At 25.2% G+C, this 72089-nt stretch overlaps 3 protein-coding genes and 1 non-coding gene across 4 annotated transcripts; 3 read left to right on the forward strand and 1 right to left on the reverse strand.

Annotated features, from left to right (window-relative positions):
* The first annotated feature begins 1324 nt into the window (after window positions 1–1324).
* Window positions 1325–7193, forward strand: LOC145838589 (uncharacterized). The gene is made up of 6 exons (XM_082946206.1): window positions 1325–1539; window positions 2281–2337; window positions 4200–4237; window positions 4494–4572; window positions 5657–5818; window positions 6896–7193. Exons 1-6 carry the CDS (start codon window positions 1356–1358, stop codon window positions 6904–6906), a joined length of 531 nt encoding a protein of 176 aa, XP_082802332.1. The 5' UTR covers window positions 1325–1355; the 3' UTR covers window positions 6907–7193.
* A 12746-nt stretch (window positions 7194–19939) lies between these two features.
* Window positions 19940–22537, forward strand: LOC145838538 (uncharacterized). The gene is made up of 2 exons (XM_082946151.1): window positions 19940–20040; window positions 20885–22537. Exon 2 carries the CDS (start codon window positions 20895–20897, stop codon window positions 21966–21968), a length of 1074 nt encoding a protein of 357 aa, XP_082802277.1. The 5' UTR covers window positions 19940–20040; window positions 20885–20894; the 3' UTR covers window positions 21969–22537.
* Window positions 22538–25882: 3345 nt separating this feature from the next.
* Window positions 25883–28628, reverse strand: LOC145837898 (dnaJ homolog subfamily B member 13-like). Its single transcript, XM_082945384.1, has 2 exons — window positions 27933–28628; window positions 25883–26528 (listed from the first exon to the last, which is right to left on the reverse strand). Exons 1-2 carry the CDS (start codon window positions 28626–28628, stop codon window positions 26259–26261), a joined length of 966 nt encoding a protein of 321 aa, XP_082801510.1. The 3' UTR covers window positions 25883–26258.
* A 36400-nt stretch (window positions 28629–65028) lies between these two features.
* On the forward strand, window positions 65029–65132 carry LOC145839654 (U6 spliceosomal RNA). The gene has a single exon (XR_014370094.1). It is a non-coding gene; the product is annotated as a U6 spliceosomal RNA (small nuclear RNA).
* The last annotated feature ends 6957 nt before the right edge of the window (window positions 65133–72089 follow it).

Below are 72089 nucleotides of genomic sequence, written 5' to 3' on the forward strand. Positions count from 1 at the left end.
TTGAAAAAATATTGCTTGTAATGATCATTTTTTATAAAATATTATAAATTGTTTTGGTTTATTTAGTATACTACAGTAGGTTGTTAAATTAAAGTAAACTTAGTAAACTTGTATTTTTAAAAATGACATATAATTTTTGGAAAAACAATTAAAAAACTACCGTATAGTAAACTGTATTGTAACACTACACTTATTACTCTATAGTTTACTATACGGTAGTTTTTTAATTGTTTTTCCAAAAATTTTATCTCATTTAAAAAAAATATTTAGTGAGAAACTAAAGTCTCCAGCATTGTTCGAGTTTAATTCAATTTAATTTTCAGCGTTGTTAAAAACCGCTAATCAAAGTTTTAATTCTAATAAGTAATCTTTTAAGCAAGTGGGCTAAATTACTTTGAAAAATGTACCTTGGTTCGTGTTTTTATTCTGAAAAATAAACACCATAGAAAAAGAGCATCACATTGATAGCAAATATTTTAAACTAGCTTCTGTTTTTATTTAATTTTTTCTTTTGTTTTGTAATTTCTGATTGAGTGTGATTTTGATTGAAAACAAAAACATTGGCAAAAGTCTACATAACCGAAGTCTGGACTTTCATATGCCGCGATACAAGCTCAAGTTTGAAAGTTTAGATCATATCAATTCGATCAAATTGTATGATCAAATCTTGTAAACTTGAGCTTGTTTTTACTTAATGTTTTATTTTGTTTAATTGAGTATGATATTTATTGAAAATCAGTTTTGAATTATTCCGAGGGCTTTTGAACCACCAACCTAGTAAAGTAAATTCACAAAACAACATTTGTTAGTTAACTAGATTCTTGAAGTGTTTTTTAATGTATAAATTAAACATAAAAAACTACATATTATTGTTTTGATGATGTGCTAAGCGCATTGAAATTGCAGTAAAAAAATCGAAAACTAGTTGTTTTTTCGTATCATAAATAAAAAACTACATATGTATAACAAGAAAAAATTTAAACAACATTTATTTAAACTAAATCTGTGAAAAAAACAGTTTTTTTTTCAACCAAGTTTTCTAGTTTCATTTATGTATTTTATGTTTTTTAAAGTTTTTTTAACAAGACGTTTAAGTGTATCCAAGTAATAACTGAAATTTTTATTTTGTATACTAAATCCTTGGACAAATTTTTGCTTTTAGTCGTTTCGTAAACTACTTTTATTTTTTCTGCCTGTTTTACTAATAACTTGTGTGGATTAAAACAATTCTTATTTAGTGTTAGTGTAGGGGACTTACCATTTTGATTTTTCTGAAGCAGCAAACTTAATCAAATGCAAGAATTTTCAAGTCAAATTAAAAAAAAAACAGTTGTAACAAGTCAATATTATTTATAATGAGTCCTTTAAGTTATTCCAAATTAATCAGGAATTTCAGTCATTCAAAATATTTATTTCAAAGAACAACACTCGATACAAGGGTTTGTTCTAATGCTGGAACAATAATATGTAGAGCAGGTTTCAAAAGTAAGCAAGATAAAGACAAGAAAAAATGGCCCAACAGTAGTTCTTTTGACAAAGGTTAGTTTCAAAAAACTTAATTAAGCTATAAATATGTTAATGTTGAGATTAAGTTGATTTTTTAAAGTGTTTTTATGTACTTCTTATGGGAGTAGAGTTCTGATCAATAATTCAATTTTTTAAATAAAGTTACTGCACTTACAACTATTAAAGTTTGTATACTCTGACCATTAAGAGCTATATTTAAAAGTATTTATTTAAAGTAAATACTGGATAGTTATAACTTCATAACAAAAAAATATTAGCTTAATACATAACTATTTCCAAAAATATTTCACATAGTATAGTATGATTGCTAAGTTTACTTTTTTATTATTCTTTAAAACTGCTTAAAAATTTTTTACTAAGTATATGGTGTGAGGCTCAATGACTGGAAGGTATTTCTTAACACCAAGTAGTATAAATATGTTAAGAGAAAAAAACGAGTAAAAAGAACAGCTGTTGAAAGTAGCTCCATAATGTTGACTAATGGTCAGCTGTTACAAGGGCCATTATAACTGAAGCATGGTTTAGTTTAGCCCCTAAAACTTGTGTACTTTTTTCACTTAATTCATCAACTTTGGACATATTTTGGTTTAATTATAGTAAAGTATAGTATTTAATACTTAAATAAGAAAAATAATTAAGTATTTGCATTTCTGTTATGCATAACTTTTATAGCTAACTAGACAGTTGCTATTTGAAATTTATTTATTGCTGTTAACCTTTGTACAAGTTTAAAATATTTGCTAATTTTTTCAGATAAAATTAATCAAAAATGGCAGGAGTCAAAAAGAAATTTGGAAGAAAAAATCCAAGGTAAAATTTAAATAGTTGTTGTAAGAATAAGGTTGAAATTTATAATTTCATTGTAATTAATAACTTTGTTATGTGAATATCTTTAACTTTGTAAAATCTAGTAGTTGTAGTACAATTTTTTTTTGCTCTTCATCAGCATTTTTACAGAACATCTAGTGTAAGTTTCAAAATAACTAATAAAAACACCTAAGACTTTTTTTTTTTTGCTCTTCATCTGCAACTCAAGAATATCTAGTGTAAGTTTCAAATTATGACCTCATGTCCCCCTTTTGACCCCTTTACTGCTCATGGCTGAATATATGTCACTGAATATATGTCATGGCCACTAAGGGGGCTACTTTACTGACTTTTGGAAACCCTGATCTAACTAATAGGACCTAAATACATTAAAACTGAAGCATACATTTTTGCATACAATTAAACCAATTTACAAAACTTAATTTTTGACTATTCAATGTCTAAACAATTTTATTTTAAACGTGAGATCATAGTTGATGGATGTGCGATGTAAGTTAGTTCTTATAAAACTTAGAACTTAAAGGTGTTGGAAAAAGTACACTTATGATTAGGATTAAGCTAAGGACTTTAGTATACTATTTTGTTCTTTCTGACACAACTTTAACAATTATTTTAGCATAAAGTTATTAATTAATTTTTATAATTTTTAAATCTAAACATTTAGGCAGGAGTGTCCAAGAAATAGTTTTATAAGCAACATTTATGCATTATAAAAGCATAGTGTATGAAGTATAGAATAAGTTAAAATTTTTCAACTAAGTTAAATTTTTAAGATATTTGAAGTTTTATATGAAAGTATGATGACAGTTTTTTCCTCCTAAACTTTCTTGGACATTCACTAAAAGTCTTTCTCCTCTTATATCTCAAAAACTTTAGTAAATTTTTTTATTACTATTAGTTAAAAAACTTATAAACTTTAGAATAAAAAAAATGTTTTATTTATATAATAAAAACTTGTCTTTTTTTTTTATAACCTCAATTGGTTTGAAAATTAGTAAAGAATAAACTGAATATAAAAATAATAATTAAAGCTGTATGATAACATAAAATCATAGTGAAATAATATTTATTTTGTGTTTTTCAGTTTGTACCTTCCAAATGAAACCTATTGAACTTTTATTTAGTATAAAAAACACTTAGTTTTTTAAAATAAATGATCAAAGCTTGATAACTTTTTTAAAATATTTTGTTGTCAAAACTAGTCTTGATTATTTAATGTATAATGACAAAAATTATCTTTAAGTTTTAATCATATGAATATTCATAAATGTAGTGTATATTGTGCAATATATATTTCAATAATAGTTTAAACATAGATTTAAGTGGTTAAATGAAAATTCAAATTCCTACAATTCAAATTCTTAAATAAAAGTATAAAAGACTATTTCTCAAAAATTAATATAAATTAAAAAAATATAAAATATATATATGTAGATTTTATTAAAATTTACAAGCCACTTTTCTTTTTTTGCAAAATCTTAGATATTTTTTTAGCTGTTTTAAAATTACTAAAAATAACTATGTTTTTTACTTTATATAAGCCATATCTCAAAAAATATTTAATACTTTGCTTAAAGAAAAAAAATGTCTTGTAGATATTAATAGGAATTACATATGTATTTTTTATATTTGACAAATATACATTACTTTTTTAGTTGTGGCCCTTTCAATTTTTTTTAAGAATTTGAATAGTCGTGCACCCAGTTTAGATATAGATTTAAGTTGTTTGTTTCATCAGTTATATGTATTACAAAAATTTACCATTTTTTTGAAATTTTGATTTGTTTTTTAAATTAATACATAAATAACATATTTATGTACATTTATATAAAATGTTTTGATAGGTCCTGAAACTGATCATATCTTATCTTACTGGAATAAGGTATTTTGTTTTATTTTAACAGTAGAAAATTAGTTATCTAAAAAGCTAAACAAGTAAATAAAATGTCTTATTATATTCCTACTTAAATTTTTTTTAAATCTTGGCAAGAATAATAAAATTGAGTTTTGTGTACAATAAAATTAATTTTGATGGTTGTTGTAGTTATCCTTTTTTGAAATACATTAACTAAAAGTAGTGATAACTTGAAACTTACGTATACATATGTAAAAAAATTGATTAAATTAATTATATCCAGGCAAAATCTTCAATTCCAAGTCTACCTGCGGGCTTTGCTGTAATTGGTTGTGTCTGCAATGTTATTGAACCTGGATTAGGTTAGTTGAGTTATTAGTTATTAAAATTGATGCCTGTAAATAACAAGTAGAATAAAAAAATATAAATACAGTTTTGTAATGATTAAAATCACATTTTTCTAATGATTGTAATCTCATTGTACCTGGATTAGGTCAGGTAAGGTAAAACTTTTCAGTTTTATAACTAAGTTAATACTCATGCACAAAACTAGTGTTTAAAAAAAAAAAAGAATTCAGTGTTTATTTTTTTAAATTAATACAAGTTGTTTCTCAACTTTTGGTTATGACAAAAAGTTTAATTATAATGTGTTTTGTTGAAATGACAAACTTATGTAGTGAAGTTAACTAGTCAGTTTTAGCCATATCTTTATAACAAAACAAAAGGTTTAAAGTATTTGTAAAAGTTTTGCAAATCTTATTTAATTTAAAGGTACATTTCTGCTAAAATCGAAGTATAAAAGGTTACGAAAGTAAAAAAAATCCTCTTGATAACAGTTTATTTAATTAACACAAAAGTTGTTAATGTTTGTAAAGAAAATAAATATAACAATTACCATGTTAAACACATTTAATATATATAGAGCTTGGCTAATACTAATACAGAAAGTGTTGATTTAATATAAGCTTTGATATCTTTGTGTCATCTCAGTTTACATATGTTGTGTTTTTCCAACAATTCATTTCACAATTGAAAATTTTAACTTTTTTCAGTTTTAAGTTTGATTAGTTTAAATAGTAGTTAAAATTTGAAAGTGCCTAGCATAAACACAATAATTTAAGTTTTAAAAATGCAGCTGATGAAATGCTATTTGATTTTACAATTAGACCCACATATGTCTTGTCAAGATGAAAATCTTATTAAGAATAAATAGAATCACTATATTTAGATAATATTTCATTAGAAAGACCCTGTCTTAAAAATAAGGTTACAGTTATTTAATAAATTTTGTAACAAACACCCTTCTTTCGGATTTATTAGTTATCATAAAGTAAAAATATTAACAAAAATTGAATTTCAAAGTTTTATAAAGGAAAAAGAAATCAATGTTGAGTTTGTTACAATAAAATCAAATAACAAACGACTGAATTTTTGTTTATTTTGTAGGAACAATGATGTCTGGTGGATTTGTATATTACAACGATAGAAGCAAAGTTGAAATGTTGATGACAAATTTATTAGTTGGATTTTTGCAAGCTGCTACCGCTAACATTCTTATTGGCTGGGTTTGGAGCATTTACTGGGCATATATCATGTTTCAGAAGCGTAGTTAGTTTTATTGTTTATTTTTATTTTAATAAGTATATTTTAATTAATTAAAGTAGTAAGTTTTATCGTTATGTTTGTTTTTTACAAATGTATCTTTTGTTTCAAAAAAGTTAATTTTTATCATTTAGTTTTATTTATATATCAAATACGCAGTTAGTTTTAAACTTTTTAGTTTTTTTTTTCTTTTGATAATTTTTTCTCACTTTAGTCATTGTATATTTAAGTATTATATTATTTCTATTAAAAAATATTTTTTTTAATCATCTAATAATTAATTAATACTTTGTGTGTCATGAACGTAGTTAGTTTTTTTTCTAAGCTTTTTTATTTATCTTACATTAGCTACTATAAAATCAATTAAAATAGTTTTATTGACAACTATTTTTATAGTTTTAAAACTTGATTTAAGGTGGATAAGTTCACTTTATTTTCTTTTAATGCATTTATTTAGATATTTTTTTTTAACATGTATAAGTATTTTTCAAAGATTCTACCTGAATTTTTTATAGTCTTTCAATTACCTCATTTGGTATTAAGTTTTATGGCATAAACTTATAAGCATTATTAGTTTAAAAAAACTAATGAAAATATAGCTTGATAGTTGTTAAGTAAACTTCTGAAATGTATTTGTAAAAACTTTTTTTTTCTTCTTATAAGCATTTAATCTATTTGAAGTTAACTTTAAAATTAAAAACATTTTTTTTATTGAAATTGAAATAGTTGATTTAAGAAGGACAAATTTAAGTTCAAGAGAATAGACTAAAACCATATTTTTGTTAAAAATTGATATTTAAAAAAATTTAATTGTATGGGGTTGCCACACACTTCGGCTAGATTTCTGACTTCGTTTTCAAGTTTTTTATAATTATTTAAATGTTATATGTTTTTGTTATTTAAATTTTATAATGTTATAATTGTTATGATAAATAATATTCATTTTTGATTAACAATTTTTTTTTGTTTATAATTCTTACTATTAAAAAAAAAATGGTTTTTATGAATTTAAGCATTTTTGCTTAGAAAACTTACAACTCGTTTTTAAATTATACATTAAGTAAAAATTAAATTATTTAACAGGTCTCAATTGAATAGTAGCAACTCCAATCATTCATTCAAATAGTCGGTCATAACTAAATATTTATTTTAATTAGCAAATATTTTGTTGTATATTTAGGTATATATTTTTATATGCAAACTTACATTTTATTTTTTTGCTCTTATTACAAATACGATTGATTTAAAAAAATATTACATTCAATGTAAATTATCAAAATTCAGTTAAAGATTTAAATATCAAGTACTATTTGTTTTATCATTTCAAAAAAGTATTCTTTTTAACTTAATTTGGATTATTAAATTTTTCTTATTTTGCAAAAATTTTTAATGCTACTTCGCTTAGTTTTATGATTTTATCTTTGTAAGGATGTAGTTTTATAACTTAGTTGTAATTGCAAAGTTTTAGCTTTGAAAAAAGTTTAGAACTATAAGTTCATAATTTAGTTTAGTAATAATGCTTTTAAAAAGTTTAATTTAATAACATATTTGATATCCTCAAATAATTCAATAACGAATATAAACAAAAGGTAGAAAGTTTTATTGATAAGTTTTGTTCTTGAAATAAATATTACACTTTGTTAAATTGACAACACCGATTTACTAATTCCTAGATTTATAAATATATAAAATAATTAAAATGTTTTAAATACTGTTTGTTTTATAATTTCTTACAAAATTTTGACCTTTTAATTTGTACTTCAAATAGTTGAAAAATTTTAAAGGTCTGTGTTTATAGTGTTGTATCAAAATAGTACTACACTTAATTGGTTTTGATGTCTTTTAAATGCATTTAGTACCTACTTACTATAAACTATATTTTAAAGTTTAAAATTATAAGCATATAATACTCAATGTTTTACTAACCTATAAAATAACCAATTTTTGTAGGATATTGACCTTCAAAAAAAGTTGTTTATAATTAAACTGAGGCTTATAAAATTTTAAAACTGAACAATGTCTATTCAAAACTAAATTCACTTATTAACTAATTTTAATCTAAACATTGCTATATTCGGCAATATTATTTTTAAGATTTCCTTAACTTACTGATTTAAATAAATTAAACAGGTTATCCCAATAGAAAAAATTTGTGGTTACAGTAATAAAAAACATTAATTGAATCTGTTTTTATTGTTTATTTTGATTAAAGTGATTTTTCATATATCTATGAACTAAAATTCGTTTGAAAACTAGTATAGTATTAAAACAAACTTGAAATACAAAAAGGCAATATTTTAAAATTTCTCTAGTAAATAACTTTGATATTTTGCAAGCTTTTTTTATAAACTTCTAATTAGTTCTTACGTAATATCCATAACAAACATTTACATACATTTTTATTTATATCTCTGTTTTCCAAAGAATGTTGACAAACCAATGACATAAATTTTTTGAAAGATTAAAAACACTTGAATTAAATTTGTTTTAAATAGTATTTTATAAATTCTCTTATAAGAAAAATATACTTAGAGCAAAAATATATGAGAGCAACTGTAGCTTTTATTACAGAAAATTTTAACCTTGAGATTTTTACATTGGCCGTATGTTGACAAAAAATTCCGTCGTGAGCCAAAAGTTTTAGCTTGGCTGGCCGCAGTTTACCGATCTCTTATTTAAACACTTTGTATACGTTAGAATGCTCAGATAGACTTCTTTACATCAGGGTTTCGCCAAACTTTATTCAAAAAACCCCCTTTAAAAAAGCTATGGCCCCCTCCAACAAGATTTCTCAAAAAACTACCATTAAAACTGCTTAACACTTTTTTTTGCTTTTTATCGTCAACTATCTAGTGTAAGTTTCAAGTTATGACATTGTGGCTCCCCCTTTTACGGTTTGTGTCCCCCTACATTTCCTAAAAATTTTTGACCATATCTAGTACAAGTACTACCATTAAAAACACCTAAAACTTTTTTTTTATCATCAACACAAGGAATATCTTGTAAATTTTGAACTCATGGCGCACCTGTGACCCCTTTACTGCTTATGGCCCCCCTGGTTCCTAAACTTCTGTGAAGGTACTCAAGGGGGCCACTTGGCCCACTCTGGGAAACCCTGTTTTACGTTGATTAAGTTTTTAGATGAATTGAGTATTTAAGGAATGAATTAAGTACAAAACAACTTGTTTTGAGTTTAAAAAACAGAAAATATTTAAATGTTGTAAAGTTATATTAAAGTTAGCCAAATTTTCTTGAATCTAATAATACATATGAAAAACTGTTTTAGTTAATACATTTCTGATACCTGTTTGACTTCAAAATATATGTATTCGTAGGTTAAGGTTCTAAAATATTAGATTTTTATAATAGTCGTTTAATAATCATAAATTCAAAATAATAATTTTTTTATAAGCTCTTGTTGTTTTATTTTAAGATATCTTTTGAAAGTTTGCACTATACAGCAGCCATAATTCAAAAAATACATATTGTTAGTTAAGCTGGTTTTTAACATCAACTATTGTAAACTAACATAACTACGAACTATTTAAAATTAACAAAAATATCAAAACTATAAAAAATATACACATATTCAAGCATTCAATAAGATTTTGAAAGCTTATATCTTTACAGAAAGCGCAAGCGTTCAGAAAATTCGTTTGAATGTATTATTTTTACTTACACATTTAATTTTAGTAGATATATCTTTACTTTTTTTAAACAGCTTTAAAAGAAATTTGGTAGTATTTATTTTACCGTACGTTTTTATTTCTACAGTTTTTTTTCTGCTTTACACTGTTAAAATCAGTGTTTACCAAGGTTGGTAGTATAGCTCATTTAGGGAAAATTTCAGTCCAGAAAGACTTAATTAAGAATTTGTCGATATTAAAAAAGGTAACTAACTAATAAAGGGGACATGTCTGATAAATGGGGGGTGATTACTTTTGAATTTTCACCAAGAGGGAGTTTGTGAAAACCAGGTTTGAAAATCCTGGTTTAGATATTTGTTTTCATTAAAAAATAAAATAAGTGTACAAAAACAGTGTTTATAAATACATAAAGAGTACCAAAAACTATATAATTTATTATAAAACATTTTTTAGCTCTAACACAAAATAACTGCTTGTTTATTTTCCTTTACAAAAAGGCTTTTTTTCACAACTTATTTTTTTTTTTAACTTTCTTATGTGAAACTTTTGCTTAAATATTTTTTCTTTACTTCTCGAATTAGTTAAAAAGATTGACTTGGACCTTCTACTAGTTAAGGTTTTCTAATTATATCTGACAAAGTTCATTCTATTGCAAGACAAAACACGTTTTCATTATTAGCTTTTTTTTACACATTTAGGGTAAAAATAAATATTGCGTATAACGCAGAAAGAGTCGGAAAATACTGCTCCCAAAAGATTAAATAAATCATATATGTGAAAGTTGTGTTGTCTATAATTTCACGTGTCCAGGCGATCTGAACAACAGTATATTGGCGAGACTGAACGACAAAAGTTTGTAAGAATTAAAAAGTATGTAACTCCAACTAATAGTGCAGTGTTTAAACGCATTTATATATGTGTAAGTTACTGAACAACAAAAAAACACGCTCAAAGTTTTTGGTCCTAGGACATGGTGCACAAAGAACCTTTTGGTTATCGAGTCAAACACCACTTTTAGCTTTTAACGTCTTGTTAAGGACATTGAGAATTGTGCATATTGTAAAAAAAAATTACATTTACAACTATTTTGATGTTACTAAAACGTGTCGTTCTTATAATAGTTTATGCTTTCTTTAAAACTTAAAATGATTTCATATTTAGAACTACACTGTAAAATTTACAGTAAGCTACTAAGGAAAATAAGCTTTAAAATTAATTATCCATACAACTAACGTAATTAAGATAATAATAATAAAAACGTTAAAATTATTGTTTTAGATTAAACTTTTGTATCTGTACATCACAAAATATTATTTATTGTACTTTTAGATTGCTTAGCTGAAGTATTATAAGTTGTAATAAATTTTGCACTTAACTATTTGTTTTAAAAACTTTAATGGCAAATAGTTGAAGAAAACTAAGCTGGTTTAAAGTTTATCAACTATTATATGTATAAAAAGTAAACTTATAAAAATTAGTAACGTGAAATTTAGTAGATACACTTCGATTAATACTTTTATGTTACTTAAATAATAACATAAGTAAATTTTTTAAAACAGTTGAGAAGAAAAACTTGAGTTTGAAGTATTTAAATATGTTCTAATTTATTGTGTGCTTTTTATCTTGAAGCAATTACATACTATGACTCTATAAAGGTTTTATAGAAAATAAATATAGCAAGTGTTTTTATCTTAATATTTTTAACGTTTAACGTTTAACGTTTTCGTGATTAAAAGCTTTTGTGCCGTTTTATAAAAGTTTAAAAGTACTTGGAATAAATATTTTTTGTTATTTATCTAACAATAAACATAGTAAAAAATAAGTAAATAATAAGCTCTTTAAATTATGACTATATTATCAAAGAAACGAGTACAAAATACTAAGAAAACTTTTACTGAAATAATAAGTACAGTGCTTCCTCACTTATCCAGTCATCACTTATCCGGTTCCTTGCTTATACGGCCGGTTTTAGTCGAGAAGTAGATGCATGTAATTGAGCTAAAATCAATGATTTACTATAAGTACTTGTCTAATTTGATTCAAGAACTAAGCAAGCAGTTTAAGGTAACCTGATTTTTCTTAAAAGATTAAACTTGATTTATATTGATATGTATTTTGTTATGATTCATATTTTTCGCGCTTTACAAATGTAAGAATATTAAACCGAGAGCTAATTCAAACATCAAATTTTCAAATGCGATGAAACTGGGTTGTACTTTAAAACTTTGCCTGGACATATCTTAGCATTTGTAAACAACCGGCCGGATTAAACAAAAAAACCAGAAACCACATCAGAAAGTGTTTCACAACTTATCCGATTCCGTAAGTTTAATGCTAAGAAACAAGAAAGTTATGTCAAACAAACCTCCATTCTTTCCTTTTTAAGAAAGAGTTCCGATACCAGTAATTCTTTTTACAAAGTATTATTTTTTGATATTTTATTTTCAACTTTACAATTTTTATTTTTTTGTCTATTTTGATTCTTTGGTTTGTTAAAGAAAGTTTAAATAAAATAAATTATCAGATAATTAAGTGTACAATTTATCATATGCATTGAATAATATTAATGAGGTACATTAGTAAAAAGAACCATATTTTTGTTCTTATCCGGCCAAAGACTAATCCAGCCTTATCAACAAAAAAGCTTGCCGGATAAATGGCCGGATAAGTAAGGAAGCACTGTATTGCTGCTTGCAAAGTAAAAAAAACTAAACAATTTGAAATATAAATACTTTGGCTGGTCGAAATATGCATGTATTGAGTATCCGGAAAAAATCGCACAAAAAAGAGTAGACCAATGATTTTTACGACGTCGACTTAATTAAAAGAAAACTGCAAAGAAAATTTTAAGCTTGAAAACTACAATTATAAAAATAAAGTATTTATCTACGCAGAAACGCTGATAAAAACTACAATGTTGTAAAAAATTATTTGATAAATAATCAAAAACGACAAAACAGCAACATTTACGATTAAGTTTTACAATTACTTTGAAAAGGATAGAGATAAATAATTTTTTTAATTGTTTCTATAGGTTCATATATGTAAAAGTATTTTATAAACCATCGTTTGTATATAAGACTAATGTTTTTACGTTTTACGGTTTAGTATAAAGTTAAAAATACACATAAACTTAGTTAATACTTAAGTAAAAACTAAAAGTTTTAAATACATTTATGGTTATAATAAAGACGAACGTTTTGTTAATGATGATAAGTAGTATTTTACAAAAATTTTGAACTAAAATAAAACACTTTGCTAGATTAATTTAAACTTTACTGTTAAGCAGTAGAGATAAGTATTTATGTAGTCTAACAAACTTAATTCTAAGCAATATTTAAAAAAAGTGTAGAAAACTATTTTTGTTTAGTACACCGAAATACAAATAATCACTAACATTTAAAAAACGAAAGAGTAGTAAACAGTACATATCTAACTGCTACTAACTTAAATTTACAATTTAACATTTTAAGAAGTTCACTTGTAATTAAAATAATATACAAATTTATTAAGCTTAAAAAAAACATCAAGTGTATAGTTTAGTAACTTTAATGTATTAAGAAACAGTTTAAAACAAAAACAACAAATGCTTTATTGTATATTTAAAAAGTAGTAAATTTTATACGTAATACCTTATAAAGTATGTTAAATAAGTATTTATAATGTTTTTATATATACAATACTTTTATAGTCGTATCTGTACTTTGGTTAAAGACTATCTAAAAATACGAAATAGCAATAAAAGTTTTTATTGAAAAAACTTTTGTACATAAGTGCTATAAAGCTTAAAAGAGTTTGTATAATTACATTATCAAGTATTTTTTCTCACACATTAATTTTAATTGAAACTTTCAAAAATTTCCGTTTTTTTTTGTAAGTTTTTGAAAACTTTCCACTTCGTATTTGTTTTTTTCTTAAGCTTTCCACTGAGTTTAAATATCTCAAGCATGAAACATACAACATTTATTAACTCCTTTTTTACTTAGATAACGAACGCTATACTAGACATAAACTTTTTTGTTGTTTTGTAATTTATAAGTTAATTTAACCTTTTGGATCAGTAAAGTTAGCTTGAATTCAAAATTAGATGTACTTTGTTGGTTTTATCATTCAAGTTTTAAGTAAATCAGCTTACAAGTTTGTTAAATATGTTTGCTGTAAGAACAACAACAAGATAACTCTTTGTCAAAATAAACAAAACAGATAGAAACAAGAATGCTATTCTACAATAAAACATTTTTTTACTTAAACTAAATTTTATGCTTAGTTTATTCAAACAACTTATGTTGTATACTTTGAAGTTTTGTAAGGTTAAGCTTTGATCTAGATATTTTCTAACTTAAGTTCATTTAACTTATTATTTTTAATAATTAGCTTTTATTCGTATTGAGTTAGACATTTTAAATTTACCAGTAAATCATTTGTCAAACAAGAGTGTAAAATGTTAAACTATCTACTAAAACTTGATATTTGTAGTTAAATAAAAAAGTTAGTTTAGTCTAAAAAATAATCTGTTAATAGAGAAAGTATTGTTACCCTTATAACTTTACTGTTAACTTTTATTAGTAAATAATTTCTTTTACTGCTAAGTTTTAAAAATTTTTTTGGATCAAATTTTATCATTTGAGGTGATTAATAACCTTTAAGGGGTTACTCAGACCATTATAAAATGTTCCAATTTACTACTTTTTATTATTATTTTGTTTTATATTCAATTACTCTTAGTTGCTTGAATCGTATATTTACTTTAGTAAACTTTTATAATATAGCTAAATCAGAGCGTACATTAATTTAAAAAGCATCAAAATTAAATTATAAACCGTTATACTTTTAAAACTGTTGAAATGTTATTGGAAATAAAGGTTGAAGTATAGTGTTTACTCAAATTTAAAACTAATGTTGTTAAATTATATAAGTAGCTTTGTTTTTTTCAGTGTTTTAAAAAAGTTAAAATAGAACACTGTTATCAACAAATTAAAAAAATTTCTGTAATAATTTTATTACAATGTTATTTAATCTTGTGATTACAAAAAATTATACGATTAGATAAGTTTATTAAACTGTAAGTAAAAAAAAACAACCTTTGTGTTATTTTCTTATTTTAAGCACTTTAGAATACTAAAACATTTTTTACAAAAACAAGTTCTAACTATCAAAAGTTAGTTTGTTTTTCTAAAATTTAGTATAACTTCCTTAAATGGACCATTAAGTTAATTGAATACTTTAAAAGCTTTTTTACAACTGTAGAACACAACCATTAAATGTTCAAGTGCGTGTTTAAATCAGTAGTTTTAATTATGTGTTTCTTTTTACAAGTGCTTGAAAGACTGTGAACAAATTTTAATTTGTAGTTTTTTATGAAGTAAGGAGTGTTTTAGCAGAAAAAATAAAAACAAAAAGGTGATAAAGCAATCGAATTTTAGTACATAATAGATATATAGTTTATAATTTTGTTCTCAAGTTTTTTTCTCTCACATTAGATTTATTGTAACCTTAAGATTTTCTGCCTTGCTTTTGTATTTAAAACAAGATTCCACTATAGTATTAAGAGTAATATTAATATATAATCTTTTTAAACACGTTTTTTTACTTAACTTTTTGTTTTGAACGATAACGAACATTATATTCAAATGCAGTTTTTTTATTTGCTAAAACTTATCAACTTGTTTTACATGCTGTTTTAGAAAAATTAGCTTAAATACAAAGCTTGTTGTATTTTATTTGTTTTATTTAACTAAAGTTTCAAGTATATCAGTTTGTTAGTTTATTGGAAAAGTTTAGTAAGTTTAAAAAAAAACTATGTAGCTTAGTTTCAAATAAACTCGATTTGTAAAAGTAAACAAATTTGCAAGAACCTATGTCAACGCTCATACTTGTTTTCAGAAAATCAAAGTATTTTAAACTTCGTTAATTTTTATCAATATTCTCTTTTTTTCTTCGAAATCAATAAACGTGCTTTTTTATAACCCTGAAGATTAAACAATAGTATCAAGTTTTAGTTTAAATCTTTAAAATCTTCAATCTTTAAAATACTTTAACAACTTATAATCATTTATAAGCTTTTAGGTGGTCAAAAATTTATAATAATTTAACAAGTTAAAGTTTATTACCAGATTATGTTTTGTTTAAAGCAGCATATACAGTAAGGTGTGAATAGTAGAAAAATATAAAATATTAACAAGAATAAATAAATAAAAGATAACTACTATTGTTTCAAGTAACCGCAACTAAAACTATAGTTTTTCTTTTATAAATTGAAGTTTTACTGTTTAGCTAAGCAAAGTATATTTTACATACTAACTAAAGCATTACTAACAACTTGAAAACTATTGTATTCCTGTACTTTTATTCTATTTTACAATAGTTTTTAGTTTGTTAGAATTTAACTATTTAGCAGTAGTATTACAAAAGTTAGCCCAATTAAACTACAAACAATTATTAACATTTTTTAATTGAAAAAAAAACTAATCAACTGTTTAAACCCTTAACAAATAAATTAATAAATTAGGTATTTAGTAAATAAATAATCAAATGAGTGACCAAAGCACTTCAAGCAAAAATGATCAAGAAAAACCGACTAATTCAAATGTGAAATCCCCCGAACCGAAAAGCGTCGTCAGAATTCTCAGGGCGCCAAAATCGAAAGAAAACTCTGAGATCCCGGGTTCTTCGAGCACAAAATCCCCCGAACCGAAAAGCGTTGTGAGGATCCTCAGGGCGCCGGGGTCGAAATCGAAAGACGAGTCGATGGATGAGGAAGAGTTGAGAGACTTCATGAAGAAGGGAGGATACCTGATCGCCTCTTCCGGATCGGAGGGAGAAGACGAGCCCCTGATGTTCAGAGCAATGAAATGATCAAAGAGACATCAGTTGGAGTACATGAGAGCCGTGGAAGACTTGAGGAGGAAGAAGTCAGGAGTGTCTGTTGAGAGGAATGAGGATCGGGGAGGAAATGTTCATCCAGGAATTCCCCATGTAGAAGTCCCCGAAATTGTTGAAAGGTTTCTCGTGGGCAAAGGGAAAGGGCCAGTAGTCTGGGAACGGGTCAACTTTAATTCGTATTTTTGGGGACCGGATCACAGTGACGCCGATAATACTGAAGACGAGCTGAGTTGCGCGACGGGGGCCGAGGATGCGAGGAGGAAGGGGAATCCCCCAACCTTGTTCGAAGCGAACTTTGCCAGGTACCTGGACAGGCAAATAAATGGACCTGTCGACCCGGAGGTAAATTTTGAAGCGTGGACGAAAAGAAGCGAGGATGAGCGAAGCATGAAAAAACCTTCGAACGAAGAGTGAAGCGTTTGTGAATAAACTTTCTGCATTTCGAGTTTTTTTAGTATTCAAATTTGTACAAAGATATAATTAAGTGTATTTATGCGTTGAAAGTATTAGGTTTAAGTATGAAAAATTTTGTGTTGAATTTCTCCAAGTCGAAATCTAACGAACAAAACAGTGAATTAATCCAAAAACGTTACAAAAAATTAGCAAATATTTATCTAAAGTAACGTCAATGTCGTAAACTTGAGTATTTTTAAAAAAGAAAAGTTCATGACACAAAAAAGTTTTTAAATTTGAATATTAGCTGGGTTGTAATTTAAATATTTTTGCGATGTATATAAACATAACATTACATAGTAATGTTTTATTTTTTTACGAATTCCTTATGTTGCTAGAGTTCATCTGGTCAAAATTTATACTACTTTTGGATTTTTTAGTAGTAATTAATTAAAAAAAAGAACGAAAAAATATTCATTCAGGCCTATAAAGAATTTTCCAAAGTAACTGATAATAAATAAACAATAAACAATTACTCAGTTAATAATAAAATAATAAATTATTAATTATCAATCTCCTATTAGTGGATAGATTACTGTGTCTTATTTATTTGTTCTAAACTCTCTAGGTAACTGATAATAGTTACTTAATGATTGATATACTTTGTTTTTTGACAATAAAATTATTGAAATGAACTTTGAGATATAAATTAAACTTTAATGCTTATGGTTACCTAAATCAAGTATTGAAAATAAAAATTTAAACTAATGTTGTTTTATAAAAGTATCGCAGTTTAAAAGTAAAAAAAAATCTCTGCAAATTAAATGCTAATTGTGATAACTTTATCTTATCTCAAAATTTTTGTTTGAACACAAATGAGCTAAAAGTTGTACATAAACTAGTTGTTAATTAATTTTAGTGCTTCATTGATATATCATGTTTACAACTAAAAACTTATTATTGGTAGACAAATTTCACACACTAAAAGTCATTGATTAATTTATAATGATATGGTACTTTTGTCTTTTAGTTTAACTTATATAATTTAAATACCTTTGATATACTATAAAGTAGTTCTGATCAAAACTTTTAATTCTTATTTGAATATGACTTTTTAAAAGTTTCTTTACGCATAAGTTTAATTAGGTTTGAATTCAACTATTTTTTACATCTATAAGCTTATAAAAAAAATTATTCAAGCTAATTACATTATAACTTAAACTGATATTACTTTTAAGTTGCATTTGATTATAAAGAGTTATTAAAATTATCAAGGTTGAAAACATTTAAAAAATTCCCTAAAATATTCCTATATTATGAAAATTATGTTTATATTGTTTTTAAAATTTGTTCACAGAAACTTTTCTAACAAAAATCAGGTTTTCGATTATCTGTAGCAATTATCAGGTTACAGTTAAATACAAGCATTAAGTAATTTAAAGAAATATTGTTAACATAAACTAGTTTAAATGAATTTCGGTTCAACTATTACTGATAATAAAAAAAGTTTGTAAACTGGCTAAATATTAAAGTTGCTGAGTTTTAAATAATTTGGAATGAAAAATAGTTATATGTATAAAGGTATATTAATAAAAAAATAAAAATAGCTACGTAGCATATTACAAAATAATTTTAATTTTTGCGTTTTCAAACATATTTATTTTGCTAAAACTAGTAAAAAAAATCAGCATCAGTATAGTCTATAAAGTCTCAATTTTAAAACTGTTTGCAATTCAGTAATGAAAAAAAAAAAAGTTTCTAACTGAATTATAGGTCAATGCTCTACCGATTAAAAGAGTCAGTATAGGAAATTATAAATACTTACAAACCTTAGTAAAAATATGAATTTATCAAAAGTTAATGTTTACAAAAAAAAAAGTTTTTTTTCATTAAAGTTTAAAAAGAATAATTATTAATGTAATAATATTTTAAACTTAAGGCTTTAAATTTTTTTTATGTATTTAAAGTTTATTAGATTTAGAATAAAACTTCCCATTTGTAAGTTGCTATTCATAAAATACAAAATTTAAAAATAGAGTAAACTCATAATTTAAAGATGATGTTTTTCATTTAAAATGGAAACATATCATTAAATTTAACATGGTTTTACTATTTATTAAAAGTTTAATTACATATAATTAACTACTAATAGTTTGTAAATTGAAGTTTTTTTTTTAATGCTACTTCTAAAGCTTTTTAGTTTTCAAAAGTAGGCTGATTACAATTTTAAAGTTTTGTAAAAAAATTCTCAAATATTAATACTTTAAAGGCAAATAATTAATTTCAAATAAAATGTGATTTTAAGTACCTAATAGTGAAATAAATCGTAGTATAATTCTAATAAAAAGCATATTGATTTTTTTTGCATTCATGTAAATAAATCTTTTCAAACGTAGTTGCTAATTTTAATTTATAACGCATATTCATTATATTTATTGAGAATTTAATGCTTAATAAAGAAATATGAAAAAACGGAAACTACATCATTGAATATAACAGCTTTTATTTTTAAGTTTCATTATTCAAAAGTAATCCGTTTAAACGTAGTACTTAAAGGTTTAATATACAAATTTAAACTTATTAAGAATATTTAAAAAAAATAACTTTGTTCTTTTTTTAGTTTGTAACACTGTAACAAAGTAACACAAGATATTTTTTGTTTACAGTTAGTTTATATAGTGAAATATTTTTTTAATGCTTAAAATATTAACATATCAACTTTGAGAGGTATTTATTTTTTCAATATTTCTGTACCACATTTTTTTTACTTTCATTTATAAGGTAAATTTTTTTTTAACAACCGTTCAATTTTTTTACTGCATTTTTAACAGCAATAATTATCAACAAACTTATGAATGTAAACAGATTACTTTTGAATGAATATACCTTACTTGTTTAACACAACTTTTATTATTAAAATGACAGTATACGTTAAAAGTAAAGACACTAAATTACAACAAAAGGTGTAGCAATAAACTAATCATATTTAAAGAAAGTTTTTGTATTATTAAAAAAAAACATTAAAAATAAAAAGATATAATTAGGTTAACATTTAAAACATTTTTTACAGAACAATAAAACTAAAGAAATTAGAATGCACAAAAAAATTCTAATAGTCGTTACAATTTTACTCTACAACTTTGATGTCAGCATGGCACATAATTCAAATAAAACAAATGTTATAATTGAAAGCAATAAAAGAATTACTAAAAGTATATACCATTTTGAAGTTCAAGGTAACAGGTTTGCAACGGAGGATGTTCACTTTTTAGAAAAGAATTCTTTGTTTGCTCTTTTGAGTGCTAGGTAAGTAAATTAAATTGTCAAATTTTGTTTTTATACAATTTGTTTAAAGTACTTAGTATATTGAATGCTGTGTTTTACAAAACACTAAAAAAATACTCAAGTACTTTTATACAAATTAGTTTCAGTGTTTCGTAAAAGGAAAGACATACTAATTTTTTTTACAAGTTTAAACTTTTAGAATTATGCTTAAAGTTTTTTAGTAGTCCATTTAAAAGTTGAAAGCATACATTATAAAGTATCCAGATTTGAATAAAACTTGGCTGAGGACGCGTATTAAACGCAGAAACAGCTGTACCAAGCAAAAGTTTATTTTGTGTATGTTATTTCTATGATATGTATATATATATATATAATAGTTTTTTTTTAAGTTTTGGTCAGTAGTGCTTTACAAGTTAAATTGGAAATAAATATTTATTTTACTATATAATAAAAAATAGCTTTATACAGCTGTTTCATATATGAGATACTTCTATCTCACGTATTCCTCAGTAAAGCTTTAGTTTATTAAACATGTTTTGAAGAAACTATTTTAAAAATTTATTATTATCATGAGGTAGTAATAATGAAGGTATTTCTGTAGTAAGTTAAGTTTGAAAAATACGCCGTTTTTAGTTCTATTATTGAATTAAGAACTTGTGAATTTTGAAAAGTTTTTGTAATTGCTAACAAAGTTTTGTAAAGTATAGAAAGGAAAGGTTATATTAAAAAAATGTTTCAAATACTCGTGTGCGCGGCTTAATTTTTACTTTGATTTGAAATTTGATTAAGTTTAACTTTGCTAAATTAGTACTATATCCACCGCTAGTTTACATAAAAACTAAACATATTTAATATTTTTTAATAGAAAGAAAGCAATGGTTGTTGGTGAATTCATCTTTTTTACTTCAATCGGACTCTTGTCAATTTTCGGAAATTTTCTGATAATAATTGTTATTTGGAAAACTAAAGAATTCAGACACAGCCAATATGTATTCAAATCTTCAATCGCAGTTTCTGATATTGTTTGGGCCCTGTTTTTATGCTTCACTGCAACTAATAACTTTCTTGATTATTTCATCACAAAGTACGTGCACATTAGACTGGAATGTCAGCCTTATAAACTATCTGATAACTTTTTGATTTACGAAAATCATGATGTTAAAAATTTTAGCTGCTCGCTTGCCTTACCTTCGGGTACGTCACTTATGCTATACTTTACGTTGTTTGTTAACGTTAACTTTTTGTTCATGAAAATATCACTGATTGTTACTTTGGTTTCGCTAGTTTTTGCCGCTGGTGATAGATATTTTGCAATAGCATTTCCTTTTAGATACAGAAAACATAACACAATTAAAATAGCTAAAGTTTTATCAATAGTAATATGGTTTCTGAGCACAGTTACAACTTTCTTTACTGACGTTTGTGAAATTAATTTTAAACGCATAACTGTGTTGTTGCAACCATTTTCCTGTAAAAACCAAGATCACGTATTTGACGCTATTTTCTTGTTTGTTTTATTCGCATTACTATGGATATTCACATTTTTAACGCTTAAGAGTCTTTACGAAAGCTACAAAAGATCCAAAAAACTGAATCGCGCAGTCAGAAGCAAATTTTTAGCGGAAAAGCAAATGTCTTTGGTTCTAATTTTCATGGTCGCAGCTTTCACTTTGAGCTTATCAACGACTTTATACAACCACATTCGATTTTACGTTTTGAAATTAGTTTATTCTGTTTGCCGCGACGACGAAATAAATCTCAACTCGTACATTTCCACTTACTTTCTGTCAACAATCTCAGTTTGGAACATTTTTATTTACAACGTCATCAACAAAAAGTTTCGTTTGGCCTTCAAAGCTTTGTTTAAACCAGGGATCGGCAAACCGCGGCCCGCGGGCCAGATGCGGCCCTTAAAGCCGAAACTTACGACCCGTAGAGCTACTTGTTAGCTAAAAATATTTTTAAACAATAAAATAAAAGTCTTTACGGTAAAACTTACAGTTAGTTACATAATTTGAGTAACATTTTTAATTAATGCTCTTTTATTGCTCACTTCATCACATTTTTGCTTAACCGTAATATCTTTTATTTATTACTACAATTTTGTTTGAATGAAAACAGCCTGAGATTAATTTAGTTTAGGAAAATTGTCCTGCAACTTATAAAAGACTGCCGACCCCTGGTTTATGTGGACTAAAAAATATTACAGTGTATATAATTAAGTATTAATAATGCCCTGTAGCTTTTTTATGTATTTTTTTGGTTTCGTGAACTTTTACTCTTTGTAAGATTTTTGTAATATTGATACAATTTTATTTGAAGTAATAGAAATATAATCATAACCTTTTTAAAACTTCGAGAAAATCTTTGTTAAATTTGAAAAAGATTTCTTTTTCTATACAATTATATCAACTGAACTACTTTTAGTGTACAGATAATTTTTTGTAACATAAGTTATTAGTCTACATTTATTCTTAGTGTCATTATTTTTACTTGTATAAACTCAATATTAATTTACAAAACTTTTGTACTTTTTAACCTACAAACCATAAAGCTTTTATTATGCCTTAATTAAATTAAGTTCTGAAACTAATAAACAATTAAATTACTTTGCAGTATTTTTAAATTTAACAAAGATTTTTGTAAAGATATATATATTCAATATTTGACTTAAATTTTAATCCATCAAAAATAGTTATATTAAAAAGTATATTTGTGGTACATAATTGATTAATGTTAAAAACTTAGTAATTAAATGTTTAAATACAGAGACACACTAAGGTTTTTTTTAATAATTGTTCAAACAATAAATGTTTCAAACTTTGTTTTTTTATATGTTTTAAATAAGTCTTTTGTAAACTTTAGTGATTAAACTATTAACTGCGTTTTATTATACACAACAACAACATATAAAAAACTTTTAAACTTTAATAACAGTAAAAGTCTTTCATACATAAGTGTTATAATTAACTTTGAGTTCTTAAAAGGTATTATAATTACACAGTTGTTCACTATGAAAATTAGAAAATAATTTCATTTTTTAATTCAAAAAAACTTTCAATTACACTTAAAGTAAATCATGCATTAATTTTGATATATATAGAATTTCGAAACTTATTTTAAATTATCCTCTTGAACGACAATAGTAAGTACTAACCTTAAATTGAGAATTTGTTTGTCTATTTTAAGTTATCAATTTTTGTATTTTTTGTTTAAAGTTATATAAAAGAGGTTCAAGTTTTAAATGTGTATAGTTTACTATTTTAAATAAAAAAATTAATAAAAACAATCTAGTTGATACCTTTAATAATTTAGATGTTAAAATTTGTTTAAAGAATTCAATACTTTTGTTTTAAGTATATTTCTATGATATGGAATTGAAAATTTAAAGTTAAAAACGATTAAACAATAAAAATAATTGTAAATATTCTTACTTAAGTAAATAAGAAACATTTTGCATTATTTTATCTGGTATTAAAATCTTTATCGTATTTATGATATATTTTACTTAGCTAACAAATATACTTATTGAAGAAGAATTACTTTTTTTTAAAATAACTAACAACTCACTAATTCCAACTATGTTTATTTTGAGCTATGATAAAGTTTTAGCTATATCTAAATTATTTTCAAAATTAAAAAGCAGTCAACAAAAAACACAGCAAAGTTATTTTTAGTAATAAAACTAATTATCAAAGTATTTTTTTACTTTATAGGTAAGTATAAAAGATAAAAAGAAAATCATTGTTTTATTAATTACTATTACGAACTTCTAAACGTACTATTATTATTTTATTATCATTTAAAACTTGATTTTAATGCAAGCCCATTTTCCATGTGTTATATTTTAAAAACATTAATTGGAAACTTACATTAAGATAAGACAAAAACCTAAAATGCTTTCAATATTTTTAAAGCAAAACCCTCGATTAATTCTAAAAAATACGATGTAGGCCAGGAATATTTAAAAATTTTTACTAAAAACAATAAAAATATTAACTAAAAATAAAATTATAATTGAATGCATAATAAAACAAAACCGAATTTTATTTGCAACAAATTAAGAACATGTTGTAAACTTTGCTGTTTTGTTTTGAATAGTAATAATTTTAAGAAACAAAAACTAATATTTAGCATGATGTTATACTTAGATACAATACAAAAATCAAAATAAAAGCGTTAAAAAGTAGAAACGTGGTCATATTAATAATGTATGTATAATAAAACGTTATAATAACTTTTATCAACTAATTTAGTTTCGTTTGTAAAGTTTTGGCAACTAAGAATACTTTAAAGTGTCAAGTAAAACTATTAAAATTAGTTTAACATATTGTTTATTTAACGACAAAAACAGCGCTCAAAATAATTTGACCTGGTGCACGAAAAAACCTTTCGGTTATCGAGGAAACCTTTCAAAGTCTTGTCCAGGACTTAAAATACTTAACATTCAATCCAGAAATTACCAAACAAACGTTACAATGAGTGGCCAAAGCAATCCGAACAATAGTGACCTGGAAAAACCGAGCGCTTCAAACATAACATCCCCTAAGCCGAAACATTCTCACGTGATCAGGTTTCTCGCCGTACCAGGGTCGGGACTGGAAGACGAGTCCATCTTGGAGAGCGATCTGAAGGATTTCATGAGGAGAAAGGGATACAAAGTCCTCTCCTCGGACGAACCGATGATCTTCAGGGATAAGTTCCGGAGGTCGAGGAAGCTGCGACTTGATTGGCAGATTGCGCTGGAGGAGTTCAGAAGGGAGAAAAGATCCTCGTCATGTGAGGAGAAAAATTCGGATCAACTAGGATCAAGTGATGGGTACTGCGACGCTTTGAAGGAGCACAGGAGAAGAGCCTACGGTGAGTTGTCGCCAGGAGGAAATTTGTCACCCGAAGGAGATTTGTCGCCGGTAGAAAGAAAAGTTCTTAATCAGACGTGAAGAGGGACTCTTAATAATACAAATTAAAATTTTCTGATTCAACGTAGTTTGTAAAAATGTTTAAAATTTTTACACTTTGAAAATAAACAAATACCACGATAATTAACTTGTAGAACAGTTATATTGTATTTAGGTTTTACTTTTAAGAAATATACTAAAACTTTTTGTGCTTGAACACTAAAACAAATAGTATGTTAAAAGTTTACCAGTGTTTATTAGCCTTTATGAGCTTGATAAAACTAATCTTAATTATATATATGATATAGTACATATTACGAATGCTTCAACAAAACTAAGAATTTCTTCAACGTTTATAAAAACTGTTTTTAAATAAAATATAGCTTAAATTTTAAAACAAATAACCTTTTAACTTTTCTTCAAATGCTGGAAAGATACTTACCTTTTAAACCTAAACTACAATTAAATTTTTTAATTAGCTTAAATGACTTTACTGTAATATTAAAAATAACAATAGTTATAAGTATATTATTTTTTATTCATTAAATGCATATCGTAAATTTTTAAAATAAAAAAGCAAATGAAATAATATAAACAGTTCAGTTTAAATCAATCTAACCATGTTTGATTTAGGCGGGAGTTTATAAATAACTTTATGAATTTTGATGTAGAAAAATTTATAAAAAGATAAATTGCACAGCACTGGTTTGTTTTGTTCACAGTGATGAATTAAAAAAAAACTTTAAATTTCGTAAAACGTATTTAAAAAAGAATGAAATATAAATAAAAATGCTTCTCAAATAAGGAATTTGTTAAAATTTGGGTAATTGAATTTTAAGAAGAAGAAAATAATTTAGTAAAGAAAAAACTATTGTCGAAAATAGGAACAATAATAATCATTTTTATTCACATTAAAAGGAGTTCAAAAATAAAAGAAAAGTTCTTTTTTATTGAAAAGTGTTTATAGGTTTTTGCTATGAATAAGAATTGAATTTATCATTATTCAAACTTTGTGTATTAGGTTTAATATGTTAAGAACTAATTTAATATGTTTTAATAACTAATTTTATAGGAGTTAGAGGGTAGATTCAGGTAGAGTAGGAGTTAAAGGGTAGATTCAGGTAGAGTAGGAGTTAAAGGGTAGATTCAGGTAGAGTAGGAGTTAAAGGGTAGATTCAGGTAGAGTAGGAGTTAGAGGGTAAATTCAGGTAGAGTAGGAGTTAGAGAGTAGATTCAGGTAGAGTAGGAGTTAGAGGGTAGATTCAGGTAGAGTAGGAGTTAGAGGGTAGATTCAGGTAGATTTAGGCTTTTATCTCCGAGAAGTCTCATAACTAAGAATCTTTAAATGAGGAGTGCCTGAGTGACGAGCTGCTTCTTTTCGGGGGTGAGGTTTTTGGGGAACTCGATGAAGAACTCGATTATCATGTCCCCCTTCCTCCCCTCCTCCTCCGCCGCAAAATCCCCCAACTCTCGTTGCAGGGGCATTCCCTCGTTAGCAACCTTCTTGGTGTACTCCGGGTGGACCACGTCGTTGATGGGGATGTTCAGAAGTCTGCCATCTAGTGTCGGTACCTCGATCGAGCAGCCAATGAGCGCTTTTCCGAGGGGAACCTGTAGTTAGGTGGCGCTATTGAGGTGGAAATAAAATAAAATAACAACATTAAAAAATAAAGTTCTACTTTTATTATTTTTTTATAGTTTTCTGTATTAGCAAGGTTGGTCACTGATTTTTTACAAATTTTAAATTTCAGGGTTTCTAATTTTCTTTTAGGTTTTTAACAGTACACCTTGTTTCTTTTTATTATAAGTATAATCTGTGTAGTTCTTATGTAACCTAAAACTCATTATTTTTCATTAAAATTGTTTTAAGTACAGGTTTTTCCAATATTAAAGGTTAAATAGCCACTCTGTAACAGACTAAACAAATATATTAAAAAGATTAAATAATACTTTTTGTAAAAAAAATAGTTTACTAAATTTAAATGGGCAAAATAATAAAATTCTGGAAAGAAACTAAACTTTCAATAATTTTTTTTTTTTAATTTGAAAATATTTTCTAAAATTTAACTGCTAGTATCTACAAAAAGTAAATAACAAAGCTCTAATACATACTTTTTATCTATAAATTTGTTTAAAAAAAAGGTTTATTGTTCAAACTGTTAAAGTAGTTATTAGTATTTAGATTTTTAGAAATTAAAAGCAATAGATAATAAAATTTTAAATCTATTATAGGAAAAAGTATAAATTCAGTTATTGTATCTTTTAACAACAGTGAAACTTTAATTTATAAAACTGTTTACCACTTATTCAAGATAGTCTTCTAGCTCAATTTGCAAAAAAAAAAAACTTTTATATATTTTGATGACTAATAGATATAACATTAAGGTTGCCACTTAGTCAGAGTTATTTTTTATTGATTATGGTCAGAAAAATATCATTAAAACTCTATAAACGAATTCCAGTATTAAATATTATATCAGTTATAAAAAATAGTAATTATAATGCAACAATAAATAAAAACTGACTTATTATTCTTAATAGATTGTAAAAATCTGCTTCTTGGTTAAAATACACTTATATTGTAATTTATCCTTACAATAATTAGACTTTTTATACTCTAAAATAAGTCTTAAAGGTTTTCTTTTACATAGTATTTGTTTTAAAAACCTTAAATGTTGTAATTCTAAAGTTACAAAACTTTAAGGAAAATCTTCTTAATAACTAAATTAGTAATAATAAAAAAACCAAAGTGTTAAAAGTGAATTTAAAGTTTACAAAATCAAAAAGTATGTTTCAATTTTCAAAAAGTAAATTGTGTTGATCAGCAATTAGAAAAATAAATTGAAAAAAAAATCTAAAGTTTTGATTGTTTTATAATTTATTACCATTAAAGCTGGCAGATTGCGTTCAAAATTACTTTAAAACTTAAAAAGTTAGAAACACATGTTACTTTTTGTAATAATTGAACAATGTATTTATTTAAATGTAAATCTATTATATTTCAACTTTACTTACCTTAGCAGTAAAATAGAGATCTTCATTGACTCTCCTGAAAAGAGGATGAGGTTTATCTTTGATGACAAAAACAATGTCTGACGGGACATTGTTGGGACCTTGATCACCTTCCTTGGGAAACGTCACCCTTGTCCCAGCTTTCCAACCAGGTCTGACGGTTATGGTGAGGATCTTGTCCCTGATACTGGAAGTGTGTCCATCATCGTTCATCACCCTGCGTGATATCTTCATCTTCTTTACGCATCCGTGGTAGATCTCCTCAAGAGTGAGAAACAGGTCCCTCTCAATTGGCGGGTCTTGCTTCTTCCTGCCCTGACCGTTGAAGCCACCAAAACCCTGAGCAAACTTGCCGTTCTCATCAAAGAAGTCAGCGTAAGGGTTGTCTCCCCCAAAGAACTCATCAAAGACCTTCATTGCGTCGCCATGGAAAGTGTACCCGTGGGCAAACCCCTCCCCATCCTCGGTAGGGATGCCTCCCCTGAGTCCTTCCTCCCCAAACTGATCGTATATTGCCCTCTTGTGGGAGTCACTTAAAATGTCATAGGCTTCTGCCAAAAGTTTGAACTTGAGGTTGGCCTGTGGGGACTGGACTTTGTCAGGGTGGTTTATGAGGGCCCACTTTCTGTAGGCCTTCTTGACATCTTTGACTGTGGCACTTCTGTTTATTTGCAGTATGGCATAGTAATCAACCCCCATTATTATTTTTTAAACCAGCTGTAAGAATTTTTATAGTATAAGATGTATATTTATGAGCTCATAACCTATATAACAAAGTACTTTGTATACAGTAAGTAACTTATATGCAGCAAGTATCGTAAGTTTTACATGAACTTGTATTTAAAATTTACTTCACCAAACTATTAGGTATATAAAGTAGTTAAAATAAAAGTAAAAAATTGTTTTGCAAGATTAAACTTAAGTCTTACATGAATGTCTGAAAGTAGTTTAACTACAACAAAAATATACATTCATGCAGGAAAAAGTTACTAAAGTTTAATTTTTTGTAAGTAAAAGTAAATAGCTAAAAGCGTAAAAGTAACAAAACCATGCAAAATTATGTTGTACAAAGTAATATTAACAGGTATAAAATAATACTCAATATAAGTATATGAACTCTGTCATTAATTTTTTATTATAATTCTTAAGCTTTACAGTTTACAGATTTAAATTATATATATAAAAGGTATTGGCTGAAGTTTAAAGAAATGTAAAATTTTTGTAAAAGTACAAGCATTAATTATTTATAGGTAATTTCAAGCACCAGTTTAACAATAACAAAACAAAAAGTAACTTTTGAGTAACTTGTTGTTTTATACTGTTAGAACTATAACTTTTATTATATACTTTCAACTGTTAAACAAATTTAAGACAACTATGAATTCTAAAATTAAAAAAATAATTCATAGATTTACAACATGTTTATAAAAATATTAACACATATATTCAAAATAAAAAGTTTAATAAATGGCTTAATGCATTAATAAGTTTTAAGATATTGAAAGTTTTATAAAAATTCCCATATTCATAGTTCGTTTTTTTTAACTAAGCTTAATTAAATTACTATTAACTATATTTTTTGAATTAGTATTCCTATAAAGTTAAAAGATTTTTTTTCAAGCACAAATGTTTTATAATGAGTTGTAAACAGACTAAAAAAATTAAAGAAAGATTACTGAAAATAAGTTAAATAGTCTATTTAGTTTGCACCTTCTAAACTAAGCCAATTGAAGAAAGAAAAATTGATTCTTTATATCTCAAAAAAAAAAGAATTTTCTTCAGCTGAAAAAGTTTTCACAGATTAAGGTTAAAAAGACACTAAAATAAAATCAACTTTTAAAAAACAAAATAGGACACCTTATATCCTTTAAGTTTTGGCTTTATATACTAAAACCCACTAATTCTAAAAATTAATAAAAAGCCAAAGTAAGCTTTTAATAACTAAAAAGCAAAATAAAATAAGCCTTACTTATTTTTATTCATACAACTTTTTTCAAATCTAATTTTATAAAAAAAATATAGTTTTAAAACTACATTTACTTTAAAAAGTATATTTTATTACAATTTTTTTTCATTTTAACTATAGACATTTTATTTGTTCTGTGAAGTTTTTCTTAACATTGCAAAAAATATTATCTGTATTTTAAACAAATTACTAGGATGAGATAAAATTTTAATGAGATAGGTTTTTTTCAGTTTTATTTTGAATCTTTAAAAAAAAGCAGCTGGTAGCTTAGTTAAATACTATAAATAAGACTAAGTTGTTGAAAAGTTAATTTATCCCACCATTTACTTGTAATTAAGTAGCTATAAACTTTATTTATTCTCATATCTTGAAAGACTGAAGTTCCAATTAATAAGTATAGCTGGTTTAAGTCTTCAAAACAACAGAATAAAAGGTTTATAGGTTTTTAGAACAAGAAATTTAAAAAAATGATAACACATTTAGAACAAGCATTTATTGGTACTACCAAGGTTTCACTGCTAAGCAGCTTTTCAGGTACAATAATAAAACAATAACATAAAGAACTTTATATAGAGAGAGGAAGGTAATTAAAGGTGATTAGTGGTACTTTAAAAGTATTATTAATACTAGTAGTTTTAGGACAAACATTTAACTAAAATACAACAAAATTAAGCATTTACGACCAAATTAAAATTCAATGAGCCCTATTAAAAACGGCTTCAACCCATTAGATCAGCGGTTGGCAGGCCAAAAAAGGAACATTTTTTATGTGCTTTAAAATACAAACTTAAAGATAATTTTTTTGAACAAAAAAATTATGCAATAGATTTTCCTTTAAAGATAACATTAAATTTTTGATTTCAAGAATATTAATATATTAAACTAGTTGAAAAATATTTTTAATGCAGCCCGTGGGCCACAGTTTGCCGACCACATTAGATGTTTGTGCATTAGATGAATTTAAATGCCCCACTCAACCCAGTAAGAAAAAGTGTAGAAGAAGATACATCATATACTTTCTACCTTTTTACTGCAGCTGAGTCCAAACCAAAGTTGAAAAACAATTCCTCCACCTCATAAATAGGCACTTTCCTAAAGGTTCCAAGCTGCACAAGATATTCAACAAGAACATAGTCAAGATCACCTACAGCTGTTCTACAAACCTAAAATCAATTATCAATGCACACAAGAAAAAAGTGCTATTTGCACCAAGCCCAACAGACAAACCCTGTAACTGCAGAAACGCCACACAATGTCTATTCAACAGTCAGTGCCTACAGAAAGGAATATATAAGGCCACAGTTTTGCACAATGAATATAACTAAACAATACATAGGCTCAACTGGTGTATCTTTTAAGACCAGATAAAACCAGCACAAATCCAGCCTGAAACCTAACAAATCCACACAAACAGCGCTGTTGGCATATATAAAGAAAAACAACTTGAATCATACTAACACCTCATGGACAATCATGTATAAAATTACATGCAAAAAACCCCTTTATAAACCAGAAGGGTGTACTATTTGCATCTTGGAAAGAACTGCCATTGCAGAGTTCAACAGAGAAAGATTGTTGAATCGGTGAACAGAGCTTGCTGCCCTGTGCCCCCACTTCAGATCATACTTTTTTTAATTTAATTTAACCTTATTTTAATTATTGATAGTTTATGTTTTTTTAAATCGCCCTTCTAATTTAACTTACTTATTACTTTAAAATTTTAATTTTGATTTAGTCATAAATGCTTAATTTTGTTGTATTTTAGATAAGTTTTTGTCCTAACTTATAATACTTTTTAAAGTACCACTAATCACCCCTAATTACCTTCCTATCTCTCTATCTATAAAGTGCTTTAGATTGTTGTTTTATTATTGTACCTGAAGAGCAGCTTAGCAGTGAAACCTTGGTTGTACCAATAAATCATTATATTATTGTACCTATATTGTACCTATTATCATTTTATAATTGCTCAAGTTTGTTTGTGTACTTTATTATTATATAGCTAGAAATTTATGTAGTCTATTACAATAAGAAACAAAGATATTTATTAACTAATAAAATTATTTGATAATTCAGTAAAACATGGTTATAAAAATAAATTCATGAATAAATAAACTTGTTGTGGCTTATTATTTTAAATTGAGTTGCTACTCTTTAAAAAAATATTTGACAATCTATGAAATATAGTTTTTAAATTTAAGCTAAGTTTAAAAAACAAATAAACAGTAAATAGAGCTAAATTAATCTAGTAGACATAATAGCTGAAAATAAAACAAATTACTTGAAAACTGGTGGGTTAAAACGAAATAAAATTGATCATAGTTGTCACTATTTACCATAATGTGTAGCTGTTTTTTAAACTCATCACACAGCTTTCTTTGTTGGTAATCAAAGAGTGTATAAATAAAAAACTAAAATTTTAGTGCCAAATGGAATTTGAAAAATTTAATCTATCAATAGAAAAAGCAAACTTAAAGTGTACAAAACAAACTTTAAAATTTAGTGGTAATAACCACATAACTAAACAGTTTTTGTGACTTTTAATTTACAGTAATGTTCAATACTTACATGGGGATTTTAGCTTTAAGATTTCCCCAACCTTTGTTGTTTTTAATGTTTATATTTTAATCTTTTGTGGGTTTGCCCGATGACTTTCCAAAGATTATTATGTTTTAAGATACTCATCTTATCCACTTCTATTAATAAGGCAGGTATAATTACACATGGTTTTCTTGATAGCTTTCAAAAACTGTTTGTTGTTGATTATAAAGTCTGTTGTTTCTAACATAATTTACTTAGTTTAAAATTTTCCCAAGAAATTTGTTACCTGATATTTTTCTTTTTACCAACATACAAAACAACAATTTGATAAATAAACAATGACAAGCCAAAGTAATAGAAATAGTATTATGCTAAGAAATAGTGGCAATGTCTGATATCTTTGTTAGAAGTGAAAAACTTAACAGTTTTTAAAATACTCTTTATATTGATATTTTTAAATCTAATTTAATGAGATAAAAACACTACAATTGCAACAAATTGTTTATAAATAAAAGTTAACTTAATTAATATTAATAACCACTTTATAATAACATAATTACTCTTTTGAATTTTTAGTTGGAGCATCTGCTCCCTACTACCCCATATAAACACCCCTACTAAGAAAAAAAAATACTAAGAACGGAAAAGTATTCCTTAAGAGATATTTTTTACACTGCAAGCAACATTTCCTGGAAATTTCAGGTAGATATCTAAAAAACGTAGAATTAGATATATTTTAGTGGAAAAGATTTTTTTTTCCATTTAAGTTAGTGTCATGTAAAGAACCTAATGTATCTTCAAATTTAGCTGGCTATATCTCAAAAATTTGTATGACTATTTAAAATCTGTAAAAAGCAATTTGTAGCTTAATTAAAGCTCTACAACATAAAATGTATAAAAAATCATTTACATACCTCTTTCTCCTTAAAGCCTTAGTATGTTAAAAAACCCTATATTTTAACTTTGAAAAAGTTCTAACAATATTATCTAAAAAAATTAGCAAAAATGTGTGGCTTGATGCCATAGGGGTCCCAGTAATGACATTAAAAACTCTTTCTGAGTTGAACAAAGGACATAGCAAAATAGAAACTCATGGTCAACACAAAAAACAAAAATAAATGTTCAATACAAAAAATAAAGTTTTTTTTGTCTAATAGCATTACAGAACTTTTCAAAACTAACCTGATTGCATAAGAGGCTTTGAAAATTCTCTGAGATAGACATTAAAAGGTCCCCAAAAAATTTTTATTGTTGCATAGGGTAGAGTTTGACACTGATGTTTTTTAACACAAATAAAAAAAAATCCAGTTGTTGACACAAAGATTAAAAATCACATGAATTTCAAGGATATATATAAAAAAAAAGATTATTTCGAGATCTTATTAACACAGTAAAGTAAAAAAATACGTTATAAAAGAAAATTAATTGAAGAAAAATTGTATCAATTTTTAAATATCCAAACTTAACTTGAGTTTTAACAGTTTATCAAGAAAAAAGTGGTTTAATGGCGTATTTTCCTAATGACAGCTTTGAAAACTCTCTAAAATGAAGTAAGATTGAAAGCCATAGCTGACACAAAACAAAAGAGATGAATGCTTACTCATTTATAAGAATTTTTGAAAAATTGAACATCAACCTAAAAAAAATAATGCTTAAACTTATGTTTTAATGAATAAGTGACTGCCAAACATATAAAATTAATAACATGTAAGTTTTTATATAATTTATAAAACTAAATGAAATCAAACATTCATAAACTGCTGCATTATAACAAACACTAAGTTTATAAGGTTGCTTGTAGCAACTGTTTGTTAAGCTTTACAAGTAACAGTTTTTCAAAACCAGGTCCGCAAAGTAGTAGTCAAAGTTTTTTTTGTAACTAAATTGTAAAAAAGTAAAATGTTTTTTTAACTATTTTCGATATTTTAGAAAAAACTTTTGAAACATAGTAGTAGTTTTTCGCATTACAAAATGAGTTTTTACACTTTTTTGTATAAAATAACATAAATTGTGTATATTGCACAGCGATAATTCTTAAGTTAAGAAAGTTTTAATAATTTTTTTGATTAAATACGTTTAAAACATAAGTCCTAGACAAGACGTTAAAATGTATCCAAGTGGTGTGCGACTCGATTACCGAAAGATTTTTTCGTGCACCAGGTTCTAAAACAAAATCTTTGTGTGATTTTTTTTAGTTCAATAAACAATAATTTTTTAATTGTATTTTAACTTTGTAATGTAATATAACTTATTTTAAAACGTTTTTCCCCAGTTATTAAACTAAATAAACAGGAATTTTTAAATTCTTTTTTAATTAAAGCAAAATAATTTTACTAACCTTTGATCTAAAGCCAAACTTCAACTAGTGAAATAAAATAAACAAAAATGTAGATAACTTAAACCTGTGATTATATTTAAAAAGTTTCAATTTTGATAATGACCATTTTGTTCAAAAATTCAGCGCATTTACTAACCACTCAGTTCAATTTTAGTTGAAAAAGTTCAAGCAAAATTATCTGAAAATAATTTCTTTACAAGAGTGCAAGTTTAAGTATTAATTTTGTAGCTAGTGTTTGATATACATTAAAAATTATTATTTTCAAGACAACTAAAATGTTTAAATATTCTAACAAAATGCATTGCATTGAAAAACATTAAAAAATCCTTTTTACTAAAGAATAGAAAAAATTAAGTACTTTAACTTTAATGTTGAAGATATATACAAAATATGAATATATATATATATATCAATTCATACTATTATAAATTTTTATTAAAATAGTTTTAAATTTAACAAAGATTGGTGACACACCCAGGCTACTAAAATTATTTACATTAACTTAATATTTGAAAAAAATCTGATTATTTTTTATTGTTTGAAAGTTAATATTTTTGTTAGAAAACTATGATTTTCTGTTAAATATTATAATTTTGTTATTTTTATGAATTTTAAAACAATCAAGCAAACTTCATTTGCTTGAAACACTGCTTTGAGCTATTCTAATTTAATTTTTTTGATAAAAAAATTTAAAATTGGTATTAACTTTTTACAAGTATACTGATTTATAACTTTAAAAGTTATAAACAAATTTTATTTTGTAGAATTTAGTTTGTACATTATACAGTTAAACTAAGAGTTGTTACAAACTCAGCCTACTCAGGACAACTCACAGTATTTCAATTTTTTAAAAAACACTAGTCTGTATATTTGTTTTAAATTTCAGACTAGTTTTTTAACTTGTTTTCTAATAAATTTCGTTTATTCTAAGTAGTGTTTTGTTGTCTTAGTATTCTTTTTATCAAAGCTTAATAAATAGTAAATTGTTCAGATTTAGCTTTTACAAACTTTTTAGTCATTAAGAATGAGTTTTTATTTAAAAATCAGGGATTTTGTACTAAATTGTAGGGTTTTACTAATTAAAAACAGTAAAACTTGTAGTTTCGAACACAATTGCTTACTAAACTTATAAGGCATAATAACTAAACATTGTCATTATGACTATACACTTCATGATTACAAACTAGGTTTGAAGAAGTTAATCCAATCAAGCTCAGGGTTGCCACCCACTCAGGCTACTCAAAATAACTCAAGCTAGTTCAAAAAAAAAAATCTCAGATTTAGTGATCTCTACTCAAGCATGTTTTTTAAATTTTGAAAAACTCCGGATGATTTAGGGTTGTTTTGATTATTTCTAAATCTTAGGCTTGTATTTGAACTTATTTTTCAAATTTTATTAAGTCCTTTTTACTACTTAGTACTCTTAAATATTATAGCTTGATTAATAGCAATTTATTTTGAAATTTTGACTTGAATTCAGGGTTGCCAAAAAACCTTGAAAACACAAATTAGGTTAAAAACCTATCATATATATAAAATTTGTTTGTCATCATCAAAAATTGTCTTTATTGAAAAACACACTAAAGTAACTTAAAAACATAATTCTATGTTTTTATACAATTTAAAAATATTTCTTACCTTCAACTTAATTTTAAATTAAAAGTAGACCAAAAATGTGTACTTTTAAAAACCTGGAGGAAATTTTGAAAACCTGGTGGAAATTTGCCAAAAACATTTAGGAACCCTGGTAATTATTTATTCTTGTTTTATCACAAATTCAGGCTCACTCAGGCTAGTTTTTGGTCACTCAGGTTTTTTATCTCAAACTATCGAACTCTATAAATTTAATTGTTTGTTACCAGATAAATAATATCAAAAAAATAAAAAGATTATAAACAATTTATGTGTTTTGAAACATGAACAAGAACATCTTTATTGACATTTAAAAAAATAAATTTATAAGTAGTTGTTTAAGATTTTTTTATTTTTGATGATAATCTTTTACTGTTAAAACACTAAAGTAAATAAACATTAAAAAAGAAACAAATTTCAAACTTTTTAAACTTTTTTTTTCAAGTTTTATCAGATCAGGGTTACCCAAACTTTTTTTCAAATGGCCCCCTTTAAAAAAGTTAAAAAAGCCATGCCCCAACCACAAGATTACTCAAAAAACTACCATTAAAAAAACTTAAGACCTCTTTTTTCCTCTTTATCAGCAACTCCAGAATATCTAGTGTGAGTTTCATGGCCCCAAGGTGGCCACTTGGCCCACTTTGAAAAACCCTGCACTAGATGTTAGAAACAAAAAAAATAAAAAAACATTTGTTTCAGAAAAAACTTTTACAAAAATGGAAAATTGGTTGAACTCGCCCCTCCCCCGGGAGTGGATGGACCCCGCTAAGAGGCCACCCAGAAGCTACCTGCTCAACTGGCAGCTGGACCTTCTAGACTTCTACGACGAAAACCCGGAAATGGCCGTAGACTGCGAGCTCGTCTTCGAAAACCCCCCACAAAACCCCCACAAACCCCGACCCCTGCGCCACTTTGAAACTCTCTTCGATTTTCCGCCCCTCCCCGCCGTCTGGAAGAACCCTAACATGAGATCGAGGAACCTGGAGCAGGAAGAGAAGGAGATACTGGACAAGTACGACAAAGACCCGTATGCGAACATTCACCTGTTCGACGACTGGGAAGGGCTGCATTCCCTCCCGTTCAGGGAAAACCCCCAGTCTCGAAACCGTCGTGGTAGAATGGTGGGGCCGTCTGCTCAGAACCCGAAGAAAGTTCTCAGCGATGCCGGTAAGCTGGCTGGGGCTGACCTCCCGTTCTTCAGACCTGAAATAGATCCGCCTTTCAGGACTCTGACCAGGGAGAGCTTGAGAAAAGAGAGAGAAGAAAGGAAGAAAAACGAGAGAAGAGAAGTGGTGCCAGTGCGCAACCAAGCGGAAGAAAATTGTTGGAAAGGGGGAATGTGTACGCGGGAGGATCAAAGGAGGAAGATATACAGCAAGATATGTTCAATTGAAAAGATGATTGGAGAGATAAAACGAAAACTAGCTTTTACTGAATAAGACTTTAGGTAACGTAAAACTTATACATTTTGGCAGATCTTTTTCTGATAAAATAAAAAATGCTTGTTTATCTGTTTGATGTGCCAGAATTATTTATAAGATTATGAATTTTGTGTTACACATACAATAAGCAAATTAAACTGTTTTATTTAATGTTTCAATTAATATGGTAGATATTTATTTTTAATTTATCAGACAATTTCACTTATAATATGTTACTTTCTACAGAATATAAACTTTTTACTGTTTAATTTGAATATATGTTTAGTTATTGTCTACACTAAGTATTCTAAGCTTCTGATTAATAAGTTAGTATTTTTCACCATTATTTACTAGTTCGTACTATACATGAAAAGAACTTTTTTGTACGCCGAGAAAATGTTTAATTGGGTTTTCAGTAACTAGTACTACTCTATAAAAGGAATTTTATGGATTAAACAGTACTCATTTTTAGAGCCCAAAAACATTTTAAAAATCAGATATATTTATTTGAGTTTGTTAGTTAATTGTAGTAAAGACAGTTTTGGTTGGATTAAGCTTCCCGGTTGAAAGTCAAATTTCAAAACCTTAAATTTTAATACTTCTTCATTAGTCATTAAACTTGAACTAGTTCACCTTTTAGTTGGTGGTGCAAGACTATTAGATAATAAAAGATCAACAAAAAACAAAAAGCTTTGAGATAGTAAACTGACACAGACATGCTTTCTAACAAAATTAACTTTAATTTATTTCTTTTCAGATAAAACTTCATGTAATTTAATGCTGACTGTAATTTTATTTATAATTATACCTCAGAATGGGTTTATTTCTACAGAACTCTGAATAAGCTTCTTTTTACTATGCTATTCAAAAATATGATAGTCTTTTCTATTATGAGCGTGTTAAGGTTATATTTTTTTTTCACCATTTATGACTAACTCGTACCATACACTAAAAGAAATTAACTTTTTTAGTACGCAAAAAATGAGTTGCGTTTACAGTAAGTAAACTAGTACTACTCTAGAAAAAACAAACTAAATTTATTATTAATATAATTTATTTTTATATTAGGAGCAATACATAAGCTTTTAAAAATTAAAAACATTTATTTGAGTTTATACGTTATTTATTTGTAGTAAAACAGTATTGTTGGATTAAGCTTTCTGGTTAAAATCAAAGTTTATAACCTTAAGGTTTTATATTTTCGATTAGTTATCAGCTGATGATAGTTAACCGTTTAGTTAATGGTGCAAGGCTAATAGTTAATAAAAAAGTCAAAAAGAGATGAGCTTTGAGGTAGTGAACTAATAAAGGTATGCTTTTTAAAAAATTAAGTTTTTTATAGTAGATAAACCTGATGTAACTTTATTCTGACTGCAACTTGAAGTTCACAGGTTGTGGTGTTTGTAGAGATCACTGAGTATGGAATCATTTTAGCAATAAAAAGCTTTAAGTTATTTTTATATACGCTTTTGTTCTAACAAAAAAAACTTAACGACAAGTTTTACTCTAAAATACAATAAAGAATCAAGAATAAGTTTAAAATACATTTTTGAGTAGTAATTAAAAAAATAAGATTATAATAGATGATTAAGTGTGCACAGGTTAAATTTATTGATCTATTATATTTTAACATTTTGAAACTTGATAAAAATGACGTAAAAGAAATTATTTCACTCACTAACTTTATATAAAACAAGTACAGCTCGTAGTTTCTAAAATAAACCTTTGAACAAGCTTAGCATTTGTTGTAAATACTTTGACTAAAAATTAAAATATATAAGTATAGTTTGCCTATGCTTATTTTTTTAATCTAAAACATTTACTATGATATAAATTCTTAGTTTATTTTAAGCACTGACGACCTATTTCAGCGTAACTCAGTATAACCTTTTGAAAAAAAATACTTATTTTCCTTTTATGAAGAAAAGACCTCAAATAGTTTTTTCAACAGTAACAATGTTTTTTAAGTGTTAAATCAATTATTCTTAATTCTTGACAAAAAGCTATTTATGGCTCTATACCAGGGTTTCCCAAACTCCTTTACTTAATCGCCCCCTTTCCAGAAATTTAAAAATAATCGCCCCCCATGATTTTATAAAGTGTTTTTTCTCTCTTGAATACGCACTATTGAGCCAAAAATTTGTATTCAAAATGTAATTTAGTCTAGTACTTCTTCTAGCACGCACTTTTGGGCTGTGTTCAAAGTAATTTACAGGGCTTAAAAATTATTTACAGTTTTTGTTCTTATACGCCCAGTAAAGTGTATTAAAATACTTAATTACCAAAAAGCCTTGTATAATCTGTAATCAATTCTGTTTAAATATGAGTTGTTTTGAAACTAATGAATTTTTTTCTAAACTGATTCTTAATCAGTAAAATAAAGCCTCCTTTACAAATATCTAGATTAGATTTTTGCTTAAGATGTTGATAATGAAATGAAATTTTTTTCAACAACATAGCTAGAAGGAAAAACTATAAACAACAATCTAAATTCCTCTCAAATGATTGGATACTTTTGCCTTATTTTTTATTAAGTCCAAAAGCTTTCACATCGTTCTTTGGAAAAATTTACTTTAAGTTAAAGGTCAGTTTGTAAGTCTGAGAAGGTTTCCTGTAAGTCGTTTACTTCAAAAAGATCTACCTCGGAGGGATCCATATTTTTATCTATATGATAGCTTTTTTGTTTCAAATCAAAATTTTACTATATAATATGTTGAAATTGTTAAAAATTCCAGATTTTTCAGGTTTTGTTTTGCCTAAATTGTCAAATTCCAGGTTTTTCCAGGTTTCTAGGTAAATTGGCAACCCTGTATAGTTTAATTTCTTAGTCTAACTTAGTGACTTTTCAAAATACAAATTAGAAATATCATGAGGTATAGTTGATAATAGATAACAAAGATTTTTACAAACCATTTATGATCCCAAATAACATATATGTCAGGTTATAAAGTGGTGTGAGGGATTCCGATCGTCTATGATCTATATATTGTCAAATTTGAAAACATATAAATGAAAATATGTAATTTACTTGAAAGTAGGAGTCATAAGTACTTGATTTTTTTCTCTATATTTTACATAAACAAAATTATGTTTTTTGTTTAAGTTTTATCTCAGGGTCAAATATTTAATAGCAAGCTAAAATTAGTAACATAGCAAAAAAAAAAGTAGAAATTTTATGACAGCCCAAAATTTTAAAATCGCCCCCTTTTCGTTCCCTTACTAGTTATCGCCCACCCTTTCGCCCCCTTACTTATTATCGCCCCCCGACTAACTAAAATCGCCCCCAGGGGGGCGATATCGCCCACTTTGGGAAACCCTGCTCTATACAAACATTGAAAAAAAGTTTTTTGTTATTTTTAAAACAACCAGGGTTTTAATTATATCTTTGTTAAAAAAATTGCCAATAGTTAGTTTTTCTTGAAGTTTAAAAAAAAAGATTTATTGAATATAAACAATTTTAAATTTATACTTTAAGTCACTTAATTAATTTATACTAAAATAATTACTATCTAAGGCAGGGGTTGGCATAAGTTGCCTTTTATAAGTCGCTGGCCAATCTTACAAGCAAAAATTGTCTCGCGGGCTGCTTTGTATAAAAAACTTCTTACCCCGGCCGCAGTTATTTTAAAATATATATAGTAATCAACATTAAAATACTATTTAAAGCAAAAATTTTGATTAAATAAGCAATTGCAAAGCACTAGTAATGAGTAGTTATTAAATTAAAAGCCTTATTGTGAGCTCTCATCACAAAAACCTTTCTTAATAATGTTTTTAAAAAGATATGTTTTGAGCAAGAAAATACCTCGCGGGCCGCAATTTTGGTTTTAGGGCTGCATTTGACCCGCAGGCTGCAGTTTGCTGACCCCTGATCTAAGTGTAAGAAAGCATGTAGATTATATTTTGACAAGGTCGTCATTTTGACAAGGTCGTCATTAAGTACCACTGAAACCTTTCATCTTTGAAAAAAAACTTGCTTGTAAATCTGTCAGCTTAACTTGGAAACTTTCTGCAAAATATTTACTGTTATAAGAAAAACGAAATAAAATAAACCAGATAGCTTACATAATTGCTTAACTTGAATTAGCTTACCCTATTGTAAAACAAACTATTTTTTAAATAAGTTTTAACTATGTACAAATTATTTATTCAACTCTGTACAACATATTATTTTCGTTTAAAAAGTTAATAAAAGGTTAAAAAAAAGTTTTGTGTTCACTGTTCAGTCAACCTTATTAAAAAACTATGAATCTTGAAACTGATTAGTTTATTTATGTTCAAAAATACATACTGTTGTCAATAAAGCTAAAGTAAGATTGTAAATTTTAGTGTCAATATTGTGATTTAGATAAATTATTTACCAATTAAATAAACAGAGCTTTATCTGTACTTTATAAGTAATGTATTTAAAGTTAATAGATTAAATATTTTTAAAATTGTTTAAAAGACTGAGTTAATAATTAAGTTTTGCTTTATTACCAACTGATTAATTTTTGCTTAACTCTTATTTTGTAAAAATGCACACAAATAAACACTGTAGTTTTTAGCTTTTAATTTTAGTATTTTATACTATATAGATTCAATTTTTGCAGAATTTGTTTTTAATTAAAGCAGTTAACTTTAACTTTATAAATAATGCACAAACACGAAAATCGAAAATTTAAACATTGATTCAAGCAACAAATTACTCCTTAAAGTTCATTACTTAATTATAGCTAAAGTTCCTAGTTAAAAGACTTACAGTAGCAGAAACTTTTAAGTACAAATTGGTTTAATAAAAGTATTCTGTAGATTTAAAAAATTAAATTCAAAGTGCAAACTTTAATACTGATAACCATATTATATTTTGACAGTCTAGTAATATTCTATAACTTAAAAACCTCTTACCTTTAAGGTAAAGTAATTTTGTTAATCATAGCTTTAAGTTTTAAACATACCAACAGTTTTAACTACAGTTTTATTAATTAGGTGCAGGCAATATCTCTAGAAAACTAGTAAGGTTAGACAGCCTTTTGTACATAAAGATTGATTTTTTTAGACCTAGGCATTCACCGACCGCTTAATTTTTGTTAAACCATACTTTGCACAAGTACTTATTTATTAAACTAACTTGCTCGGATTAAAATCAGAAAAGACCAATGGAAAACTAAAATTAATACTAGTGGTCGGAAAACTGCGGTCCGCAAACGAAGAGAAGCGTTTCCTTTCAGCAAGAAACATTTATTTTAATTAAACAAATAGTTTTTATAGTAAAAACTTACAATTAGGCTATTAGTTTAACATTTATTGCTTATTAGTGTTCTTACATTGCCTATTTTGTCACATTTTTAGTTGAAAATTTTTATAACTAAACATTTCTGACTACGGCTCAACAAATTCTTTTTCTGTACACACTTCGGCCCGTGAGAAAGTTTTCTATAAAATTTTTCACGAAAAGCTCTTGACTCCTGAGTTGGTCGTGTAGTTTTAAGGGCCAACAAAGCAAACCATACTGTGGAGACTGAGTTAACAAATACTGTGAGAAGTAATACATAAGTGTATTGAAAAGTAATAAAAAAGCATATTACAAACTTTTTGACTGGCAAAGAACGAAAGCTGAGTAAACCCCAAATGTCTTTTAGGGCGTCATGAGTTGGATAGAGGAAAAATTGAAGGCAAAAAGTATTGTCACCTAGATTCCTGGAAAATTAATTTGATCTACGCAAACCTAGCAGCTAGGAAAACATTTTGTCCTTATTAAATCAGCAAAGGATACACTGTTAGTTATTATCACAGACAATATTTATAGTTTTTATTGTTGATATTTGTCAGCGCTTTGTTTTAGTAAAGTTGCCACTATTTTAACTTTCTGGTAGTTGGATTACAGGCGCCTGCCAAAGCACCCAGCCAATCAAGAGAGGACTCCGTTTAGATCAGGTTAGCACTGCTCTTAAAATTAAAAAAGTGCAAGCAAGCTAATCCTTATTGAAACTTGTTTATTTCCTAGAGAAAGCACAAAAGAAAGAAATATACAAAGAAGAACTTTAACAACATTTTTATTAATTATTATAAAAACTGTTAATTTTTTAATATTAAATCGCTTCCTATTGCTTGTAGTTCGTCATAATTACTAAATTTAATGCAGTCGTTTTTATTATTTAAATCTATCAGTAACTTCAACAGGCAGTCTTTACAAAGAACGAGCCAATTTACTGGAAGTCCTAATATGTCGTACCAAAAAGCTTTTAAAACGTTCAAGTTATAATGAACTGATATAATAACTACTATGTGTGCTGAAATTGACTCAAAAGGTAGCAAAATTTATTAAGATGGAAAAAAATGCTTAATATAAGTTATATAATATATATATATAATAATAAAAATAACTTAATATAATATAATTTATAATAATATAAAAGCTTAAACTTTCTTTATTGCATTATTTGTTTTATAGTATTTGGAGGCTTGATGTTCTACATGGCTTGCCATATTTGAACTGCTTAAAGAGTGTTGGCTGCATTTCTAAGGTCGCTTCTGATAAGCTAATACTTAACTTATTTTTATTTTAAGTAAAAACATTTTTTTAGCACTATTCACCTAGTGCACTATAAACACCAGGATGTTATAAATATTGTTAATACGTTATAATAAATTTGTTAATGGGATAAATAGTACTTATAATTCCGGTCTCTAAGAACTTAAGCTTATCTGTGTGCCTAAATTAGCTCGGCTACTAAGTTGTAAATCTTAACATTTACATTTTAACATTAACTTTCTCAGATACTTTATTTATCAAGTCAAACTATATTTTATGTTAGGTACCTTAGGTACCTTAGATATACATACCTTTAAAATATTTAAAATCATTGTTTAAAAAAAGTGTTTTATTAGTAGTTTAATAGTAGTAGATATTTTTGCGTCGGCTGCAGTTTTAAAGTATATTCTAATTGGCTAATATTTTATTTATTTTTGTTTTAATTTTTAAGCAATAAAACTTTTTTTTGGTTTATTTTTTATATATTTGGATAAGGTGGGTGGTGGGTTAGGGATAACGGTAAAATGTTCTTAATTTTTTGCTGTATTATAAATTTATCTCATTTGCAAAAATTAATGAAAAAAATTCCAAAAACTTATAATTGCAGCCGACACGACACTTTCGGTAAATTCTGTTTAAAACATTTAAAAATTATTAACAGCCTACTAAGAAATTTTTGTATTGTTTTATAATAAAAAAGTGCATTTGATTTTCCCAACATACAGGTTTAAGGCTAACTCTCGAATAGTTCTTGTACAAAACTGACTTAAATCTTTAGAAACTTTACAAAACTGTCATAAAAACAAACATTTATCTTCACACAATAAAAGTTCCACATTTAATAAAATTTTCCGTTACTGTACAACAGCTAACACTGTTTTATCAACTCCGGAGCTATTTATTTACAGAGTTTCCTGTTATGAATTGTTTTCCCACACTTATAACTAACTGAAAGTATTGCGTAAATTTTATCACAGTGTTGAAATAAGGAAAGAATCGTGCTCAACTTAAATACTTAATTATTGCTAGTTTTATGTTTTAAATTTTTTTTGTACGTTGTAGTAACATTCTAAATTTGTTATTAGTGTTGAACTAAAATATAAAAATAGTAATTTTATATACTTATCGTCATATAAGGTAAAAATCTTAAACACAAGTTATTAAAAATGTGTTAATACAGCTATAAAATCTAAATAATGAAACAGATACAACTCACTTTAACTAGAAAAAAAAACAATGTTTAGTTTTCGAAAAGTTATTAAACAGTGCTAGCCTTAAGATTACTATACAAAGATTATATTATCTATTTAAACTAATGATTATAATAGATATGCTTATAATTAATATATACGAATAATAACCTAAAAATTACTAATACTTTTTTTACAACAACTAAGGACAAAATAGCTTAGTTTTAACTATATATAAATAACACACTTTTAAGTTAAATACCTTCTATTTTATTTACATAAAAAAGAAGCAAGATAATAACAAAACGTATGAAAAACATTTTAAATTTATTTTAAGTATTTGAAAAAATGCTAAGTTATAGAAGAGAAATCCCTAAACATAAATCAGCTAATTTATTTGTCTACATCTCAGTTTACTAGAAAACTACACGAAAAAAAAACAGATTTCAATCAAAATACTATTTTCTTAAGTTTTTTTAATGAATATAAAACAGTTGAATTTTTCTTATTTCAAAAATAATTTGATGTAATTAATATGTTGAAATAAAACAGGTGAAATTTGATGTGAAAAATTAAAACTAAATCTTCTAGTGATCAAATTTCTAAGACGAAGTTTTGTAGAGTGACTAAAGATTTACCTGAAAAATAATATAAAACATAAGCACAAGAAGTTCTACAATAATTTAAATAAATTGATGAATATCTTTTCTATAAACCTAAGTTTAATTTAGTATCATGGTAGTCATAGGTTGCTTATAGAAATGAAACATTTGATTTTTACTCAACTAACTTTTTCAGTATTGTGATGACCGTTTAGTTTAGATAACTTTTATAATAATTATGCATTAAAAAAAGCTAGGTGTTCATTGATTAATTTTTATACATTAAACTAACCTTTATAGATACTTGGACGGTACTTTATTGGATTAAGCGCTGAAGATTACACTCAAGCAATGTCCTTCAGAAATTAAATACTGTATTGAAAAAAAGCAAAACTACTAATTTATATTTTATCAATTTTTAAAACTTTTAACATATTTAAATTAAGAACTTACTAAACTAATAGTAATGTATATATGTAAATAACATTAAAATTGTTTTTTTGTAGTACAAGTTGTGTTTTCGGTTAAGTTCAGAAGATTTGCATTAAATAAGAAATACAAAAATAATTCTATTTCTATTGTATCTTAGTTTTTAGTATAACGTATTGAATGTTAAAGTTATTAATGATTTCGACTAATATTTTAAGTCGCATGTAGAACAAAACTAAGTTTATTCTTGTGTTTCTATTTCAATATTAAATTACTTAACTTAATTGTAAAAGCTACTATAAACTTTAAAAATGTCATTATACTTTATTTGTTATTAGTTGCTCAATTTCACGTTTTCCTGTTTAAATAAACTAAATACAAAAATCTATCATTTGAAAAAATAACAAGACATTTATTAAGATTCTTAATTATCATTACTTTAATGATTTTTGAAATGTAGTTATTTATATATATTTAAAATATAAAGTCAAAAAAATCACAAGTAGCTATTGACTAACCAGAAGGAAGATTTGATTAATAACTATAATATATTTAGATAAACAACTAACCATAAGGAAGGTATTTTTCAACTACTTGCTGAGGAGTTAGATGGTTTTCATTCTTTTTGAATTTAGCCCGACGATTCATAGCCCACTTCTGAAAAAAATGAATATTTTTTTAAATCTTAAGTATGGAAAAAAATCTAAAATTAACCTTTCGTTTTTACCCAACTCTGAAAGTATTTTATTTAGTTGTGTCTATTTGAAAAACTATAAATTTTATGAAAATACCAAACAATTTATAAGAAACAAAATTACAGTTAATACTTATAAACTGCTTGCTTACAAGCAGGTAAAAAAGTTTTTTGCAAGTCCTCAAAATTTATTCTGCTGTCAAAGTCATCTTAAAACGAAGTTTTTGAAATGTATGTTAAGTAAAACTCCATTTTACTTACAATGTACAACTATTTAAAGTTAAAAAATAAGTCATATAACACAGATTATTGCTTTTATAAACCTTCTATGAACTTCTATAAAGTTTGAGATGTTCAAGCCATAAATAAGTTTCAATAACATTAAAATATTAAACGTTTTTTAAATAATTTATATTTATTCTAACTCTGATCTGAATCTCTTGTCGTCCCAATGATCTCGCCAACAATCTAACATCTCCTCTCTTCCACTCCTTAGAGTTGAAAGAGAAGAACATACTGTGGAGGATCAACAACTCCCATAGTTTGTACCGATGTCTTGTCAACCTATTTCAATTAAAAATTGAAAGTTTTGTTACTAGTTAGTTTTCAATAATAGTTCTAAATCTTGTAGACCAAAGTTTTGGTTTTTATTTTTGAATCAATGCTTAGATTTAAATTTATTCAAACACTTTGGTTACTGGTTGCAAACATTTATAAGTAAATTTGCATGTAATCAAAATAAAATAAAATATACTTTTTTTATAAAGTATTAAAATATATATAAAGTTGATCACTGAAGAAGGAAATCAGTTTTAACTACAAACGCCAGATTAAAGGAGAAAACACTTTTTGTAAGGTTTTGTTATCCATTTGAACTTAAATGTTTTAAAAATCACTCAAAATTTCCTTTACTATATTTTCAAAAGTAAATCATTTTTTTAAGCTGTTTTATTTATTTTTTATTATATTTAGTTCATAGAAAACAAACTATAACATTTAAGTACAGTACAAGTACAAATTACTAGCTATTTTCAGTTGTTATTAAAGTCTTTAAATACATAATGTGCAAACACTAGTACATATAATTCATAGTTTCTATTTCAAACATACTAAAACTAAAAATGATTTTATAAAAATCAAAAAGTTTACAACGCATTTATATAAATTTAAGTTGTTTAAACGATTTTATAAAAATCAAAAAGTATAGAACGTATAAATATAGATTTAAGTTGTTATATTTTTTAAAGTATATAACTAAACTGAACAAAAATTGTAAATAGTTAACTTCAATAGATGTAATGATATCTTTATTTTATTAAATCTTAAAATTGTACTCAAAAAGTATAAATTAGCGTTTTTTTTTTGTAAAAACATTTTTTTTTATTTTAAAGGATTTTTTAGTTAACTACCTTTTAACATTTTATAAAAAATATGTTGTACAAAAATTATCACTGCTTATTATTTTTCTTGTTTAAGTAACATAAACTGCTAAAATTTTCTTTGTTTTAGTAAAAGAAAACAAATCTTACACATCACAATTTTTATTCATTAAGTTCAGTTTATGACAAATAAAATGAGAAAAATTTATTTTTTACTTAAATACTTTTGTTATTAATTAGTAAAGTATTTGCACTTTGAACTATAAAAAGTAGCTTGCCATATAATAAAAAGCAAACTGCGGCCCTCAAAGCCAAAATTCGCGACTCGTATAACATTTTTAGCTAATACTGTAGATTTTTTTAAATAAAAAATAGCTTTTGCGGTAAAACTTACGATTAAGCTCTTAAATTTAAAGATTATTCTTAACTACTGGTCTTATATTGCTTATTTTATTTCATTTTCAATTTATTGTAGTATTTTCGTATTGATTTTTACAATTACTGCATATATTACTTGGATGTAATATATGTGTGTTTTCTTTATAATTTGAATAGAAATTTGAACTAACGGTTGTCCTTCGTTACCATTCCATTGTTCTCTACTTCCATTACCACCATACCTTATAACAGCCCATTGTGGTCCATATATGGACTCCATATGGGCCGCATAGCTTAGGTTGCGTTGGACAAATGTTATTGCGTCCTGTATTTATGAATTTACATAAATTTTATACAAAAAACTTACGTCTCTAAATGTATAAGCAAAAAAAATTCATGTGGTGGTAACCAGTGGCGTAGCGTGGTATTTTGGTCTCGGGGTGCGCAAATTTTCTTCTCGAAAAATCCCCTTAATTAAAACTTTTGGGCCGCAAATTTTTCGGGGTCAACTTTCTCGCAAATTTAAAAAATTACTAAAAATCTATTGCCTCCTTCATTTTTTAAGCAATCTTCTTCAAATTTTAGAAAATGTTCCTTACATTACAAGATAAAAAATTAGTTATGAAATTAGATAGTTAAAAAAAATAAAACTTTTATAAAAAATTTTTTTAGAATTAGTCTTTTTTTTTCAAAAAATAAATACTTTTTTACTACAAATTTTTAAATTCACAATTAACGTTTTTTTTTTTATTGTATAAAGATTAAACTGTTAAAGTTTGAAGAAGATTGCTTGAAAAATGTATTAGGAGATAGATTTTAAACAAACTAGCCTTTTTTTGCTGTTTTAGTTTTCCCTTTCCATAGGGAACCTTTTATGCGGCCCGACTTTGACTGGTCATATCTCAAAAAATAGTTCGAATTTTTTAAAACAACAAAAGCATCTTAAAGCTTAAAAAAAATTTATAAAATAAGATCAACTTCTAAAAAACATGGCTTACCCCCCCCTTCCCACTATGGCCTTAAACTACAAATAAATAGTCAACTAAGTATAACAATTAATACCTCAAAACATTTTTCTCTGTGCAATTTCTAAATAATGTTCAATATCTATTTTATATCAGCAAAAAAGAATTGTATTAAACTCAAAATAACTCATACTTTTATTTTGTTGCAGCTTTTAATATACTATTTTAATCTTATATATAAAAATGTTAAATCTTCAGTATTAAAATTGAAAGTTTTAAATTTTTTATTTTTTTGTAGAAGAAATCTACAGCTCTAGTTTTATTAGCTTCTACATTTTTACCTATATTACAATATAAAACTGTGAAAATAAGTCTTAAGAAATAAAGAAAATTTATAATATAAACAAAATTAAAAATAAAAATTTTATACCACTTGAACTGCAGTCTTGAGTAATAGCAATATCTGATGTTGGTCTGCTATTTTTCAATTCAAGCTTTTGAACTTCATATGATTTTACTATCTGACATATTTTTAGACTTGCAACATTTCATACAATATCACTTTGCATATTTTTTCAAATAATATACTAAAAATTAATAAAAACAAGTGTTTACTTTTTCTTTAGTATAATAAAACATATTTTACAAAAAAAAACAAAAAACAATTAACTTTGAAGTTATCAGGATTGCCTTGCCACTCTTTGAGTCAAAATAACTGTCCTGAGTTAGTTTTTTATGTCATGTGTCATCATAAGCATTTTAAATTCTTTTAAAGAATTTTTTATTGTTTTTAAACTTATAGAAACTAGGCTATATAACAAAGCTTTTAAAACCACAGAGTTTTACCCTGAGTTAAAAAAACAAATCTAACCTTAGTCAGCCTGAGCTTAAAAATACTTAAAACATTCTGAGTTATCCTGATTTTTACTGAGACATACTAAAGTTTTTCAAAACTCATAACATCCTGTGTTATCCTGAGTGTGTAGAAATATTTTACTAAATGTTTTTGATACAAAACAAAATGTTTAAAAGATAATTTTTTTAAGGTCAACTTTTTCAATGCTTTAAAAAATTCACAGAAATATAACTTTTCATTTATCTTAAAATAAGTTTTTCTAAGATTTTAAGGGAATAGAATTTTTTAAATACTACAAACAGTTGGTAGAAATAATTTTTTTTAAAATACCATTTAAAATTTGATTTAAAACTAAATAAATTTAAATTCAAAATTAATCTGTTATGTCTTTTAGACTAAAAATTTAATGTAAAAATTTAGTTTTACAAGTTGCTATAAATTATTTCATGATTACTAAATTTTTAAATTAAAGACTAAAGAAATTTTAATATAACTTGCTACAAAAGTTGCTTAATTTTTAAACTTTATGGCTGATAGAATAACAAAATTTGATTTGTTTCTTATCTTAATAAAAAAAGAAACTACTTTAAATAAGAAATTTTAAGTTTAAATAATTTAAACAATACTTTTTGTATAGTAAGATTAGAACTGTAATCACAGTATGAACTGTTTGTTTATTATTTATTTTTTTAGATTATTATTTTTTTTTCTGTTTTCTGTTTTTTGTTATTTTTTTTTAAGTAATGTTGTTAATATTTTTTATTCTTATTATCAATTTATTTTTATTTATTAGCAGTTGTTTAGTGCTATTTTTATTACAATTTGTTTATTCTTGAATCATTATCACTATAAAACAGGTTTAGCTTCATGGTTTGTTAACAAATTGTAAGCATTTGTCCTTGTAAAAAAATATGTCATAAGGTTATACTACTGCGGTGCACTAACTAGTTGCGTACTATTTGAGTCTAAATTCTTATGAAGTTAATGAAGTTATAAAATGTTTCCTTATTGAGTTTTTCATCAACATCGGTGCGCATTTGCAATTACGCACCGAATCAGTATACTGGGTAATTTCCCTAACTTGTCACTAATTGAAATTCGAAATTTCATTTCACTTTTCAAATATTAAAAAAACATATTTGAAAAAAGGCAAATTAAGCAGAAAAAATAAACAATAAAGGATAAAGATTTTGCATTTTTTTTAATTCTTTTTTTTTTTGGGTGGCACGCATGCGCCAGCGTCCCTCCCCACGCTACGCCCCTGGTGGTAACTTTAAAACAGTTTATTTTTTCATAAATTGAAAATTTTTGTTTTGTAATTATTATAGTTTGAAACAATTCTAGTTTAGTATACATCAAAGTCTTATACTATCAAAAATACTTTTGACTAAGTATTTGTATTCTAATTTTAATATCGAAAGCATTTTAACCATATATAGTTATAAAAAAAATGAAATAAAAAATAAACATTGTTTTATAAACAAATAAACGATCAGGTTTTTCAGAAAGGATCTTATCTCAAACAAAATCAATATTAACATCAGTAAGCAATGAACAACGTAATACTAATATATATTTCAGTGTTTAAAAAATTGTTTAAATTAGTTTTAATTTTGTTTTTTTTTTAATAACGCTTATACTATAGTTGATTAATTCATAATGATTAAAGCTGAATTTCATATTTTTTGCATTTTTTAAATAATTTATTATTTTTTTATAAGTATTTATTTTTAATATTCTGTGAAACATAACCTTCATTGATTGTAAAAGTTAAGCAATTAAACCAAACAACTCAGTTTTTATCAATTAACTTTATACAAAAAGATTTATGTTAGTGAAAATTTGCTATTAAATAAGTACTTCTAATTTGTTGCTCATTAAAACTTGTTGAAATTAATTTAGAAAAGTTTGCAAATACTTGGATAATACAGATTTCTAAGTTAAAATCTTCGACTAATTTAATTATTTCAATAAATAATTCTAACTAACTCTGTATGCATTCCTCCATACAAGTGGGGCTTCAATTCTGCTGACATGGTCTTGAGGTGCTAATAATAAAAAATAAAATGCTTATTTATAATATGCACGTTTTCAACTATATTTTATCTACAATAAAAAAAAATTAAATAAACTTTTTATTTTACAAAAAATTAAATTTTTTAGTTAGAAAGTTTAGTCTTACTATTAACTTTATTTGGAATATTAAACGTAGGTCAGCCATTTTAAAACTATTGTTAGACGAAATCATTTTTAATAAACATTAAAAAGCTGTAAAAAGTTACTGATTAATATTTGTAGTTGTTATCAATTTGAAGTACTTATAAACTATTTCAACGTTATGAGTTATTTATAACGTTTTTTAATATTTTTAGGTCAAAGTATGTAACTTGTAAGTCTACAGCTGAAGTAAGATCTTATGCAGCAAAACTTTATGCTTTGCATAGTTCATTAGCACTTATAAGTGTTTTATAAACAGTTTATAGTTAAACTCAAAAATATAAACAGTTTAAAAACATTTACCTGTGTTTTGTTTATTTTTATCAAAGTTTGGTAAAGTGCGTTTTTACAGTATTTATTTTATTTTCTATTATTTTAAGTAAAAAACTTACCCAGTTTAAGGAGTAAAATTTGCCAAAATTTTTAATTTACTTTTATTAATTTTTACCTAAACTTGGTAGCAATGGGGTATATTCTGTCCAGCCTTGTTCTGAATGATGTAAGTTGCGATCTTTAAAATAATATGTTTAAAATAATTTACCAAATAAATGATAATAACAGTTTCAAAATCAGTCAAGTTTAATACTTTTATTGTAACAATAATTTTAATCAAAATATTCAGCTTATCTAAGTTAATAGTTGAAGAACATAAGTTAACAAAGCTATTCAAACAAAACTTTTCACTTCTCTTAGGGTTAATTCCTTAATTTTTAAGCTAAAGTATGTTTTGCTGAACTTTAAAAAAAAACTTACATCGACCACTATTGATGATGACGAAGTTAGGTTGTTGATTACCTGTATCGAAAAGTGTTACTTAATTTAAAAGTTTAAAACAAACGTTAATTTTTTTACAATAAATGGTATTAATAGATTACTTATCAACAATGTATAATATTTTTTTAGTATTTTAAAGACAAATCTCAAGTTCTAGTTTGGAATAACTCTGGTAATTTTCAATTATAAAATAACAGAGAAAGTTTAAAAGAAGCTTTGTGCTGTGAAAGTTTCTTATATATTTTTTTAAAAGCGGGGTTTAAAAAAATAAAAAATAAAATTTCAAACAATTTTTTTTTTTTTAAGTTGAAACACTAGTCAATTTATTAGAATTATAACTCAAAACTTTAAATATCAGTTATATGTATGCTATTAAAAAAATAAATCTATATTTCTAAGAAATATATTAGCTCTATTAATATAAGCATTTTTTAAGCGAAATAAAAAAGTTTTTAAATTAAATAGACATTAAAAATCGATAAACAACAAAAAATTACTTAAGAAAAAAAAAAAAAAACTTAGAAGCTATAAAAATTACTCTAATCTTATAAAATTATACCTTTTAAAAATTAACACCAAAAACAATGTCAAAGGACCTGATATTATACATCTTTCTATTACAACTTATAATTTAAATAAGCTTTAAAAATCGATAACTAAGTGTTTTGAAAAAGTTCCAAAATATACTTTAAAAATTAAATGACTGTTAGAATCTCAAACATTTAACCCCTGTAGTTCTTTCTTAATCTATAAATTAGTTTTAGTAAAATTGAGTAATATTTAAACTTTTTTTTTAATTTAGTGATTAAACTGAAATATATAATAATAACTAACCTAAAATGCTTTCCATACTGCTCAGAACTTACTCTAAAATAAATCTGATTCAGTTTATAGCTAGTGTCCTCTAAAAGAAAAGAAAAAAAGAGAGAACTTCCTCTCACAAAATAAATATCAAATTACTCCAAAACTTTAATTACTCTAGCTTTGTGGTATTTTTACTTATTCACTCGACTGCTATTTTATTTCCAGAATTGTTATTTTTAAACTAAACAGCGCTGAATTTTTATTTAGCATTTTTTTTATACAAAAGTAATTATGATAGGGATACTTCCTTTAAAAAATATTCTAACTAGAAAATTGCTTCCAGTGTACATAAAGTTTTTGAACTTTCGAAGCTTGAATGTAAAGTTTACATCACTAAAGTAATAGCTGTTGCTATCACGCTATCTTAAATTTTAAATTATTAAATCTCTGGAAGCTTTTATAACTAGTTTTAGTGTAACAATCTTTACTTTTAAAACAACAACTTTAAGATAAGTAGTTTTGTTTCTACCATGTAATATATTTTAAGTTAACTATGTTAAATTATTGTTGATATTATCACATGACAAATTTAAAGATATAAATTAGAAATTTTAATGTTTATGTTTACAATCTAGTCTGGGAAATATTATTGATAAGTACAAATTTTAGTAGATCTTTAATTTTAAATAAAAGCTTTAATATTTTAAACACTGATTACTAAATATACCTCTAATTATGAACTATCATTTGTAATGCATAGAACAGCATTTTTTAACATGTTTTTTTATAAAAAATCTTTTAGTTTTTTTATTCACAATATTGTATAACATAATATTTGTATTGATTCTAATATTTTATAACTAATCTACGAAACCAAAAGTTTATTTTAGTAAATGAACTGTTAGACACACTTAAATACATTAAAAAAAAACTTACTACTGCAAAGTATTTTAAGTAAAATAACTTTTGATTAGGTTGATAAGCTTACTACACTTTTATCAAAATGTTAAATAACCTTCTATGTTTAACTAACTTACTTTTTCAATTGATTGAAAGTCTTTTTTTTTTTCAATTGTACAGCATAGACGAAGTACAACTTTTCAAATAAAAGTTTTAACTTCTAACATTAACTCAGAATAAAATATATCTAGTCAATTAGTAATTATAGTCAAATTTTTTGTTATACTTTGTATGTTGGTACTTTGAAAAATGCCAACAGGTATAACACAAAGATATCTTACGCTAATGCAACTACTTAGAACTATTTGCCACTCTTTGAGTCAAAAAAAACACCTTAAGTTACATCAAACTAGTCTATGAGAAATAAACAACAACGAAAAAGAAAACAAAGTCTTTAACATACTACTGATTAAGCTTAAATTCTTATAAATAATTAAACAATAACAAAATAACTTAGCAAAGAGTCACAAATTTTAATCAAAAAATTAAAGTTATGCAAAACAGTTTGACACTTTGGAGATTATCCAATCAAGTTTACGTTTTTGCAACCATGTTTATAAAACTGCGTAAGTTTAAATTGTTGACTTCTGAATTACAAAAAAAATATTACTTTATTGTAAAACTTGTAGCAAGTTTAGACAACTTACAACAACTAATAAAAAAATTAATCAAAGCTCAACAAAACACAAGATAATTAGAAATAAGTAAACTATATAAACCTCTGTGCTTGACAAGACGTTAAAAGGTATCCGTGTTGTGCAACTTGATAAACGAATGGTTTTTTGTGCACCAGGTCTTAGGACCAAATATTTTAAGCTTCCTTTTTTGTCGTTCAATAAACTATATATAATAAAATCAATAATAATTAACAGATAATACCAAATGATGGTAGCTAGACTTATTTTAGATTAAAATGTGTATACTTTTTGAGATTTTTATTGTATACAATTTTAAAAATGTTCAAGTACCTAAGTCATTTATTGTTTAAGTTAGATCAGTTGTTTTACAGCAATCAACAATCTATCCTAAAAAATATACAGTTAGAAGGCGACGCTCAAATAATGCACTCAACAGACCAATGTTTAAAGAAAAAAAATTGCTCAACACGACTCAATTACTCAATTATTTTGCTTTTTGAGCTATATAATACTTTTAGTTCAAATAACAAACAAAACTTTATGCATGTCAGAATCTCATGAAAAATCAATTTGGAGAAGTTATATCTACTACTAGCTTAAAAAATAGACTCAGGTACTCTAAAATTTGGCTAATTTTACCTAAAACTCGAAAATTTATAAAAAATCCAGGAAAGCTCTGAATTTGATAGTATTTGATGAACAAACCTGTAAGTTTGAACAAAAACCCTAAAACCCTAGAGTTTTGAACGATTAGAATTTTATTAAATTTATGTAGAATAACAAAACTTAGTTTAGATAAAAACTAATTATAGATACAATAAAAAATTTAAGTATTTACCAGAATCAAATTTATTACACGTTTAAAGTAAAATAACAGAATCGTTGTACTATTTTATTACTCCTAAATGGATTTTTATACAAAAAACATATTTTATACTTAAAAGGAAGACAACTTTAAAAAAACTGGAATAAAAAGCCAGGGGTAACTCTGAATTGCTTGTTTGATTTTAACAAAAAAATCAAACAATTTCGTGAACTCAGAACTGTAATATAAATTATCAATATTTTATAACTGTAAATATTTCTAAACTTAAGGTATTTATAATAAAAAAAACATAATAAAAAACAGCGAGCTACTTTATGATTAGTCTTTAAAACTATTGGACATTGAAATTAAATTAGACTTAAAATATGAACATTTTTTGTATACTTATACAAAGAAATGTTTCTAAAATATGTTTTCAAATAATTCAACTAAACTTAAAAAAACTGTATTAACAATATTTTTCAAGAAAAGTAATGGTTTTATTTAAAAATCAAGCTTTTTAATTAGTGTGCACATGATTTCTTTTCAAGTGATTTACTGCTAACAAAAGTATAAAAATCTTTAATAAATATTTTTAGTTTATAAAAATCTATGATTTAAATAGGCTAAATTGTTTAAAAACAACTCTATTTATTTAAGACTAAATTGGTTCAATTTCATTAAACTACTTATTTTAAAAAATTTTAATACAATTTATCTAAAACTGCTCGTTTATATATAAAAATAGTAGATAAATGTTTTCATTGAAAATTTAACAAAAATTTCTTAAGTTAAAACAACTGTGTACAAAACAGTCTCAACTTTATGACACTTTAGTATTTTTACCACACAACAATAAAACATGTTTTTTTCAAAATTTTCCGTTGAGAATTATGCTGGCACTTTTCTTAACGACAGGAGGTGTTATTTTTCTTTCTATATTGCTTCCTTTTAGTAAATAACTGAAAAATTATGCAATAAGTAAGTAATGGTAAAACTCAACTCATACCAACTTTTACCTAGCTATTTATAATTAAAAGTAATTACAGTAAAAAAACTGTTGAAACTTCTTAATCTAATAGAGGGCTTAATACTAAGCATATTAAAACTTTTTAGTCTTTTATTACTTTTTTGTTTTATAACATGATCTAAGTTTTTAAACGGTAAACAACTTAACATGATCTTTAAATAGTAACTTTTAAAGTAAAAAGAGCTATTCTGTGTTTTTACGTGGATTTTAACAAGTTGTTACATTTAAATAATATCTACAAACGATTATTTAAATATACTACGGACTTAAAGCAACTTGATCAAAATAGATTGGTAAGAATTTTTAAAAGTACTCTGCATAATCTAAAACATTTTTATTACTTAAAGCAAAAGCGTTAGGCATCACAGTAATCAATAAATTTCCTGAAATTTAAGACAGAGTTGCAGTTTAAACATTATTAAACTATTAAGCTCAAGAATGTTTTTAAACATTCGTAAAAAATTTTGCTAATTCTTATTATGTCATTAAAGCCAAAACTGGTTTAATTTTTTAAAGGATTTAGCATACAAGATTGCATACAACTAAATCAATAACTAAAGTTTATTGTTAACCAAAAAAATAAATTAATAAACTTAATAAATAATGACCAGCAAAAATCAGTTTTTTTTTTTTTTAAGTACTAACGTTTCACGATTTTGCGTGTCATTCTTTCTTTGATTTTGTTTGTCATTCTTATATATTTATATTTATTTATTTATTCATATTTGTATATATAAAATAAGGTTGTTATTTAAACTCGAACACCTTCTACTGAGCCACACTTAAAGGGCTTTTAAATAATTTTTTAGAAAAATAAGATTTCAAAAATACTGGTACAGGTGTTTCATAAGACTAGACGCCTTAATCTTCAGCCAGCTAAATCTAAAATAAAAAGCACTTTGCTAAACATAGAAGCAAAAGTTATACAAATAAACAAAAAACAGTATGACGTAATATTTTGCATTACAAGAATTTAGTACAAAAATCGATCAACCATCTAACTTTCAAACAACTAAAATTAACAAAAATAGCAGTTAAGTGACTATAAAATACTTCAAAATTTATTGTATTTTAAGAGGAGTGAATTCATATGTCGACAAGACGATATGAATTCACTCCTCTTTTTTAAAAAACTTTCCTGTTTTAACGCATACAGAACGACTGTTGATTCTTTTAAGCACAGCTTACAAACAGGGTTATTACCATCTGCTATTGGCTGCGCTCTTTTTATCACCTCCCAAGTTAATTTAAAATCAATATTTTTGCGCTTAAGGCCTCAAACATACTTCGAAAGCTCAGTTTCATTTTCGTATACACCACCTTTAAAAGATTTATTTTTTCTGGTTAGCATACCGAAATCTGAATTGAGTGGATCATAAGCCGATGTAGAACTTCTCTTCAATGTCAGAGTTAACTGTTGCCTTCTAAATAATGTTCTCTGAACGGCAATTACCCTCCTTCAAAATGTTTAATAAAGCTTAGCTAGTCGTCATCAACTGTTATTACTGTTAAAAATATATCTTTTAGTAACAATTAGTAACTTTCACAAGTACATTTTAGTTAGAAGAAAGAAGTTTTTCAACAATTTTTAACATTTACATTTTTGATAAAAAAGATTGCAATAAAATTTATACTTTAAATAAAACAAATAAGTTTAATAAGAAAAACTCTTAAAAATATATATTCAAAATTATTTAAAAAAATTACAGTAAATAATGATAACACCTCATAGCCACTAAAATTTAAGTAACCACTAATTAAAAATACAAAGTACTAAATATTCTTAAAAAAATAAATGAAACGTTTTCTTACTTTAATTTATTTCATCAAATAAACAATAAAAAAATGTTTCTATAAACTTAAAGTTACATTTCTATTATTTTCTTAACTAAAATCTTACCTGATGGATTCTAAAAAGCTTTGGTTCTTCTTTTGGTAGCAAAAGTAGTTTTCCACATCGATTACAGTTGTGAGAATCCAAATATGTTTGTTTGTAAACTTCTAATAATAGTAAGATTAAATTTAACAATAAACTTATTTTCTGATTGAAAACTAATCGTTTCGTTTCTGATAAAGCAAGCCGCTATGAAACACTAAAGTTTTATTAAATAATTAGCTATTTACTTTGGTGGAAACATTTAAAAAAAGTATGACTTTACTTTGTTAGTATAATTAGTAATTTTACTAAAATAAGAAGCAAATACTCAAACAAGTTTACAGTTTAAAGTATACTTTGCAGCTATAGACATCTTAGCACTGATTATATTTGTTAGAAGCAAAACATCGTTAGTTGAACAAAATACTTGCCCACAAAAAACAGTTGTTAACTTATACAGCAAATATACCTAAAAGTATCAATTAGTGTCTTTAAGTCAATATTATTTATAGAAAAAAAAAGTTTTCAAAAAATATATACAAAAGTTAAAATTTAAATTAAATGGGAAGCTGAAGTTTTGCAGATATTCAAAATCAGATATTTGCATTTTTAAAAACTTATTTGCTATAAACACGTTTTCGTAAAAAATCATGGAACTTACAATTCTTATTCAATTTTGACAAAAAACATCTTAAACGATTTGTCTTGCTTTGTAGATATGACATTTTTGGTTTAGGTCAAACAAAATACAAAAAAAAGTTATGACCTAGAACCTTTTTTTTTTCTTTGGTTTTCATAACAAAAGTAAACACTTTTCCTATTTGACGTTTTAGTTCTAGAATTATTTTTAAACTAAGATGAAATTATAATAATTATTTTTATACAATTTTATTTACAAATTAATTAAAAAAAATAAGCAGCAAAAGAAAAACGATCACAAAATTTATCTAAATAAAATTTAAAGAATCTTACTTTTTAGATTAAAATAACAACACTCTTTAAGTCTCATTTAAATATTTATTATTTCGTCGCAATCTTTTAATCTAAATTAAAATTTTATTAATACAAAGACGGATCGTTTTATATTTTTTTGTTTAAAATGGATAAGAATTGTAGCCTTTAACTAACTTAGTTGTTTTAAACAGAAAAAAGAAGAAAAAAATTATTTGAACTTTTAGGTCAAAAATAACATTTTCTTTGTGTTTTGTTTGATCTAAACCAAAAATGTTATATCTAAAAAGCAAAAAAAAAAGTTTAAGATGTTTTTTGTCTAAATTGAATAAGAATTGTAAGCACTATTAATTTTTTACGAAACTTGGTTGTTTTGTATAGAATAAACAAGAGAGATTAGTTGAACTTTTATGTCAAAAAAACAAAACATTTATGTTTTTATTTGATCTAAACTAAAATAGTCATATCAGGAAGAAAAATTGTTTAAGATGTTTTTTGTCTAAGTTGAATAAGAATTGTAAGCACTATTAATTTTTTACGAAACTTGGTTGTTTTGTATAGAATAAACAAGAGAGATTAGTTGAACTTTTATGTCAAAAAAACAAAACATTTATGTTTTTATTTGATCTAAACTAAAATAGTCATATCAGGAAGAAAAATTGTTTAAGATGTTTTTTGTCTAAGTTGAATAAGAATTGTAAGCTACATTTATTTTTTACGAAAACGTGTTTATAGCAAATATCTGACTTTATTTATCTGCAAAATTTCAGCTTACTGAATTAAATTTGCTTTCTAAAGCAAAAATTAACAAATATTTAAATTCCCTTGCAGTAAGTATATGTAAACTAACTATAAAATACTAGTCTAGTGGCTATCTGAAATACATAGTACAAAACAAAGATCAATAAATATCCATCTATGTTTAACTAACTTACTTTTTCAATTGATTGAAAGTCGGTTTTTTTTTTCAAATTGTACAGCTTAGACGAAGTGCAACTTTTCAAATAAAAGTTTTAACTTCTAAAATTTACTCAGTATAAAATATACATGCCAACTTTTTTGTTATACTTTGAATGTTGGTACTTAAAAAAATACTAACAGATAAAAACAAAGCAACTACATGTTTGCCACTCTTTGAGTCAAAAAAAAACACATTAAGTTACATCAAACTAGTATAAGTCTATGAGACAAACCAACATAAAGAGAATAAAGTTTTTAACATACTACTAATTGAGCTTCAATTCTTATAAATAAATAAACAATAACAAAATAACACAAGTTTAAAAAAGTTAAAGCTGTGCAAAACAGCTTGACACTTATCACACAATTATCCAATCAAGCTTACGTCTTCCATCCCTGTTTACAAAACTGCATAAGTTCAAATTTTGACTCTTTACCCACTAAAAGATAATGATTACTTTATTGTAAAACTTGTGTCAAGTTTAGACACTTTAATAGAACAACTAATAAAAAGCAAGTCAAAGTTCAACAAAACATAAGTAACTAATAATTAGAAATAAATAAACTATATAAACCTTTGTCCTGGACAAGACATTAAAAGGTATCCGTGGTGTGTGAATCGATAATCAAAAGGCTTTTTGTGCACCAGGTCCTAGGACCAAATACTTTGAGCGTCTTTTTTTTTTTGTCTTTCAATAAACTATATACATATTAAAATTATTGATAATTAAGAGATAATTTCAAGTGATGGTAGCTAGACTTATTTTAGATTTAATGTGAACATTTTTTGATGTACCCTATATGTACATAATCTTTTGAAATGTTAAAATTCCAAAGTCATTCAGTGTATAAGTAAATTAGTTTTTTAAGACCAATTGACAATCTATCCTAGCAAATTTACAATAAAAAAGCGGCACTCAAACAAATATACTTAACAAAATTGGTAAAGAAAAACATTTTACTTATCAAAACTCAACTACTCAATTATTCTGCTGTTTAGCTATATATAATAAACAAAAGGAATCTTTATTTGTAGATTAAAATAAATAAGACGCTTAGTTTAATAAACAAACAAAACATTATGTATTTAAGAACTTTATGAAAAATTAAGTTAGAGAAAAGATATCTTCTACCAAAAGGCTTAAAAAAATGACTCAGATACGTTAAAAGTTGGCAAATTTTAACAAAAACTTAAAAACTTGAAAAAAAAAACAGAAAAACCTTGATTTTGAGAAACAAACCAGCAAGTTTAAACAAAAACCATAAAAACATAGAATATTGAACAACATTTTTATGAAATATAACAAAACTTAAATTTGAAAAGAAATAAGTAATACATACTTATTTGAAAGTTGAAATATTTATCAGAATAAAGCTTATAACAATTTTTATAGTAACATAACAGTATATGTGTAGTGTTTTATTACTGATATATCAATTTTTATATTTGATACTTTCTATTGAAAAGGAAGGAAACTTGTAAAAAAATATTGATTGAAAAGCCAGGCATCACTCTGAATTGCTTGTTATATTTTATTTGAAAAAACTACATATAACTTCGTGAACTCAAAAGTATTTTTTTCTATACATTTTATATATATATATATATATATATATGCTCGGTAAATGGAAGTTGCCTAATGAAAAATATTATAAATAAAGCGACAGTCATAACTGAAAACCAGACCAAGTTTTATGTTGGCTTGACTGTACTATCGTTCAAGAATCACTACACAAAGCACAAATACAGCTTCAAACACGAAAAACATAAAAGTACGACAACTTTATCGCAGTACATTCAGAAACTAAAAAATAACGAATCTAATTTTAAAATTCAGTGAGAAATATTAACAAGAACGAAAAATAAATATAGTTTAAAAAACGGATGTAAATTATGCAATGCGGAAAAAATCAAAATTTTAAAACTTAAAAAATCTGAATCTCTAAACAAAAGAAACGAATTACAAACTGGCTGCATACATTATCATAAACAATTTATCTTAAAACTCTGTTAATATTTTTTTCTAAAGTCAACTATCTATTTTATTATTACGTAATACCTAATTTTGTATAATTTTATTGCTGTACTTAAAAGTTTACTTTTCATTGAATAAAACTTGGCTGAAGACGCGTATTACATTACTTCGTATTACTTCTCTATATTTTCTCTATATTTACTTCTCTATTTTCTCTATTACTTCTACGTATTACTTCTCTATATTATTTTAACTTAAATGTATATATACATATATATATATATATATATATATATATATATATATATAATAAAAAGGTTTATTTAAAAATACAAAACTCAAAGGACTCGAGTTTCGTGACTATTCACTCATCAGCTTCAAAACAAGTTTAAAATAAAGCACAAAACAAAATCACTAATGAAAGTAAAAAAATTTTTGCATAAATAGATTATGACGTAATTTTGAAACTATCAAAAATCGTGCAAAACGGCTTGTGCAAAAATTAATCTACCAACAGACAATAAACTAGCAAAAATTCATATAACTTCAGTGAGTAACTATATATTAGGACAGATAATTGAAAGAGATAAAGATAAAATTAAGATGCAAATTGAAATTTAGGTTTTTTTAAGATAAAATTAAAACTTGTTAAACTTTAAAAGCGACTTTTTTATATGTCTACAAGACGATACAAACTCGCTTCTTTTGTTTAAACATCTCTTGTCTTTTGTTTAAACAAAAGAAGCGAGTTTGTATCGTCTTATAAACATATAAAAAAGTCGCTTTTAAAGTTTAACAAGTTTTAATTTCATCTTAAAAAAACCTAAATTTCAATTTGCATCTTAATTTTATCTTTATCTCTTTCAATTATCTGTCCTAATATATAGTTACTCACTGAAGTTATATGAATTTTTGCTAGTTTATTGTCTGTTGGTAGATTAATTTTTGCACAAGCCGTTTTGCACGATTTTTGATAGTTTCAAAATTACGTCATAATCTAATTATGCAAAAATTTTTTTACTTTCATTAGTGATTTTGTTTTGTGCTTTATTTTAAACTTGTTTTGAAGCTGATGAGTGAATAGTCACGAAACTCGAGTCCTTTGAGTTTTGCATCTTTAAATAAACCTTTTTATTAATAAAGCCCTCAAGGTGGGCTCAGTGTGAAAAATTTTATTTATTAAGTTAAATAACTTAATTCTACATATATATATGTATATATACATTTAAGTTAAAATAATATAGAGAAGATTAACATGGCCGTTATGCAAGAATGTCCCGTAAAATTTAAAACAGTTCCTTATTTTAAAAAGAAATAAAAACTTACTTGGTTGTAAGATTGTGTACAGTACACTATAGAAATGTTTAATAAAGCTTAGCTGGTCGTTATCAACTATTATTACTAATAAAAATATAACGTTATGTAACAATTAGTAACTTTCACAAGTACATTTTAGCTAGAAGAAAGAAGTTTTTCAACAGTTTTTTAACATTTACACTTTTGATAAAAAAGATTGCAATAAAATTTATACTTTAAATAAAACAAATGAGTTTAATAAGAATAACTCTTAAAAATATATATTCAAAATTATTAAAAAAAAATACAGTATATAATGATAACACCTCATAGCCACTAAAACTTAAGTAACCACTAATTAAAAATACAAAATACTAAATATTCTTAAAAAAATAAATGAAACGTTTTCTTACTTTAATTTATTTCATCTAATAAACAATAAAAAAATGTTTCTATAAACTTAAAGTTACATTTCTATTATTTTCTTAACTAAAATCTTACCTGATGGATTCTAAAAAGCTTTGGTTCTTCTTTTGGTAGCAAAAGTAGTTTTCCACATCGATTACAGTTGTGAGAATCCAAATATGTTTGTTTGTAAACTTCTAATAATAGTAAGATTAAATTTAACATTAAACTTATTTTCTGATTGAAAACTAATCGTTTCGTTTCTGATAAAGCAAGCCGCTATGAAACACTAAAGTTTCATTAAATAATTAGCTATTTACTTTGGTGGAAACATTTAAAAAAAGTATGACTTTACTTTGTTAGTATAATTAGTAATTTTACAAAAATAAGAAGCAAATACTCAAACAAGTTTACAGTTTAAAGTATACTTTGCAGCTATAGACATCTTAGCACTGATTATATTTGTTAGAAGCAAAACATCGTTAGTTGAACAAAATACTTGCCCACAAAAAACAGTTGATAACTTATACAGCAAATATACCTAAAAGTATCAATTAGTGTCTTTAAGTCAATATTATTTATAGAAAAAAAAAGTTTTCAAAAAATATATACAAAAGTTAAAATTTAAATTAAATGGGAAGCTAAAGTTTTGCAGATATTCAAAATCAGATATTTGCATTTTTAAAAACTTATTTGCTATAAACACGTTTTCGTAAAAAATCATGGAACTTACAATTCTTATTCAATTTTGACAAAAAACATCTTAAACGATTTGTCTTGCTTTGTAGATATGACATTTTTGGTTTAGATCAAGTAAAAACATCAAAAAAATGTTATTTTTGACCTAAAGGTTTAACTAATTTTTCTCTTGTTTGTTCTATATAAAACAACTAAGTTTCGTAAAAAGTTAATGGGGCTTACAATTCTTATTCAATTTAGACAAAAAACATCTTAAACAATTTGTCTTGCTTTGTAGATATGAATTTTTTTATTTAGATCTAACAAAATACAAAAAAAGTAATGACCTAAAATACATTTAAATTTTTTCGTTGGTTTTCATAACAAAAGTAAACACTTTTCCTGTTTAACATTTTTATTCTAGAATATTTTATAAACTAAGATAAAATTGTGATAAAGATTAAAAAAGTAATAATTTATGCAATTTTATTTACAGATGAATTAAAAAAAGAAGCAGCGAAAGAAAAACAATCACAAAGTGTATCTAAATAAAATTTTAAACTCTTACTTTTTAGATTAAAATAACAAAACTCTTTAAGTCTCATTTAAATATTTATTATTTCGTTGCAATTTTTTAATCTAAATTTAAATATTATTAATACAAAGACGAATTGTTTAAGTAGTTTTTTGTTTAGAATGGATAAGAATTGTAGCCTTTAATAAACTTAGTTGTTTTATATAGAATAAACAAAAAAAAGTGGAACTTTTAGGTCAAAAATAATTTTTTTTTGTGTTTTGTTTGATCTAAACCAAAAATGTAATAACTAAAAAGCAAAAAAAAAATTGTTTAAGACGATTTTGTCTAAATTGAATAAGAATTGTAAGCTCCAGTATTTTTTTACAAAACTTAGTTGTATTATATAGAATAAACAAGAAAAAAAAGTTGATGTTTCTATTTGATCTGAACCAAAAAGTCATGTCAGGAAGAAAAATCGTTTAAGATGTTTTTTGTCTAAATTGAATAAGAATTGTAAGCTCCATTAGTTTTTTACGAAAACGTGTTTAAAGCGTTAATTATTCAAACATGCTAATATCTGACTTTGTTTATCTGCAAAATTTCAGCTTACTGAATTAAGTTTGCTTTCTAAAGAAAAATAAATAAATAATTAAATTCCCTTACAGTAAGTATATATACTAACTATAAAATACTAACCTAGTAGCTATTATTCTATAATCAGCTTAAAGAACCAAAAAACAACTATTATAGTCAGTACCTACTTTCTAAAGTTTGACTGCTGGGGGATACATTTATTGGATGAAGCACTATTAAAAATTGATGAGTATTTTTTTCAGTTTTTTATTTTTACAGTTTAGCTTGAACATTATTTAGCAATAATGAACACTTAAAAATTTATAGAATAAAACTAAAGAATCCTGTGAGTTCTGTTATGTTTAACTTTTTCTAAATCTCTGAACTTTTAAGTTTTTTATTGTAAATTTTTATATACATGTAGAAGTTTTTTGCGTAGCAGAAAGTCGAAAATCGCTAACAAAAGTTACTTGTTTAAACAATGCTTAACTATTGATTTTTTGACAAAAACTATTTTAATGGTTGTAATGTGTCCAACAGTTTTATTTTTGTTAAGAATTAAGATTACAAAATTCCGCACTCCTTGAAACCTCACATGAATGTAAAACTTAAGCATGTGGTATACTTTTAACACGGTAATAATCTTTAGGCAATAAGGTTAGAGATTGTTAATAAATAAATCATTTGTTTTTTTCCTGATGAATGACTCAAATTTTTTTTTCAACAATTTTTATAAATGTTTGCCGATGAAAATACAATTGAAATGATGCGATAAAACACAAAACATATACATTACAAAAAATATAGAAATTAATCAATAAATTAAACACAACTTTTATCAACAAAAGTAAGGTTTAAACTTACACTAAATGAGTTTAACTAAATAAGGTTATGCTGTAACCAAATTATTTATTCATATTTACTTAAAGTTTCTTTAAATGTATCAAAAAGACTTCGGGTCTGATTAACTCTAAAATAATAAAAACATTGTTCGAAAACCTGTAGTATTCATTTAACACTCGAACCCTATCTTCATTTTTTACTTTACGATGATTCATTGTTTACAAATTTTTGTGTATACTTGTTTCTTTATAGCATATCTCTTCATATACTTAAAATTAATCTTGTTTGTAAAAATTAGCTATTAAATCAAATTATTAGGAAAAACCGTTTGATATAAACTAATTTAAACAAAACACAACTCTTGGTATTTGCTTAGGACTAATAAAAGTTATTTTTGAATATATTTCCATTTGCTATTTACTACTACAAAACAATGAAACTTATGATTAAATACTTAAAATTTTTATTTTTATATCTATGCTTACCCAACTCATGGTGTTGTCAAAAAGTATAATACCTAATTTAATCAAAAATTTAAATTACAACTAACACTATTTTTTTTATTAAAAACATCGAATAGATACTTGATTTCTGCTTATTTAATTTAATTATTTTAGATTTTAAACAACCTTCTTTCTTTTGCTGTTTTTAATGTAAGAATAATGATAATCAACTAAAGTAAATATTTTAAATATCTTAATTATCTTCCTTAAATTCTGAGATAACTTTAAAACCTCTACATTGATCACGAATAAGGTAGAGTTTTTAATATTTTTCTTTGAAAGATAAGAATTAAAAAATTCTGAACAAAAATATAACAAAAGTTTTAGTTTTAAATATTTTATACAATTTTATTTTACACAACCACTGCTTTTAACAATAAGAACATTAGATAATTTAAAGGCAATAGAATACTACAACTTCAGTTAAGTTTTACCTCCAATTTTATTCAGCCGTTAAGAGCTGCACACCAATTTTATTAAACTCTTTGTTAAAGTATTGTGCAAAGGAAGTTGCGAAAAATGAGAGCTCCGTTTGTTAAAACAATGTTTGTGTAGTATTGTCAACGGAAAATTTTGGAAAAAAGACTACTATTAAAGTTTTTGAAAAAAAATTTCAAGTTTCAAACTTTAAGACACTTTTGTATATACTTGCTTAAGTATAAGTCGTTTTTGTAATTTTACTTATAAATGTATATTTAAATAATAACCAGTGATACATAAAAGTATTTAAAAACGTATTTATTTTTTCATTTAATTTATAAGTAAAATTACTTTTGTAAAACTTTTAAAAACTCATGGGGATATTTACTGTAAAAAAAAAACAAAAAAACTAAAAAAGTTAGCATCGAAGCTTACTGAGCTACGATCCTGATAAGTAAAATTAGAAATTTGAAAAAAAATACACTTTTTTCATGTTTTTTTATTGTAAAAGTTATACTTTAAAAAAATCAAAAGTTATTAAAAATGCTTAACTTTAATCGTTAATAGCCTTCTCAGTAATTTCTTATAATTTTTTTTTTTTTTGCTTATAGCTAGTGTTGCATGACGCATACATATAAAAGACTAAAATAAAAAAAGACCATTTTATCTGAAAAAATTTTTTTACTTACCTGGACAAATTTTAAAAACTCTGACTTTAGTTTCTTAAAAAATAATAAACTTATATAAAAATATTAAATCTATATATTTTTTTGGATCTATTATAAAAACCTTTTTGATTAAAAAATACTAGCTAAGTGAAAATTGTGTTTGTTTTAACTAAAGATTAGGAATTAAATTAAAGGTAAACTCAATACTTATTTTACCAAAACTTACAAAAGGTGTTTTTTTGTTCACTTTCGAAATGTTGTAATTCCATTATATTTAGGTGTGTTTACTTATTAAAGCTTTCCTCAATTTTATAAGACTATTATGCAAAATGATAACAAAAGTACAATAAATTTTTGTAGCAGAATATTTTTTCAAATACATAATTTTAGAGAAGAATAAAAGAAAGTAATTAGAGTTGCATTCTGTCTCTGGTCACGAAAAAACTTGTGCAATAATTTCAGTTGGTTTTTCGATTGTGAGAAAATTCTTTGCAAAGGAAATAAAAATTCAACACCTCCTGTATAATGAAATAAAGTGTTTGCTAGTTAATAACGGAAAATTTTATAAAAACTTTAAATTATACTGTGTGTGGTGAAAATATTCAAAAATCAAAATTTATGACTCTTTTGTAATTATTTGCTAAATATAAGTCAGTTTTGTATTTTTGTACTTATGTTCGCAAACTGCTTAAATATTTTTTAAAAATCAGTTAATGATGTTATTATACTACAACAAAAAATATTTTTTTTTTTGTATAAAGTTTATGAAAGTTTATATTTTACGGTTTTGAATAAAATAGAATAGAAGATAGATGATATCGAAAATATGTCAATTTTGTAAAATTTTAGGTACAATTTTTTTTCAGTAGCAATAAATAAACAATATACCAATAAACCAGGTATAACAAACTACTCTTAATTATATATAACTGATATTTATAAGTGAAGCAAAAAGTTAATTTTAGAGCTTTTAATTGTTTTAATTTTAGGAAATCAATGCAACACCTAAAGTTATTAAGTATTTGTAAGTTTTTAGCATATCTAGAAAACTCAGTAATTGTAATAACTAGCTAGCTAAAGCGTAGAATCTAGGAAAATAATTATAGCTATAATACTTGTTTATGCATATTTTTAGCTATCGAATTAGGCCTTATTGCGGAATTAGGAGATTTAGAATAAGCCTAAATAATACAAAATATTAAGAATTGAAAAAAAAATGTTGTATAAAATTTATTTACTAATAAATATGAATATTTAAAAAAACAATTTTATTTTTCATTATTCTTTTATTAAATTCGAGCTTAGTAAAAACTGATAACAAAACACATTTTTTTCTAAGGAGCCCTAACTAAAAGTCAAACCCCAATCCAATGGAATTTTTTCAATTAAAGACAAAGGACCATTCTCTAAAATTAAAAAAAAAAGTTTATATTTAGCTATTAAGATAAAGAAAATAATTGGGTCTAAAATTTGAACATTTAAGAAAATTCTTGAAAAACGTTACCAAGCTAACTTCACACTCTATAATTTATTTCTTACTTGCTATTATCAAGAATTAAAAGTAATTCACCTCCTTTAACAAAATGTATAGTTATTGTGTTGATAAATTTAAAAACTTAGCTTTGTTTTTTTTAATTCAGTTGCTTTTTGTCACTATTTTTTTCATAAAATAAGTTACCTGCAAATTAAAGATTAGGAAACATTAAACTTAATATAAATATATATATTGCTACAACTAGTTTTAATGTTGCTAACTTATTAAACTTAAAAAATTAACAATAAGCTTAAAATTTAATAATTTGCTGTTACTAGTGGTTTATTGTTGCATATTTTATTACACTTTTTGTTTTAGATAGTTTTATCTATCGATTACTACAAATATTTCAAATAGTTACGTCTCGCGAAAGACTTTTTCCTATAAAAAGCGGCCTGCGAGCTATTTTTCACAATAATTTGCCAGCGACATACTAAAAACTACTGACCCATGGAATAAGCTACATTAAGATTTGGTTTTTCCAACTAATTTTTTTAATCATTATGCATACAAATAGAGTGTGAACGTAACTAAACAAGTACTAGTAAAATTTTGTGGTACATTTTATTATTATAAAGTGAATTGAAAGAGACTTAAGATTCCTGATATTAATCTATCTTTTATAGAATATCTATGCTGTGTATCTAGCAATCAAAGTTTAAAAAAAACAAAAATTTTAAACATGAAAATAAGCTTTGAAAGGTTTTGTTAAGAAAAAGCTAATTGAGATTAAAATAGAATTTTTAAGCTTTTTAATGGAGGTCAATATCAAAAATACACTTAATTGAGTTTTAAACAAATATAAGAAAAAAAGTTTGATTATACTG

This window comes from Thalia democratica, chromosome 6 (genome assembly GCF_965202585.1).
Source record: "Thalia democratica chromosome 6, ktThaDemo2.hap1.1, whole genome shotgun sequence".
NCBI classification, from domain to species: domain Eukaryota; kingdom Metazoa; phylum Chordata; class Thaliacea; order Salpida; family Salpidae; genus Thalia; species Thalia democratica.

Coding starts and splice junctions, on each gene's coding strand:
- LOC145838589 (XM_082946206.1), top strand. CDS start 1,356: ATGAGTCCTTTAAGTTATTCCAAATTAATCAGGAATTTCAGTCATTCA. Junction 2,338..4,199: donor TTTGGAAGAAAAAATCCAAG/GTAAAATTTAAA, acceptor ATGTTTTGATAG/GTCCTGAAACTGATCATATC. Junction 4,573..5,656: donor TGTTATTGAACCTGGATTAG/GTTAGTTGAGTT, acceptor TTTATTTTGTAG/GAACAATGATGTCTGGTGGA.
- LOC145838538 (XM_082946151.1), top strand. CDS start 20,895: ATGGTTGTTGGTGAATTCATCTTTTTTACTTCAATCGGACTCTTGTCA.
- LOC145837898 (XM_082945384.1), bottom strand. CDS start 28,628: ATGGGGGTTGATTACTATGCCATACTGCAAATAAACAGAAGTGCCACA. Junction 26,529..27,932: donor ATCTCTATTTTACTGCTAAG/GTAAGTAAAGTT, acceptor ACCTAACTACAG/GTTCCCCTCGGAAAAGCGCT.